The sequence below is a fragment of the Tamandua tetradactyla genome, chromosome 5, assembly GCF_023851605.1.
Source record: "Tamandua tetradactyla isolate mTamTet1 chromosome 5, mTamTet1.pri, whole genome shotgun sequence".
In the NCBI taxonomy this organism is placed as follows: domain Eukaryota; kingdom Metazoa; phylum Chordata; class Mammalia; order Pilosa; family Myrmecophagidae; genus Tamandua; species Tamandua tetradactyla.
The window spans coordinates 36,957,793-37,029,448 of record NC_135331.1 but is presented as its reverse complement, the minus strand read 5'-3'; the positions used below and the strand labels follow the sequence as shown (position 1 = coordinate 37,029,448).

The 71,656-nt window shown below is 50.4% G+C and overlaps 1 long non-coding RNA gene across 2 annotated transcripts; it reads left to right on the top strand.

Moving 5' to 3' along the window:
* The first annotated feature begins 27,208 nt into the window (after positions 1-27,208).
* Positions 27,209-56,620, top strand: LOC143684051 (uncharacterized). 2 transcript variants are annotated; one of them, XR_013175814.1, is made up of 3 exons: positions 27,209-27,456; positions 29,848-29,913; positions 51,417-56,620. It is a non-coding gene; the product is annotated as an uncharacterized LOC143684051 (long non-coding RNA). The 2 variants fall into 2 exon arrangements; XR_013175813.1 differs by lacking the exon at positions 51,417-56,620 and adding an exon at positions 30,308-30,408.
* The last annotated feature ends 15,036 nt before the right edge of the window (positions 56,621-71,656 follow it).

Below are 71,656 nucleotides of genomic sequence, written 5' to 3'. Positions count from 1 at the left end.
CCAGTTCGGGGTGACAGGGAAGGAGGGTTCAGTTCAGGCTGGGGACAGCGAAGGAAGGGCCACATCAGATCAGAGTTTACTTTCTCTTCACATTTTTAATTTAATTCCTTTACAGACTCCCCACATATATAATTTTACATACACACATAAAAGTCATGTCACCCATGTGACTCTTTAGTGCTGATAGTTTTTTTTCCTTTTTCCTTGGATTCTTCTACCCCCACCCCCCACTTCAGACTATCCCTCCTACCGGGCCAACCCAAGTGAGCAACAGGTCTTCATTCTCCCTTAATTGTCCTAGTTGCCCCCTGCTCGTATCATCACACGCAGCTATAGGCAAACACGCATGCAGAGCTGCATGGCTGAGCTCCCCATTTACAATCCTGGCGTTGCATTGCACATGCCGGCGGCCACCTCGCCGTCCCCGCCGGAAGTCTCCTGGCTGTCTCATGGGTAGGTGACGCGTTGCCAGGCCTGCGTCGCATTGCACAGCGCGGGGGTGCCTTGTGCACTCTCTCCCCCCCGACTGAGGGCATTGGTTCCGTGGTGCCTTTTTCATTTCTTGTCATGCAGACGATGCTGCAATAAACATTCTCGGGCACATGGCTCTAAGTGCAGCGCGTTTATTTCTGTGGGATGGATTCCCAGGTCAGGGATTGCTGGGCCGGAAGGTAGAGTTTACATTTTCCGTTTTTAGAGATACAGCACGATTGCTTTTCTAAAAAGCTGTAACACTTTCCATCAACAGCAACGATGCTCTAGAGGGCTCCCTGCCCCACGCTGCCCCCAGTCTGATGACAGTCATTGTTTTCAGTCTATGGGGGATCCGAGATTTGGGCTTTCCAAGGCTCTCTCTGCTCACAGAGCGGTACTGGGTTAGAGAGGAAAGTGTACTTGTTTGGTTCATTGTTTGATCGATATCCTGCCTCCCCTAGACGGTGAACACCACTAGGATAGGGTCTGGTCTGTGTTGGTCACCCCTGTATCCTTTGGTAGCTGGTACAAGACATGGCACAGAGACAGTGCTCAATGAATATTGGTTGAATGGAAAGGTGGGTGGGTGGATGGGTGGGTAGATGTTGGATGGATGGGTAGGTGGGTAAGTGTGTGGGTGGTTGGGTGGATAGGTGGGTAGGAGGGTAGTTGGATTAAGGGGTGGGTGAGTGGATGAATGGGTGATGGGTGGATGGGTTGCTGGGTGGGTAGATGGGTGAGTGTGTGGGTGGGTGGAGGATGAGCGAGGGATAAAAGGGTGTTTGGGTGGGTAGACAGATGACTTTTGAAAGCGAACTATGATTTCTGGGGTTTCCATCTTCCTCCTGTCATGGGCATGAACAAATAAATAAATAGTAAATGATCAGTTCCTCCCCTCACATGGAGGAAATGCAACACGACGTGTTGTTGGCTCGGAGCTGGGAAAATGATGTGTCCCTGAGCAGAAAACGGCATGAGCAAGTGTGGGAGAGTAGGGACAGAGCGCTTCGGCTCACCTTGCCTTACCGGCACTGATTTGAGACTCGCAGGGCTGAGCTCCAAGTATCTGTGGCCACAACATGTTTCCTGCACAATCCTCCAGCACCCCAGCAGGGGCTGTTCAGGGGTGGAGGTGAGGCTCACCTTGCAGGGTACAGTTACGTGATGAGAGATTGGAGTGATGCTTCTTCCCAAGACTTAATAAGAGTAACCAACATTTATTGAGCACTTTCTATGTGCCAGAAGCTGTGTCTTACCCACATCATCTCATCACATTCCCAAACAACCCGATGGGCAGCTACTATTATAATTGCCATTTTGCAGGTGAAGACACGCATCTCAGGGAGGTTCAGACACTCACTTAAGGTCACACAGTATTGAAGTGAGTTGCTGATAAGCCTCTGCCACTGTTTCCAGCCCTTTGCCTTTTTCTTCAATGCCTACTTGGTGGCTTCTCACTTCCAGGGGAGAAAGTCCACTCTCCTCCTTTTCACAACCTGTCCTCAACTTACCTACTTGGCAGCCCCAAGGGGTCTTCCCCAAAGGTCCAGGTTGCTTCCAGCCTCTTCCTGCCTCCTCTGGGCTCTCAAGGCACAAGGAAGTAAATGTGGTCGTGGGGTGGGAAGGCTCATGCTCCAATACTGCCCCTGCCATGGCCTGGCTCCAAGGTCCCTCTCTGCACACTGGGACCACTACCTGCCCTGGCAAGAATGCTGGGGGAAGCTGCGAGGCTGCCATAATCTTGCAAAGGATCTTGTTATCCCTGGCCTGACCCACGGGGGTCTTGTTCTCTATAATGGCCCAGACTCCCCACTTTACTCCCAGCCTTTCTCTTGGGCCACACACTCACCTCTCAGACCCTCCACTCTTCCACCTCCTCCCCATCATCCTGACATCTGACTTTGTCTCTGGCCTTTGGGCTTTTGTCCTTGTCTTACCTTGGACTTGTTAGCCAGACATCTCTTCTGACTGTCTTTGTCTGCTCTGGGTCATTGCTATTTCTGGAACCAGTCCAGCCTGGGAAGTTGAACATAAACACTCAAGAAGTAAAGCTCTTCTGCAGGTTCACCTAACCTCATCCATCCACTCATCTATTCATCCATCTACCTGTCCATCCATCCATCCATCCATCCATCCATCCATCCATCCATCCATCCATCTACCCACCCATTCATCCATCCATCTAGCTACCCACCCATCCATCCATCCACTCATCCATTCATCCATCCAGCTGTCCATCCATCCATCCATCCATCCATCCATCCACCCACCTGTCCATCCGTCCATCCATCCATCCATCCATCCATCCATCCATCCATCCACCCATCCATCCGTCCATCCAGCTACCCACCCATTCATCCATCCGTCCATCCATTCATCCATCCATCCATCCATCCAGCTACCCACCCATTCATCCATCCATCCACCCATCCATCCATCTAGCCACCCACCCATCCATCCATCCACTCATCCATTCATCTATCCACCTGTCCATTCATCTACCTGTCCATCCATCCATCCATCCATCCATCTATCCATCCATCCATCATTCCATCTACCCACCGATTCATCCATCCACCCACCCATTCATCCATCTAGTCACCCAACCATCCATCCACTCATCCATTCATCCAGCTGTCCGTCCATCCATCCATCCATCCATCCATCATCCATCCATCCATCCATCCATCCATCCATCCATCCATCCATCCATCCATCTACCCACCCATTCATCCATCCATCTAGCTACCCACCCATCCATCCATCCATCCAGCTGTCCATCCATCCATCCATCCATCCACCCACCTGTCCATCCATCCATCCATTCATCCATCCGTCCATCTGTCCATCCGTCCGTCTGTCCGCCCATCCATCCATCCATCCATCCATCCATCCATCCATCCATCCATCCATCCATCCAGCTACCGACCCATTCATCCATCCATCCACCCATCCATTCATCTAGCCACCCACCCATCCATCCATCCACTCATCCATTCATCTATCCACCTGCCCATCCATCTACCTGTCCATCCATCCATCCATCCATCCATCTATCCATCCATCCATCGTTCCATCTACCCACCGATTCATCCATCCACCCACCCATTCATCCATCTAGTCACCCAACCATCCATCCACTCATCCATTCATCTACCCACCCATTCATCCATCCATCCAACCATCCATCCATCCAGCTACCCACCCATCCATCCCTCCACTCATCCATTCATCTGTCCACCTGTCCATCCATTCACCTGTCCGTCTGTCCATCTGTCCATCTGTCCGTCCATCTGTCTGCCTGTCCGTCCATCCCTCCCTCTGTCCGTCCATCCATCCATCCAGCTACCCACCCATTCATCCATCCATCCACCCATCCATCCATCTAGCTACCCACCCATCCATCCATCCACTCATCCATTCATCTATCCACCTGTCCATCCATCTACCTGTCCGTCCATCTGTCCGTCCATCCATCCATCCATCCATCCATCGTTCCATCTACCCACCAATTCATCCATCCATCCACCCATCCATCCATCTACCCACCCAACCATCCATCCACTCATCCATTCATCTACCCACCCATTCATCCATCCACTCATCCATTCATCCATCCACTCATCCATCCATCTACCCACCCATTCATCCATCCATCCATCCATTTAATCACTCAACAAATATTTGAGGACCTGCTATATGTCAGGCACTGTGTTAGGAACTAAGGACACAGTGTGAAAACCCCAAGATACTTCTTAAAGAATTTATATTCTTTAATGAAGACATACAAATACAAAAATAGTAACTAGGACCTGGGCATTTTTCAACTTTTGTTCTATATGGATGAATGAAATGGGGCTGGTTCCATTTAATAGAAAGCACATTTGACAGGACTTGAAATGGGGAGTGAGCTCCCTGTCATTGGAGGCATGCAAGCAGATACTAGACAACTCCTTGACAAGACTCTTGGCATCAGTGAGAGGGCTGGACCAGGGGATTTTAAAGCTCCTCCCAGCTCCTGGTGTTCATGACTGTGTGCTGGATGCTGGCCAGGATCCCCTCCCTTGGAATTGCCCCGAGCATGATGGCAACGAGCCCGTTCGCGCTCAGGCTTCCTCACTCCCAGCCTGCATCATGCTGGCTTCTGGCTCCTCCAACCTGTCAGGTTCTGCCGGAGACCCCCTACCCCCACCCCATGCTCAAGCTGAGAGGGGCCCCTCCTTGCCTGCCTCCTCCTGGGCCCATCTTGTTTATGGGGCTGTTGTTCGGGGTTGCCTGGGTGACGCTGGATCCGCGCCCCTCTCTGAGCCTACCGACTTTTGGCTTCTTTCACGCTCTTTGGACGCAGCTGCTGTTTCTGTCTCCTGTCTGGGCGGGTCCCCTCGGTGGAAAGCCATCCGTGTGGGTGTTTCCAAGAACCTTGAGCCCACAGAGCTCCCGGTTTTCCCCTCTGGTTCCAGCCGGGCACTCTGAGATCCTGCGCCTGCTTCTCGGCTGTGTAGGGTGGGGTTAAAACCCAGGGTCTGCAGCTGGGAGGCCCGGGTTCGAATCCTGCCCCATCGACTGCTCCCTTACCCCTCCCTGTGGAGATGCCCTGCCCCAGTCCGTCCGGCCTCTCTCTGCCTCCATCTGAATTGTGCAAGAGCTTACACAGTTCCTCTTCCCAGGAAGCGGGGTGGGCCTGAGCGATGAGGAGGTACTCCTGGATGAGGGAGGAAAAGCCACAGTCCGGCCCATCTCTGATGCCAGGCAGAAGGCTGGGTGTCCCGGGCAACTGGTGGGGTGGGGGTTTCTTATTCGCCAAGACCCCCAATTTCACTGTCATTTCTCTCGAATCCTTCACCTGACTCGGTGCCTGAAGTGGGCTGGCATGGGGTAGACCCCACCCTTCTAAAGCCCCTCTCCCTGCATTTTTAGGAACTCATAGTCCCACCCCATACCCCTCCTCGGTGAGCACAAAACCAACCGCACAAAACGAAACCCTCGCACTGGGGAAGGGTTGTGATGGGGAGAGCCAAGGGGTGACGGTGAGGGTCGGGGGTGGGGGGCGGGGCGGGGTGTTGCAGTTTGATGGGGCTGTCAAGGAAATGCCCCCCAACAAGGCCGGGGTAGAATTGTGAAGGGTGAGAAGATGACCATGAGACGCTCCGGCAGCAGGATATTCCAGAAGAAGAAATGGAAAAGGGTTTGATGCGTGGCCTAACATGACCTAAATATGTATATATCTATATATATATTGCTTAGCTTTAGGTAGGCCAGAGTCTCCGTGTTCCTTTTGGACGGTTGCTTAGGTCAGATAATGATTTTAGCCCTCCCTTCCTTCTCCTCCTCCCTCCCTTTATTCTCCTTTCCTGCTTTCCTTCCTCCTACCCTTCCATTCTTTTATTTACAGCCACAGTCTTTCTTCAAATGAAATCTTGGATGGAGCATGAACCACAGTAGGGCTGACTGGAACACAAGTGGGGTTCTAGAAGATTCTTCCACTGGAGAAGACAGAAAGAGTCAAGGGCTGGCAAGGAATGCAAATGCCACTGAACAGATAGGAGTGAGAATCACCGGACCCCGGGCCCCTTTAACGCTTGCCTACCTCATGTCCCCTTCTCTCAGGCTCCTTCTTACCCTCTTTTTAGAATCGGTTGAACAATTGTTTCTCAACAGATGAATGGATCAGCGTTTTATTATTTATTTCCATTCTTTTTTTGGATTAGGATTTTTATCAGGGGCTTCCTGGAGACCTTTAGCCAGAGAGCCCACTGTGAGTGGAAGCTCACGGGGGCAGGTGGGCCGCTGGCTTGACACGAGCAGTTCTTTCTCAATACTGAACAGCATGTTTTGTTTATACCAGGAGGGTTTCTGACTTCACAATGAGAGTATTTTGGGAGAAACTCTCTCTCCTACATCTGGATTGGTGTAAGGACCAGCTGTTGCTCCCATCTCTTGCTTTCACGCTGTTGTCACGGGTAGGGGGTGGGCAACCCAGGGCTTGGGCGGGAGCTGGAGCTTTCTGAATCTCCTTCCTCCAGCTTCCAGGTCTTCCCCTGGATTTACTGGAAGACTCTGGCTTAGCGACAGGACCCAGGGGCTCAGGCTTAAGGGACTGGGTCACCTCCCGATTCCCATTTGCAAACCGTGTGGCTCTGGGCAAGCAGACTCCCCTTCTCTGAGCCCCAGGTTTTCTCATCTGCAAAATGGGGGTCATGGAAGTGACTGGGGGGCTGTGAAATGAGACCATTCACATAGACATTTGAAGTTCAACAGTGGTGGGTGGCGCTTCCCCCTTGCACCCGGGGATGCTGCAAACAGTGATGCAAACCAGGAAACCTTCCCAGGAGGCCACAAAGCCAGTGGATTTAGTTCTGGGGCGTCTTTCCCCACTACACATGCTCATGCTTGCAGGCACACAGAACACAGGCACCCATTCCCACCGAGGTGGATGCAGACAGGATGCATTCTCCGACACAATGGCACATGAATCCACATGCTTGCACTAAACATATGGTCACGCACACGCACACTTGCAGGCTCAACTGAACTCAACCCGATGGGTGTATTTTGAGCAGGCTGGGCTAGGGATATCTTCCCAACTCTGAGAAAGACAGACAGGGCCACACCCTCCGGGAACGTCTAGACGACCTTGGGAGACACACTCCTCGGTGAGCACAAAACCAACCGCACAAAACGAAACCCTCGCACTGGGGAAGGGTTGTGATGGGGAGAGCCAAGGGGTGACGGTGAGGGTCGGGGGTGGGGGGCGGGGTGGGGTGTCGCTATTTGATGGGGCTGTCAAGGAAAAGCCCCCCAACAAGGCCGGAGTGGAATTGTGAAGGGTGAGAAGATGACCATGAGACGCTCTGGCAGCAGAATATTCCAGAAGAAGGAACAGCAATGGAAAAGGCAAGACCGTGGGACAGAGTGGGTGGACGAGACCAGGCCATTGAGGGAGAGGAGGCAGCACAACCAGGGGGCTGGGGGCGAGGGGTGGAGTTCGGGTTTATTCTGCATGGGATGGGAGCCCTGGTAGAATTCTCGCCTGCCGTGTGGAAGACGTGGGTTCAATTCCCAGTCCATGCACTCCCCACCCCACCCCCAAAAACAACAAACAAACAAAAAATTCAACAAATGGCACTGCAATAATGGGATCCTCACATGGAAAAATAATGAAATGTGACCCCATCATACAGCATACAAAAAAAAAAGGCCTCGCTTGCACCCTGTGACCTCCTGCGCACACACACGTGCTACAGCTTGGGGTGGGCACATGGGGATGTACTTAGGAACAAACACATGTGGCCCATGCTTAGGAACACATGTGGTACATGCTGTGTGCACAACTGCGTGTACACACTTTGGCACACCCATGGTCCACTTTGGGCCTCACACCTCATTGTGGAACCCAATCAAGCACACATGTGATTACACACTTGGGCACAGGTATACATGGTAACTTTTGTAACATACACAAATGTGATATGCACTTGGACACATGCACGTGGTCTGCCCTTGGACACAGATGCATGCGTGTTACACACCTACATGGCATGTCCTTGGTATGCATGCATGTGTGATGCACACTTAGGCACACCTGTGTGGTCTACCCTTAGGCACAGATGCACACATGGTACCCACTGTGGCACAGATACGGGCCTGCAGGCACATGTGCAGTGCACACAACACCCTGCTTGGGCACATGCAGCCTCTGCAGTCATCCTACTTAGCAGAAGTGGCCGGAAGGTGAGTCACTCCCCGCCTGCCTCAGTGCCCCCGTTGTGGGGCTACCAGGGCTGGGTGAGGACGTGGCTCAGGGATCACTGGCTGCGGAAGTTGAGGTGGCAGACTTGACTCAGGATTAAATCTGATTTCATTGATGGGTTACCTGATTTATGTTATTTCTGTGAAGAATGTTGCCCTTTCAGGGGTGTGAATGCACACCTAGGAGGAGCAGGGCAATGGCCAAGGTACTGCACTGGTCTTGCTCTCTCCCCTTGGACCTCAGTTTCCTCATCGGTAAAACAAGGGGGTTGGCTGCCACATGCTGAGGGTGCAACATGGGAATAGTGTGCAATTCTGACCTAAACTCTGCTGCAAATTCAAGGCCCAGCAGGAAGCAGTCAAGGAAGGCTTCCTGGAGGAAGACCACACAAGCCAGCCTTCTTAGTCCATTCTTGCTGAAACAGAAGCAGGAGCTAAGCTGCTCTTCAGGAATTCTGCCTCAGGATGCTGGGCCACCCTCTTACTGCTGCTTGTTTGGGCCTCCTGTGTGCAGTTTCACATACACAGAACCCTGCAAGGTTGCTAGGATTATGCCCATTTTATGGATGAGGAAACTGAAATTTAAGGTCACAGAGCTGGGAAGTTTGGAACTGAGTTGGAATGCCACGTCTGTAGCCTGATTTTAGGGGTCCCTCATGATGTCCTTGGTGGGACACTGCTGATTCTCATCTCCAGGGGTTGCCCTCTCCTCCTTCCACACGCTTGGCTCCAGCTCATTCTGTCCTACCTGAGCTGCTCCTTCAGTGACAAAGTGATTCCCTCTGAATGGCAGGAGCTGGACCCCCATTATGGGCAGAATTAAGGCCCACAGCCCTTTGGGACAAGTTGGAGCCTCCAGCATTTCTATCAAGGTCAGCCCCAGGGACTTGGTGGTTCATGAACAAGCCCCACCCGGAGTCCCTCCAGCCCATGGCAATGCCCCTCGCATGGGCAGGGTGAGGGCAGCACCCTTCTCTCTACTTTCCAGATGAGGTCATTTGGAACCTGTCTTGGCATCCTGGACAGCTGTGTCCTCCCATGGGGACTGTGGCGAGTCAACCTTGGCTCCCACTCTTGCACTTTACATGGTAGGGTGTCCAATCTCCTTCTCTGCTGTCTGGAGCATGGGGATCCCCTCACCATACCCTGTATGCTGTATCCCACTATGGGGGTGCCTGAAGCAGGGCAATGGGTCTGAGAGCCAGAAGCAGACAGACTCGGGTTCAAACCTTGCTCTGCCTTGTCCCAGTGTCTTTGTCTCTTCTCTCTGCCCTCTTAGCTGCCAACTGGGGACAAGTAAGAGCACCTGCTTCCTCAAAGCCCTCCAGTGTTTACTCTGGAATCCCTTATGTCTGGAATCAAGTAAATGCTCAATAAACAACTATTGAAAGTATAATCTGTGGGGCTGGTGTGAAGACTAAATGAGATTAAATATGTAAAGGCCCTACTACATATGAGGTGCCTAAAACAATCATCACTGTCTTCCATATGGAGACCCAGGTTTTATTTCTGGATCATGCACCGCCCCCCTCCAAAAAAATCATCATTGTCATATTCATATGAAGTGCTTTGAACAGTGCCTAAAAAATGACAATAGCATAATTAATAATAATAATAATACCAAATATAATTGATAGTTATTTAGCCTGATGTAAGTTCTGAGAAAACAGCCACAGCATTGGGTGTCTGTTATATACTGGATGTCATGTCAAGTGCTTTTTGAGACTCTTTTCATTATATTCTCCCCACATCCTGGGCAGGGGACTCTTGTCATCCCCATTTGACCAAGTTGGAAACTAAAGCTCAGAGATGCAATAACTTGTGTACAATTTAGAATTTGAATCCAGCTCTACTATGGCTTCTGATTCTTTCTGGAAGGACCCTCAAGAACATGCAAGGAAGGTTTCCCACCTGTGGATACCTGGATGGTTTTTTCCTCATATCATACCTGATGTCATTCTGTAAATCAACATTACATCAATTCACTTTAAAAAAAGGATCTTAGCATCAGCCTTAGCAACAATATCCATGACATCCCAGGCTGGAAGTGCTGGCGATATTTTTAATACACATTAAAATAAATATTTGAGAATTATCAAAAAAAAAAAGTTTGTGCCTGGCAAAGCCATCTCCCAGCCATTGGAGTGTTTGAAACAAATTTTGGAAACTTCTGATTCACGCCAACTGTTTTATTTCATGGGCAGCTATGGAGGCACAAAGACGTCCAGAGGTTTGCCTAAGGCCACCCAACAAGCAAAGCCCAGTCCCCCCAATTCCCAGGCCTGGGGGCTTCTCTGCTGCTGGAGTGAGTGTGTGTATCAGGAGAGGAAAAGCTTTCCCAGCGCTAGTCCCTACCAGGTTCTAGAATCAGACAAGGCTGAAGCTTTACAGACATCATCTGTGTTAGTTCTCAGGGGTATCCTTTCAGGCAGGTCTTATTGCTTCCATTTTAAAGTTGAAGAAATTGGGGCTCAGAGAAGCATAGCAGTTCTCCAGAGGACACACAGCAAGGAAGGGATGGAGCTGGGATTTGATCTCCACATTTAGGTGTTGTGCTGTGGAGAGTGTGGCTAAGGACATGTAGACCTGATAGACCCAATAAAAGGGACTCTGCTGCCTGGGGTCAGATGGGGGACACAGGCCAGCTGAGGGCCTCCAGTGTTTGGGCCACCAACTTCCTTTTCCCTCTCAGCCTGAGATATTGACGCTGCTTTCTGTAGTAGATTTGGGGTACTGGAGGCTTTGCTGCAGCTGGCATGCTGTACATTTTTAACTTGGAGAAGAATGTCCCAGCCCTTCCAAGCCTCCCGCCAGCCGTACCTCCTTGGGGCCAGGAATGCAGCTTGCTTCCTGACTTCAGAAGTTTCTCGTTTTCTTCCCGGCCCCAGCAGCTCCATCTTCTAAAGGCGAGACAGCAAAAGGTCTTGGGAATTTTCCTAAAACTCTTAAACCTGGCTGGAAGCCAAAGGGAAACGGCTTGGAAAGGGCTGACGCTGTCTGGGAGATGATAGAAATACGGCATTCCTGCGGCAGGCCATTCCTGAATTTACAGGGGGCAGCAGGCAGGTCTGTGAGCAACTGGGCCGGCCCTGGAAAAGCCGGCGGTGCTGGCCAGATCTTCACAGCACCCAGAGATGCAGCCAGCTGGAAAACGAATAAGCAGCTAGTTATGGAGTTTTTGCTATAGGCCAGTGTTAACCATTTTTCAGGTATTATCCCAGCAAAACCTCATGGTGGGCACTATTGTCAGCTGTTCATACCTTAGAGGAGGGAACTGAGAGTGATAGGGACTGGTCCAGGGCTGCAGAGCCGGGAAGTGGTGGGGCTGGAATTTGACCCCATAACTGCATGCATATGCACAGGCACACATACAAACGCACTGACACAATGGGTGTGCACACAAACACACAAATGTGGGCACGAAGACCCACAAGGATGCATGTGCACACATACAAAGCAACGCACACATAAGGATAGAAAGCAGGTACGGATACAAACACCCCAAACATCCCTAGGCAATGTACGTCCACACACACAACAAAACACGTCATGCCCGCACTATACATGCACATGTGCAAGACAAAGAGGCCATGTTCCATCCACACATGTGTTCAATTGCACACACATACACAGACATAAAATCTGTTCACTCAGGCATAGGATGAATGCACATGCAGGCCACACGTGGGCATACTGCACACACACAAGTACTCACATGCACACGTACAAGAATACACAGATGCCTGTACACCCATGAACACGCATATAATGCCCACACAGAGGCACATTACCTGTACACACATGCATGGACCCACAAAACACACTCACGTGCACGTACGCACATGTGGACATACTCGTAAGCACAATCTAAGACCTGCGACCAACATGCTCACCTGGCTGTTTGGAGCAGGGCCAAGACTCGGTCCCTCTGAGCCTGTGAGCATTGGCTTCCTTCCGTCCTTCCCTCCACCCAGATGTCAGCCATGGCTCTGGCCAGCTGGCCAGATGTGCTTGGGGTCCCAGGAGGTCTCAGAGAACTGGGGGCTTGAGGGAGCCAGTCTGCCCCCAGATGTCTCCATGACACTGCCCAGCCTCAGGCCCACATGCTTGCTGGGACCCAGTACCCCACCTGGCCACTGGGCTTGCACCGTGTGTGGCAAGAGCCCGGGAGGGGGCCTGAGTCCTGTGCTCCAAATAGAAGCCCCAAGGCTGAGTCCAGTTCGAAGCCACTGTGAAGCTTGGGCCGCCCCCCTGCCTCCTCTGTGCCTCAGTTTCCACATCTGTGCACGAGGAACAACAGAGCCGGCTCGGCCTTACGAAATGTTACAGGGAGTATGGATACCTAGAATTGAAAGAAATCTTCAAAGTTGCCTAGCTCCCAATTTGCAGATGCGGAAACTGAGGCCCACAATCACTCAGCGAGTCAGTGGCAAAATTGGAAAGCAGGTCCTACAAACACTTGTCTTGATAGCCTTTGTATTGAACTTAACCCGCTCTTTCTATGACCACATGCCATGTAACACAGAAATGAAAAAAGTTTGTTGTCTTCTTGCTAGCAGGCCTGGCTTGACATTTCCTTTCTGTCCCAAGACAGAAGGGGTTATCAACCAGCATGATGGAATTTCCCCAAGAAGCATCCGATTGGACCAAATACCAACAACCTTGATTTAACATTCGCTTCCCTAAACCCCAGGCTTTGCAGCATATCACCCCACACTTCCCTGATTCAGTTTTGAGATTTTGTAGGATTAGGATCAAGGGTGAGGACATAAACTGCCGCAACCCCTGTGTGTCGACACACTTGTTGGGGCTGCCCACTCTCCCACCCGGTTCATTGTTTTATCACCTCTCAAAGAGGGGCAGGAGGCATCCTGTCCCAGTGTTAGGGTAGGGTCTCTCGACTGAGGCAGATATGAGTTTACATCTTAGCCTGCTTCCACCCCAGCTGTGTGGCTTTGGGCCAATCGCTTCACCTCTCTGAGCCTCCATATTCTCATCAGCAAAATGGGGTGACCATATGTTGGAAGCAGGTAGGGCTGGCACAGGCAGTGCGTCATCAGTGTTAGTGACCTTGGAACATGAAACCTGCTGTCCAGAGAGATAGAGGGAGGCACCCCTGGTAACCCAGCTCCAGAAGCTTCCATAGCTTGGCTCTGCCTGCCAGCCAGATGCCCTGGGTGACATGTGATTTCACCTTTTCCGTCCTTCCTTCCAGAACCTCACTTCCTCCTGAATGCTACACTTGCATTTCCGAAATTCTCTTTGCAGACAAAAATCCCTATAACGTCCCTGTACCACCCACTCAGATCCAGACCTATAAAAGCTTACCACGGCTGTTATTATAAGGGCACTGTGTGTCCCTTCAAGGGTCCTTGCTGGAATTGGCTTCGCTTCCCACAGCTGGTGGCAGAGGTCTTTCAGTGGCAAGAAACCCCCTTCCGGTAACAAAACGTGGCACATTTCCAGCACCCCGACATGTTCCTCTCCTAGGTGACACCCAGAGCCCCAAACTAGAATCCCAGCTCTGTGAGCTTGAATACATCGCTTCACCTCTCTGAGCCTCAGTTTCCCAATCTGTCAAATGGAGCTATGAACCCCTTTGTTACAGGGCAGGTGCAGAGAACCCTGTTCTCGGTTACGTATGCAGTTAGCGCAATACTTCTGCACATCGGAAGGACCCGGAAAGGCATGGTGTGCTGTCAGTATTGCTAATATGCCAACGCCTTGGCTTTCTCCTCCCCACCCAGCAGCCCTGGAGGCTGACGTTGCCCCTCTCAGAGACCTGAGGGCCCAGCCTGAGAAGACCCCAGGGCCAGGTGGAGCAGCCTGCTTCTCCGGGGAAATGAGGCACGGCGGCCCCTGACCCCAGCCGTCTGCCAGACCCCCAGGCTGCAGCCTGCAAGAGGCTAAACCCCCCCACCCCCCACCCCCGGGTGGCCCCCCTCCGTTGACGAGGCTGCGCCTGCCCGCACCCATTCATGTATTTTGTATTATAAAATGACTGCTGTCGCCATGGCAACATAAAAGGAGCCGATCTCATTACTGGGGCCTGGACACATTATTTTCTCCAAGGAATTTCTTCTTTTCATTATTTCCCTCCAAAGGTCAGTTATCCTCTCAGGCGGGGTGGTGGGGTGGGGGGGGCGGTGGGGGGGGGGGCTGCGAAAGGTGAGCCGGATTCATGGCAGAATTCCCCTGGCGGAATTTACAATCATTTTGCCTTTTTCCCCTGTTCTAACATTGTTGGAGAGATTTTCCTGCAGCGGAGCAGTTCTCTTTAACCCCTGCAGCGCCAGCCGGGCCTGCAGGCAGCAGATGACCCGTCCCTGCTGGACCACTCCGAGAATCCCACCTGTCTCTGGGGTCTCCTCGTTTCTCCTTCACGCGGTCACTAGAGGCTCCCTGGCTTCAGCAGGCAACTCCTGAGGGCCCCTGGGGTCTCGAAGGCAATTTGCTTTTGTCCCTAGTCCTCCCACTGGGGACAGTGGCCCTTTAGAAGTTAATAATAGAGATGATAATTCATACTGACACCTGGAATGCGGTGCAGAGTGGTAATGAAGAATTTGGACCCTAGTGTCAAGAGGGCTTGAGTTCAAATCTTGTCTCTGCCTCTTTCTGGCTGTGTGACCTTGGGCAAGTCACTTCATCTCTCTGAGCCTCAGTTTTCTCATCAAATAAGCCACATACTGGTGTCTGCTGCGCTTTCGTGGGGAGAAGATGGAATGGGATGTGTACGCAAATCACTAATCAGAGCATCTGGCACAGGGAAAGCAATAAATATTGATGAATATGGATTGACCTTTGGGTACAAAGCACGTCAGCTCTGAGGGTATTGGTTATCTATTGCCATTTAACAAATCCTCCTACCCAACCCCCATAACGTACTAGCTCAAAATGAAAATAATCATTTCTTTTCTTTCCTAGTTTCTGTGGGTCAGTAATTTGTGAGCAGCTCCATTGGGTGGCTCAGGCTTGATGCTCCTTAAGCATCGTGCCTGGTTTCCTGAGAGCAAGTGATCCACGAGAGCGAGGCAGAAGCTACCACGCCTTTTACAGCCTCCCTTGGAAGCCACATGCCACCATACTCTATTAGTCACACAGACTAGCTCTAATCCGGTGTGAGCGGGGACTTCCAGAAGGAGAAGCTGGCTGGGGGCGGGGGGGCATCTCAGAGGCTGACTCCCACATGGTACTATATCCTTTACCTGGATGTTCTCATTTCATCTTCATAGTAAAGAGGCAAGGCTGGTTCCCATTCTGCAGAGGAGGAAAATTGAGGCCTGGAGAGTGGAAGCGATTTGCCCAAAGCTTGGAGCTAATGCAGCCTGATGGCAGGTCTGAGTTCTTCCACCCCTACCTGCTTCTCCAGGGACCCAGTAACTCCAATAGTCAGACTGCACCGGTCTCAAGGGGTGGGAGATCTGCTGGGAAGATAGAACTTCGGGTAGCCTGAATCTCTGTCTTGCAGCTGGTGGGGGCAGAGCAGGGCCCAGACACTCAACAAGTGAAGTCAGTCAAAACACTCTCCCCAGCGAAGCCCGTGGAATAAGCATGTTTGTAAAACTGACGGCGTTTTTGTTGACAGGCAAATGTCTATATTACATGGCAACAAATGGCTGGAAGATGCAAAAACGCAGTCAATCATCGGGGATTTTTCCCCCCTTCTCTTTTAAAAAGAAAAGCTCTCCCACCACCAAACTGGATGAGTGACGTTTGCATTGCGTTTGCAGATCTTTCTCTCTGATTTAGCAGGTTCCTGGGGCAGGGCTGTGCAGACCCAGGGGGCAGCTCATGCTTGTTTGAACCAAGCAGGAAAGTGTTTCCAGAGTCTTCTTAGGAACTGGAGGGATGGAGGGCTGTCCTCGGATGCGTCGTTGCCCAACTTGGTGGTGGGGGAGCGGGGGGGAGCAGATGGTGATGGGACCGAGAGCATCAGGTGGGGCTTTTTGGCTCAGTTTGGCTCCGAATTTCTAGCTGATTTTGGGAAACTGCAGCACCTTCCCAACATCGAATGCCAGTGAGCTAGTGGGTGCCTAGTGTGGCAGGTAACGGTGACTTCTGCCTGGGTTCTAATCCTGGGTCTGACACTTGGATAGCCTCAGTAAGCTCATTCATCTGCTCCCCTTGAGCTTTGCTCAGAATCTCCTGGGTAGTTGGAGAGAATGCAGATGGCCAGGCCCCAGCCTTGGCGATGCTGAAGATAACTGATTCAGCAGGTTGGAAAGGGTGGCCCAGGTATAAGTACCGAATCAGGTGATTCTGGGGCTACTCTTTGAAAAATACCTGCTGTTCCCTCTGCCCAGCGAACTCCTGTTCATGCCTCAGGGCCCAGCTGGGCTGCATCTCCGGAAAGCCATCTCCAACCCCCCTCTTTCATTGAATAAGTCTCACTAGTAACCTGACGTGTGTTGGAATGGGACCTCCCCAAGGGCAGGGCTGGGTTTATATGTAGGTGTTCAGAAAAAACTTGTTGCGTGAGCATGCAAGCTGTGGAGTCAGCATAACCTGGGTTCAAGTCCCATGGCTACCAGACTGGCCACGTGCCCCAAATCATTCATTCAGTCAGTATTCGTACATTACTGTGCAAAAGGCCTTGCCTAACACACGGTCCTCGGGTGCGAAGGTAGGGATTCTGGGTCTCAGGTTGTCTGGAACATGCCCTTAGTGGCTCTTAAGGCTCTTTGCACCCTTGATGAGCCTTTTCTTTTCTCTTCTCGCGGGTCCAGAAAAAAGGTCGCTGCATTGATGGGTGGCAGGGGAAGGGGATGGGGGCACAGAGGAGTCAGTGATGGATCTTTATGGCTAGTGGCTTTGAGAGGGATAGTTTGCTATTTTTCTCCCCTTGGAAACCACTGCCTTCATGGACAGGGGACAAATACTCAACGGCATTCACAGCCACAGTCTTGGATCCTTGGCTTACATTCCTCCCGTGGCAGGAGGCTCACTCTCTCTAGAGGCAGGCCGCATCTCTCATTTTGCAGCCCCCAGCTCTGCTCCTATACCCCTCATTTGTCCTGGCTGAGCTTCTAGGAACCACTCAAGGAAAGTCTGACTGCTGGTTCCTCTGCTGGATGTCTGTCCTTCAAGTTTTTTGGAAGCCTTTGGTTCCTTCATTCATTCCACAAATCTTTATGGAGCATCTACTGCATGCCAGGCTCAGGGGATACAGCTGTGACTGAGGCAGGCATGGGGAGCCTGGCCCCAGCAGAGGTGACCATCCAGTTGGGCAGAAGGATCAACTGATACAAGCAAAGAGACAAATGCATCCAATTCTCTAAGTTTTAAGTTAGACTTAGATGGACAACAACAAGGAGGCAGGCACTTTACACTGGAGAACTGGTCTGGGTAGGCCTTTTTAGACACATGCTGTTCCCTTAAATTCCAGGCAGAGGGAACAGCATGTGCAAAGGTCCTGGGGCAAGGAAGAGCTGGGCATGTTTGAGACACAGGCAAAAGTCCAGTGTGACTGGAGTAGAGCAAATGAAATGCAGAGGGCTGCGAGATGGGCAGGGGCCAGACCATACCCAGGTTATATCAGAATTTGGATTTTATTCTGAGTCTGATGGGAAGGCATTGGAGGGTGATATGGCTAGAGGTTAAAGGCTCACAGGAGACCCTACTTTGGGCCAGATCCCTGCCTTTTAGCAAGGAAAGGATTACCATTATATTATTTCCTGGTAAACTTCTGGTAAATGTGACCATTATTATTATTATTATTATTTTTTCCAAGGGCAGGCACTGGGATCAAACCCAGGTCTCCGGCATGGCAGGTGAGAACTCTGCCTGCTGAGCCACCACGGTCTGCCCGACCATTATTATTTTTATGATGTAGACAATACCTCCTCCAAGAAGCCTTCCTTGCTTCTGCTGACAGCACTATATCCACCTCTTCCAAAGTATTCACGGTGATACACCAATGCATTTGTGGAATTGTAGCAAATGCCCATTTCACTGGATGGTGCACTTTATAAGACCTGAGTCTGGTCTTAAATCTGCATCTTCCCAACACTGAACGCCGGTGAGCTAGTAGGTCCATAGTGTGACAGGTAACAGTGAAGCTTGCCTGGGTTCAAATCATGGGTTTGCCACCTGGATAGCTTCAGCAAGTTCATTAACCTGTCCATGCTTCAGGTTCCCCTTATGGGAAATGAGGAAACAGCAGTAACTGAATAAGTGAATGTCTCTAAATTCTCCTCACAGAGTTTAGGACCCAGCAAGTGCTAATAGTTGTTTGCTTGCCATCATGTGCTCAGAGAATATTTGCTAAATAAAGATTTTGGGGACAGTCCCCACTGCCACCCTGGCCTGCCCCCACCTCTCTGCGAGAGCAATTTGGCTCATCAAATCCTTGAGTGTTGGCTAGGGACGTGTTTAGGATTGCTATCTGGCTGTTACTTTTAATTTCTTAGAATTGAACATTGGCAGGATTAACGGTCCTCGTATACTTTGGAGATCCACGGGGTGGGATTTACGGCGCCCTGGCCCGTTTAGAGGGAAATCGCCTGAAGGAGCTGGGAGAGGGCCAAGAATCGGGGAGTAAATGAATCCTGGGGCTTGATTCCTTAGTTAAGAGTACAGGATTCTGTCTCCCCTGGAAGGGATGGGGGTGGCAGAACCTCTATCCCTGGCTGTGATGTTTGGACCTTGACCCTCTCTATATCCGTCTGTCTGTAAGTCTGTCTGTCTTTCCTTTCCCAAGCACTGATGAGGTCTGGCACTGGGGTTCAGCCGCGAACAAGCCTGACCTCAAGGAGCTGATACTGCCTCCAGGATGGAGAAGGGGCCAGTGCTTTGTGAGCTTTTACTACGTGCTGGGAATTTCTCCTCTAAAGGCTCAAAAAGACCTTTCAAGGTTTTTATTTTTTTATTGCCCCACTTTACTGGTTCGGAGAGGTAAAGCTGATTGCCAAGGTTGCTGGTTCGAGGGTGGACACGTTAGAATTTGGACCCGAATCCCCGATCCCCCACCTCTCTGTAGAAAGAACAATCCAATCTGGAGATTGCAGTTCTGCCCCTTCTCGATGGTGACCCAGTTTCCCGGCGTGGGGTCTTCTTGAGGACAAGAGCTGTGTTTTCACCCTGGTTCCCGCTGGGTTCCCACGCCGTTGCCTCGTAGCAAAGGTGTAGCATAAGGACATCAAACAGAAGCAGTTCCAGCCTGTATTCCTTCTGGGCCCTGGCTAACCCACCTCTTGCAGGAAATCTATCCTGATTGCCCCAGTCACGACGGGGCCTGGCTTTCCTCTCTCGGACCCCTAGGCTGCTTGCGGCACTGTCTGAATCCACAACCCTTCCCCTCACCCCCTCCCTGTCCATCAGGTATTAATTAAGTCCCCACAGGAGGGAACTAAGGCACAGCCTCTCTGGTCCAGAGAGATCTGCTTTTGACCGCCAGCAGTAGCCGTGTGACCCTGGACAAGTCCCCTTACTGCTCTGAGTTTTAGTTTCCTTATCTTTAAAGGCGGAGGGTTTCTGAGGGATAAACCAGCTAGCACATGCTTGTTTCTCCCACTGTCACCATTAATGGCATGAATCTGGGAGACTTAAGGACCCAGTGGCTTTTTCTGGGGGTAAAGCTCCTGACGGAAGAGCAGGGGAAGTACTGTGAACAGTGACCACGCTCCTCCCGTTTCACTTGTCCAGACCAAGCCATCGGAGAACCTTCTGAGAATGCCTGCCACACACTGCCACTTACAACCGAGACGAGCCTGGGACACACAGGTAGACAATTCTGTGAGGGGTTGGGTCTGAGCGTTCACCTGAGTCCCAGCTCCTCCCCACTGAAGCTTCCTGACTTTCCGGCAACTCAGGGCACAAACCTCAAGCTCCAAAGAACTTTCTTTGGGTGGGTTTTGTGACCCCTCTCCGTTCCTTAGCATTCCTGCCAGGCCTGGCAGTCGGAGAAGCGCCATGCATTAGGCAGATGTATCAATAATCCAGATACCTCTTCTACGTTATTCTTTGTTTTTAAATAGATACTGCACATTTTTTCATTAAGACCCCAGGAAACATGGGCTTCGGTGCCCAAGTGTTCGGCTCACGCAAAATACCGCGAGTGCTAAAATTTGCTTCGTTTTTTATTTTAGTCTCTCGCTAGCTTGAAGGACTGGATTTTATAACAGGTCAATTTCAGACCATTTGATATTGATATATGAAGATCCTTAGGGATTATTGAATGCATTTTTCATCCAGCTGCGATAGCATCATATAAGGAAAATGGGATTGACTGTTAAGTACAAATTGAAAAAGACATGGTCATTTAAGATAACTCCTTATCTGTATACAAGGAAATGGTATCAGGGAAATAGACCACCAGTTGACAGAAATAAATTTCACCTTGGGTTCCTCCTCCATACACCGCCTCAACTGCTGTTCGCACTCATCCTGGATTATTCAATTATTCTGAGAGGCCTTTCCTGGGGCCCCTTTGAGAGGATGCTTCTGAGCAGAGAAGAAAATTCTCTGCTGCTTTATTCTGGAAGGAAGGACTGGGCGGGAGAGGCTGGGTCTATTAGTGGGGTGACCCCTGGGGAGTTGGGACTGGAGATACGGGAGGTGGCCCCAGCAGAGCCCCTGAGAGCTTGCTAAGAGCAGATGAAGAGCTGGGGACAATGACTTCATGTCTTTCCTTTCAGCCATCAGGCTCACTGCAGCAGTCTTGGCCCGAAAGTGGGTGCTCTCTGGGGAGCGAGCCAGTCCTGGAAGATGCTATGGCCAGCCAGGGGCCCGGGACCTGGTGACGGGTTGAGGGTTCCCATCCTTGCACAGGGGGTCCACTCTTCATAGCTCACGTTATGGCTGACAAGATCCTTTTGAGTGGCACATCAGCTCCGAGGTCAGGGTTGTCCTCCACCCCATATCATGGTCAAGGAAATGGGTTGGTCTGCCTCAAATCATTGCAGGTTCTCCCTGAATCTTCAGCCTTTTTTCCTGGGTTTGACACCAGCAGAGTGGATTTGAAGGCCACTTGGAAAATTGCTGGGACTCCTAAATATTCCCTTCACTGACGAGTGGGGGATCTGGGAGATACATCTCTGCTTCCCTCGTTAAAATCGCACATGCCCTAGAGAAGTAGAGTGCATTGACCTGTTACCGTTTGTGAAGTCCCCTTTTCTTGAATACCTGGGAATGAGCACAGACAATGGAGAAAAAGTGTTGTTACTTTTATTTCCCCCTCGGGCCCATCCATGGGAGGTCAGACGGGGGTGCATCCTGGTGACCCTCCAGGCGGACACAGCCTGGGCCAGGTGTTAGTTTTGCCCACAGGTGAACAGAGCCCATGCTCCGTGATGAAGCTTGGACTAGTCCCTTTAGATGAACACTCTTCTTAGAACCTCATAGCAAACTAAGCTTCATCACCCCCATTTTACAACCTAGGAATCTGAGGCTTAGAAAAGGGAAGTAACTTGAACAAGCCACACAGCTAAGCGCAGGGAGAAGAGTTTGAGTATAGATTTGTCTGACTCCAAAAGATTGCATTCATTCACTTTTTTCTCCATCTGTTCTCCTGCCCACCCATCCATCCATCCGATGTTACTCAAGCATATACCAGGAAAATAACCACCCTTCATCATTATGAATCTGGGGATCAGAGGGGACCCCAGGGCTGTCCCGAGGGCCACCACATTCTGGGTGTGAATAGCAGCCATCATGACTGGACACATGGACTAGGTTGGAGGGGCAGGGGGCGACAAGCTGTGGGGTCTCTCCCACCTGGCTTGGGGACTGGATAAGGCATTGGAGGGTCCACCTGGAAGAGGGTATGTGGGCGGTGTGTGTGGGGAGCTGGCATAAGCAGTTCACTTTTCCCAAGAAACCCATGGGCACACTCTCTCCTCTAGCCTATAATTCCAGCCCACCAGCCAATATTTGTAGGCTGTTCAGCCAGTTCTCCTGGGGGCCCGTGAATTACAGCACTTGCTTCTCTGGTACTCATAAAATGCAGCCTCTCTCAAAGACTTGACTGTATAACCAGAAGTCCATTGAGCTCCTTCATCCTTCTCGCTTTCTCTTTCTCTTTAACTCTTCACTCAGGCAGGACTGATGTGTCAACTGATTGGCCTCTGTGCCCTCTGGGACATGTGGGTCCCTATGGCAGGAGCTACAAAGGCTCAGAGGAGCCTTAGTCAGCCCAGGGCTCTGGGTTCGAGTTCTGACAGCGGCATTCAGTAAGACTCAGTTGCTCTTTGCGCCTCATGTTTGAGCCTGATGCTTCTGAAGTCTCTTCCAGCCTGATGCAGTACGGGCTGGTTTTCTCTAGTGCAGAATAGGGAGGGGGGGGCCATTCATCTACAGGACCCCCAAACATAGTCTTTACCTTCAAGGAATCCACAGTTTAGAGGGGAGAACAGACGTTCAAGCAGCTGTAACTCCTAAGCATTGTGATCGAAACACCTTAAGGGCTGCGGAATCTTTATTCGCCTCCTTTGGCTGATGTAACAAATTACCATAAACTCGATGGCTTAAAATGGATATCTATTTGTCCACAGTTTAGAGGGTCAGGAGTCTGAAATCAAGGTGTCAGCGGGGCTGGGTTCTCTCCAAAGGCTCTGTGGGGTGGGGATGGGGAGACCCTTCTTGGCCCCTTCCAGTTTCTGGGGGCCCCAAGCATTCCTTGGCTTGTGGCTGCATCACTCCGATCTCTGTCTCTGTGACCTCGTGGCTTCCCTGGCTCCACCAGGTTGTGCATCTATTGTCTGCACAACCATCAAAGCCACCGGTCAGCTGGGCCCAGTGAAGCCACCATTGGATTATTGCAAGTCACCAGCTCCCAGGACTCCCTCCCCCCACCCTTGTGTCCCAGCAGCTTCTCTTCAGCTTCAGCAGCAAGGGGGAAGTGAGTTGGTTTGAATGATCGCCTACTGCATACTGTCCTATGGCCCCATCTCACCCAGCATCAAAGCCCTTCAAGGTCACCTCTCTGCTCTCATTCTCCATCCCCTCCACACCAGCCCTTTGGTGGGTCTCCTACCTGCCCATGCCCTCCTGCCTCAGGGATTTGCATTGGCTGTTCCCTCTGGCCCAACTGTTCCTTGCCCATACATCTGTATGGCCACCTCCCTTGTCCTCTTTACACTTTGGCTCACATCACCTTCTCTGCTCAGCCTCCTCCAGCCACCCTCTTTTAAATTTCTAGCCTTCCCCCAGCACTTCTAATCAACTGTCCCTGTTTTATTTTTAAAAAGTTGCAGACTCTTTTTGAGCGCAGTTGTAGGTTTACAGAAATACTGCACAGAAAGTAGAGACTCAATCCCCTTATACAATACACTCCCACCCAGTTCTCCTGTCCTTGTCTTGTATTAATATGGTTCACTTGTTACAATTACTGGACTAATATTAACACATTATTATTAACTAAAGTCTATAGTTTAGGGTTCACTCTCACGTTGCTCAGCTCTATGGGTTTTAAGATATGCATAATGTCATGTACCCATCATCACAGTATCATATAGAATAGTTTCACTGCCCTAAAAATGCCTTGGGCTCCACCTATTTCTTCCTCCCCTCCTCTCCCTAAGCCCCTGGCAACCACTAATCCTTGAAGATGACCTGTCTCTATTGTTTTGCGTATTTCAGAAAGTCACGTAGTTGGAATCCTACAGGACATGACCTTCTTGGACTGGCTTAGCAAGACGCATTTTGGTTCTTTCTTGCCTTTTCCAGGCTTGCGAGCTCGTCGCTTTTTTTATTGTGAAATATAACATATATACAGACAAGCAATAAATTTCAAAGTACCATTTAACAAGTAGTTATAGAACAAATTTAGAAATATATTGTGGGTTATAGTTCTGCAATTTTAGGTATTTCCTTCTGGCGGTTCTAATACACTAGAAACTAAAAAGAAATGTCTATATGATGATTCAGTAGTCATAAACATTTGTTAAATCCCAACTTCTCTGTCACTCCTCCTCCCCCTCATTTGATCATTCTCTCTCTCTTCAGGGATGTTTGGGCAATGACCATCCTAAGTTCTTCACGTTGAAAAGGGTGTCGACGTTATAGGGTGAGGGGGTACAACTGGTATGCTCTGGGATAGGCTTGTACCTCTAGGTTTTTTTAGGCATAGGAACAATCAAGAGGTTTTAAGTTTCTGAAAAATAAACTTCATAAGTAAAATTTTTATAGAGTCTTAGAGCCCTGGGTTTTCTTTAGGGTTTTCAGGGCTGCTGTTGCAATGGGCTTGGCATTCCATGGCAATTTGTAATATCTGGCATAAAAGTAACCTCCGGAATGACCTCTCAACTTTACGTGAAATCTCTAAGCCACTGAAACCTCATTTTGTTACATTTCTTTCCCCGTTTTAGTCAAGGAGGCATTTTTAATCCCACAATGCCAAGGCCAGGCTCATCCCTGGGAGTCATGTCCCACGTTGCCTGGCAGACCGACAGCCCTGAAAACATGTCCCACATGAAGGGGAGGGTAATGAGTTTATTTGCCGAGTTTGGCTTAGAGAGATGTGCTGCTCACATGTGAGCAACAAGAGAAGCTCTCTGGCGGTGACTTTTAGGCTTAGCTTCACCATTACAGAGATAAGTTTCATAATTAGCCAGCCTCAAGAGTGAGGGCTTGGCTTATTAAATTGGGATCCCCAGTGCTTGAAAGAATATCAGGAATTTCCCAGGTGGAGAGGTCTAATAGTCTCCTATTTTTCTCCAGTCCCTCAAGGAACTTTGCAAATACTTTCTATTATCTGTCCACAATACTCTGGAATATATCTGGGTATTACATGAAGCTATACAGAATTATCAGATGCCATTCCCTATTCTAGGACCCATGTATTTAGGTTGTTTAAATAAACTGGCCAGACAGGATAAGTTAGATAGCGTGCTACAGAAAGTTTAAATTTTGTACAAAATAAACATCTCTTCCTTTGGTGTCACACAGAAGTTGAAGTTTTAAAATCAGACAATATCATGCTTTTCCTTGTATTCTGATATACCCTAGTTCCAACAGATCAGTTTCATTCACGTGTGCAAGTGAAGCCTGCCCTCTTTTGCATCTTCTTTAACAGTTGCTGTATGGGGTAATGCTGACTTTTAGAGCTGTAGACCTCTAATTCTGAGTTTTAGGTGTCACAGAGGGACCCCTAGATCCAGGGAACTCCCAAGTTATCCACAAAAAGCACAGCGTCTCAGAATTTAGAAACAACACTTAAAACTCAGGAATAAATGCAACTACTCTAAGGGTTTACAGTCTAAGCCCAAGCAGCCAGAGAGGGGAGAAATGCCCTGGCTTCTCCTTTGCTCCCACCCTCTGACCGTCCATTGGCTGACCTCCCCAGCAACAGTGGGCAGGGGATCCTGGGAATTGTAGGCAATAGGGGTCAACCTGTACAATGGAGAGAGGGCCAAGGAAGGGTCTGATGGCAAACAGGCAAATGGGCTGGACAGGGAGTCAGGTGGGTGGGGCCTCAAGGAGTCCCTTCCTTATATGACTGGAGGCTGACTAAGCTGAAGCCACAGGGTGGGTCTCAGCCTAGCAGGGACTGGAGAAGGACAGGAAGGAAGGGGGCAGGCTGCAAAAAAGAGGCCTGGCCCCTCCTCTGCCATGGGTCCCTCCACACAGCATCCTCCCCTCCAGCAGAAACAGGGGTGGGAGAGCTGAACCCTGGGCCCTGAGGGGGCCTGAGTCCCTGCTCCAGCCTCCCCCATGCAACCACAGCCAGGGGACGCTCCTCTCTGAGCCTCGGTGTCTTCATCTGAGCCTCACGGGTAAGATTGCCTCACATTCACTTGCTGCCCTATTTGCTGAGGGGGTTAGAACCAGTGGCTGCTGGTTAGAGACGGATGATGAAGCAGCCTCGGAGGGAGGGCAGCGTGCTGGCTGGGGTTGGGCATGCTGGAGCCAGGTGGCCTGGCTCCAAGTCCTGGCTCTGCTGCTGCTTTACAGCTGTGTGACCCGGGCAAGCCTCTTTACCTCTCTGTGCCTCCATTTCCCCATCTGGAAAATGGGGATAAGAGTGCCTGTTTCTCTGGGCTGTGGGAGGGTTAATGAGTTTCAGTAGATGCTTATAGTTGCACACAGTAGGGTCTAAATGTGTTTGCTATTTTTTCTTACCTGAAAAATGGGGTGATGGTTCCTACTTCCCAAGAAGGAAGAAATGGGACGCGACTTTGCAGCACTCGGAGCACAGTTGGCGCTGGGGGTGGGGATGTAGCATGGTCGGTTGCTACATGCAACTGCCACTGTCATTGCCTGGGCTGGGGTGGACTCGTGCCCTGGCTGGAGCAGCTGTGCGGTACCTCTACTGTCTCTGTGAGGCCACAGCTGGCAGGCTCCAGCGTATCCCCCTGCCAGCTACGCTCCATCCTGGGAGGTGGTGGTAGCTGGGGGGTTGGTTTGGCACCTTGCCCTGTGACCACAAGGGGATAGGTGTCATTTTAGGTGGCTCTGTAAGAACCCAGCCACTTGCAACCCACCCTCCGCCCCCAGATGAGGGCTCATTAGGGAGAGGGAATCCGAAGACCTGGAAGACAATTCCTAACTCCACTCAGAGGTTGGTAAACTTGGACCACGACTGCTGGGGATCTCCTCGGGGGCTGTGGTCAGGCTGTGTCCTCAGACACCTCGGAGGCCCATGCCATCTGCAGCAGCTGGGCTGGGACAAGTTGCTGGTGAGCATGGGCTGTACCGTTTAACAGCACCTGACACCCTCACACTGTTCTGAGACACATACAGCATTGCCTGGGAGGGCCCAGGGAAGGTCTCCCTGCCCCCCTCCCATGTCTTCCTAAGAGTTTCTGCACTGTGGACAGAGTGATCCTTTTATAGCATAAATGGGATTAGCCCCTCTCCTGCTTAACTCCCTCTAATGTCTTCCCATTGCCTTGGAAGAAAGACTGGATACCTCCCCACCGTGGCCCCCAAGCCTCCCCTCTGCTGTCGGATTTCACTGCTTGCCGGTCTGCTCTCAGGGCCTTTGCACGTGCTCTTCCCTTCCTGGCACGTCCTTGCCCCAGATCTCCGTGTGGCTGCCTCCTGCTCAAACCTCCCCTCTTCAGACCCCTTCCCCTGGTCACTCTTGTTCCGTTACCTTATTCGATTGTGACATTTTCTCCTCTGTGTGTTTACTTCACACCTGCTCTTCCACGGGGGAGGGAGCTGTGCCTGCGGTGCTCACCGGGCATCAGCCGCCTCCAGAACAGCGCCCCCTCGCGGTGGGGCACATGTATGACATGAACGAGTGCAGCCCCAGTTACTGATGATGACATAGAAGTTCAGAGAGGAGAGGGGGTGAGTCCCGCCCAAGGCAGAGCCCCAAAGCAGGAGACTCCCAGCACCGTGCTCTGCCCGCCTCAGACTCAGGCCAAACTGGGGCGATGAGGGACTGACTCCCGGCCTGGGTGTGAGAAAGGGGCAGGGCTGCGCTCATAGGGCTGTACGTAGGCCCAGACGGGTGCGGGGGGGGGGGGGGGGGGCAAGGGGCGTGGTGAGAGGCACGGTCTGGGCGGGGCCTGGGCGGGACGGGGCAGGGCCTAACTTCCGGCAAGACTGAGGAACCGCGACCGTCCCCAACACTCTCGAGCCCACGCCGTCACTCTTGCTTCCACCTGGTGTCTTGTCCACTGCCTTGCAGCCTGCAGCCCCCGCAGGACCCAGGGGGTGAGTGGCCATGCCAGCCAGAGGGGCAAAAAAGTTGTGGCGTGGAAATGCAAGGCTGGTAGGGGTCTCCAAGCTGTGGATGCCACTGGAAAACAGAAGGGAGGCTGAGGGCCAGGACTCCAATTCCACTAGACCAGCTCCGCATCCATCCGACGTGCACACTGGACTCCATGACATTGTTTTTGCAAAATGGGCTCTGTGCATTTTTGTAAGTGAACATTTTATTTTGACATAATTGTACATTTACATGTAGTTATAGGACATGATACCTTCACTCAGTTTCCCTAATGGTAGCATCTTGCTAACTCACAGTACAATATCATAACCAGGATACTGACACGGATACGGTCCTGGCAAAGAATATTTCCATCGTGGTAAGGAAGTCTCACATCATCCTTTTAGAGCCCCTCCCACTCCCCTCCCATCCCCATCTCCTCTTCACTCCTGCAACCGCTGGTCTGTTCCCCATTTCGGTAATTTCGTCATTTCAAGACTGTTCTATACCTTGAGTCATAACATTGGCAATTTTTTTTGCAATTGGCTTTTTTTCACTCCCCATAATTCTCACGTGTTTCGATCACCCCGCTCTTTTTTATGGCTGAGCAGAATTCCGCAGTGTGGGTAGATCTCGATTTATCTACCCATTCACCTGTTGAAGGACATCTGAGTTGCTTCCAATTTGGGGCTTTTTTAAAAAAAAAAAAAAGTTTTTAAATTACGAAATATATACAAAAAAGCAATTAATTTCAGAGTACGCTGTAGCAAGTAGTTATAGAATAGATTTCAGAGTTTGGGATGGGTTACAGTTCCACAATTTTAGGTTTTTCCTTCTAGCTGCTCCAGGACACCAGAGACTAAAAGAAATATCAATATAGTGGTTCAGCAGTCATACTCATTTGTTCAATCCTTTCTTCTCTGTTACGACTCCTCCTTCTCCTTTGATCCTTCTCCCAATCTTTAGGGTTATTTTTGCTATGCCCGTTCTAACATTTTCATGTGGGAAAGGGGTGTGGACAGTATGGGAGGAGATGGAACGAGTTGCTGTTCTTGGAAAGGCTGGGCCCTCTGGGTTTCAGGACTTCTCTGGCCTAGGATCCCATCTGGAGGTTATAGGTTTCTGTAAAGTAATCATAGTGCATGAAACTTTTGTAGAAACTCAGAACTCTAGGTGTTCTTTAGGGTTGGCAGGGATGATTTTGGTTGGGTTTGGCAAACCACGGTAAATAGCAATATCTAGCTGAAGCTTGCGTGAAAGTAATATTCAGGATAGCCTCTGGACTCTATTTGAACTCTCTCAGCCACTGATACCTTATTTTGTTACATTTCTTTCCCCTCTTTTGGTCAGGAAGGCATTGTGGATCCCATGGTGCCAGGGCCAGGCTCATTCTTGGGATTCATGTCCAGTTTGGGGCTATTTTGAATAAAGCTGCTATAAGCATTTGTGGACAGGTTTTGTGTCCCCATAAGCCTCCATTTCTCTGGGATAAATGCCCAGGAGGGGGATTGCTGGGTCATATGGTAGTTGAGTAGTTTATGTTATAAGAAGTAGCCACATTGTTTTCCAGAGTGGCTATATCATTTTACATTCCCTCCAGCAACCTAAGAGTGTTCCAGTTTCTCCACATCCTCACCAGCATTTGGTTTTGTTACTATTTTTCACTTTAGCCATTCTGATAGATGTGCAGTGATTTTTAATTCACATTTCCCCGATGGCTAACAATCCCCAGCTCTGGGGTTTTAAAAATGTTTTGAACTACTATCAAGTCCCACTGGCCCATTTCGCAGATAGGAGAAACTGAGGCCTAGGGATCAAAAGGACCTGCCAAGCTGTGGCTGATCTCCCTAGGATTCCCTATAACTGCTGGTCGAGTGCTCTTTTGAGAGGAGAGAGAGAGAGAGAGAGAGAGACAGAAAGAGAGAGAGAGAGAGAAAAGAAGACTTTTAAAAGGATACCTACTTTAATTTGGAGGTAAGGAACACATTATTTTCATATTATAACTGATGGGTGTGTGTGTTTTCCAGTGGTTTGTCCTGTCATTCCATGAATTGCGCCTGTTTGGAGAGCCAGCCTCAAGGTATCTGTGAGAGGTGAGTTGGCACCACAGAACTTTCTAGATGCATCAGCGCATACCATGTGTACACCCCTTCTTTACAGATCTAGAAATCTTGTAAACTACCTTTAGTACTAGGAAGGGGTCAGGCCAGCGAGGGCGTGTCTGACACTCGTCCCTGAGATGGACAGTGGAGAAGCAGCCTAGCTTTCTGGGAAAGTGTCTAATCTCCACCGTGACAGAACATGGCCACAGGCAAAGCGTGAGTCTAGCACTCGACTGGCCAAACCTCAGGCCGGCATCTAAGCCATGTCCTCCCCCTTCTCCGTGCTCCCCACCTCCCATCTATGGGGTCCTCACAGAACGTCTTCTCCCCTCCTGGCCTCCCCGACCTGTTGGCTATCTTATTTTATCTTACTTTATTTTTGGAGAATGCCGCATCTGTGAGACCCAGGAGAAGAGGAGCTCAGCATCTGTGATGGAAAGACATCTGCAAAAGAGACAACGCAATTTTTTTTTTTTAAAGCATGGCAATAAATGCTATTAAAAAAAAAGAGAGAAAGAAAGAAAAAGAAAAAACCCACCCCACAATCTCTGAAAAACACAGCCCATTGAAATGACAAGCCGAAAATCATTTGCTAAGCGCCCAAACAGTTCCCTTTGTCACCCAAATCCTTCTGTTGACAGTTACCTTTCAATCCCACAATTGTGCGGAAAGGGCTGATTTTTATTCAATGTTCTATTCACCCTTGGTATTAATGAAAAGGGGGGGAGGAAGAAAAAACTTGTAAGAATGGTGTTTAGTAGGCTGATAGACAAGCCGTCTGGATTCCGGGACCTGGGCCCCTCTTATCAGCGGTTCGCAGTGGGACCCGACGCATCTCTCCCTCATCCATGCTCAGCTTGCCCCACCCACCTATTCTCTTGGCCCCTGAATTGGAAACTGTGGGATAGATGGATTTCTTTTTTATTAAAAAAAAAAAAAAAAGTATGATGACCTTTACGGGAGGAGGGGGCAGAGGCATGTCATGACTTGACCTGGAGAGTCATACACGCATCCCCACAACATTTATTGTGCCCCTACTATGTGCTGAGGGGGCTGGCGCAGGGCCGTGGGGTTGGGCAAGGTCAAGGTTCCGGGGACTGTGCACGGGGAGACAGACCAGCAAACCAGAGCTTTCTCCCCGGCATGCTGGTCTAGGTGTTAGGAGAGGATGGCATGCACCCTGCTGGTTCCTGGGAGACTGTGGGCTCCAGATTATTCTCTCTGAGTCCCCCCCAAGGAAGAGGGACGTGGAGAGCATCTAAGTGCATTTTTATACCAAAGGGCCTTTTCCCCGTTGCAGCAAGGAAGCTGCTCTAGGCTTTGCATCATGTGTCTTCATACCTGCCTGGAGGCAGGGGGTTGGACAAAATGACCTCTCAAGATGGGTTCTGTTTAGAGGCTGCATGGGATCTTGAGACTTTCCCAAATAAAAGTGTGGCCCACACCTGGGTTTGAATCTCACCTCTGCCACTCACTCCTGTGGGGCTCTGGGCAAGTCATGGCCCTCTCTGAGCCTCCGTCTCCTGGTTGTGAAACAGGGAGAGAGACACTGCTGTGGGACTGCTGAGAGGATAATGTGAAGTTTGGCCAGCACTGTCCTGTCTCCTTCCCTCCCTCCTTATTTCCTTTCCTTGTTTTCTTTCATGGATTCTAGAATTTCAAGAAGGTGCTGGGGTGCGGTTGGGGAAACTCGGTAAAGCACAGAGGAGTTTAATTTGAGGAATATGTTTGTGTCAAAGAAACCTGCTCCCTGGCTGGGGGGTGAGCTCTCCGTCACTGCAGGGCTACAAGCAGAAGCCAGATGATAACTTGGTGAGGCCGGGAGGGGTGGACCATGCAGGTCTGAGGAACCAGCTGACTTGCGTGGAGTGATAACCGAGCCTGCAATTTGCTTGGCCTGTTTTGTCCCCTGTACCATCCACCCCTTTCCCATTTGGCCCCCATTGCTCTCTCCATGGACCCCAGGTCCTCGTTATCCAGCCGCTACTGTGGCTGTGGCATCCCCTGCCTTGGCCCCACCCTGCTCCACCCATCCCATCGCCCCTGAACTCTTGCTGTCCTTTGAACATGCATGTGTGTTCCCTTTGCACTGTCTGTTCTTTTCTGGCTGGAATGCTCTTCCAGGTCTTCTCAGGGCTGCCTCTTCATTCAGATCTCTGCCCCCATGCCACCCTTCTGAGAGAACTTCCCCAACCACCCCTGCTTTATTTTTCTTCTCAGCATGTTTGACTATCTTACTCTTCTTTATGTATTTGTTTGATTGCTCATCTGCTCCTTGCACTGGCCTGTGAGATCAGAAGCTGTGTCCACATGGCTTTTGCTGTTTCCCCACATGCATAAACAGACTCACGTGTGGCTGCCAGGCCTGTAGTGGGGCAGTCTCTGAACCTCATCCAGGATTTCCATCTACTGACCACCGGATTCAGAACTGCTCGGCAAACGCATTATAACCCCCTCTCCTTTAAACCAACACGTGCTTGCTGAGCAGCGATAACAAGTAATAGCTACCTTGTCAACTGATCATTCAGTCATTCGAGAAACATTTATTGTTATGTCCTAGGCAATGTGTAAATGTTTGGGATCCGGCTATTAACAAGACAGGCATGGAGCTGACATTTTTAATGGGGAGACTGATATTCAAATGTAAATGCATATAAATGATGATGTCAGGAACTATGAAGAAAATATGGAGCTGGGTCAGGGGGTTGGGGATGATGTTGTTGTCCAGGGAGCAATCAGGGAGGACTTCCTGGAGGAGACAGTAGCAGAAACGTGATTGAAGTGATGCAGTCAGGGAGCAGACAGGAAACTAGTGAGGCAAGGGAAGCAGGTGCCAGATCACAAAGGGCCTTGTAGGCCCCAGGAGTGGGGACTTAATCTTTGGTGCTATCGGATCATAGCACCTATACATTTCGAGGAAAGAATTTAGCACAGTGATAGGCTCGAGTGGGTGCCCCGATGCTCATTTCAATGCCGAGAAATGAAGGAATGAAAGAATGGGTGAGCCAGCACCCCACCCCCACCCCAGTCCACTGGTCCTGCCCACCCTCCATCCCCACCCCCACCCCATCCCCATCAGCCCTTTCCTGCAGGTGACCCTCTTTGTAAGGAATCGCCTCCTCCCTCTTGGACCCTCCACCTTTTCCTTGCCTCAGCTCCACAGCCAGGATGAGTTCAGCCTTAATGGGGAGTGTTTTCCACCAGCTAAGCAAGAAACCCTCCAGGCACACAATGAAGTCTCAACCTCCTTGGAATGGTGCAATAATCCAGCCTGTCATTTGTGTTTCGGGTTCCACCCTGCTCCCTCCCCTCCACCCTGACTGCTGACGCTGCAGATTTTAATATATTCACATTCACAGAGCTATTTGCATTCAGATGCAATTATGAGGCAAGAAATGGCCTCCTCAGAGCAGGCCCCAGGAGTGGGGGGGGGGTGTTGGGGGGGGAGTGTTTGCTGCATTCTCGGGGTGGGGGTGGGGGGCTCTGAGGTGAGGCAGGGTGGGCCTGGCTGGACTGAGCCCGGGGTCCCTGCTTTCCAGGGGAAATGTCTGGGCTGGGCCAGCAGTCCCCTCAGCCAACCCCCTCTCATGTGGCATTTGTTGCTGCTTCTACCTGATCCTCTTGCCATCTTCCTGATAGCTTGGCGAGCCCTTTGGATTTTTTTTTAAATTCAGTTTTTGAATCAGTATCCCATCCAGATGGATCAAATTTCATAAGTATAAAAAGTACCCTGCAAAACTCCCTCTCCTTCCTGACCTCCAGCCTCCCAGCTCTCTTCCTCACTGGCAAACCATGTGTTCAATTTTTATGAGCCCTTTCAGAGTCTTTGAATGCAAATCAAAGCAAATACTTATAAATATTATCCACTCCCCTCTGCCTTTTAAACAAATTGTAACATATTCATGCCATCTTTTTCCACTTACCATATCTTGGAGATCTTTCCTAGCAGTAAATAAATCCCTTCCTCCTTCATTTTATACAGCTGCATAGTATTCCATTATACAGACATACCATCATTTATCTACTCTCCTAACGATAGGTATCTAAATTGTTTCCTGTCTTTTGCCATTACTTAGAATACTTCAGTGAATAACCTCATGCATCCATCTACACATGTGGGAGAAACTCTACAGCATAAATTCGTAGATCTGAAATTTATTATATTGATAGATTTGATCAAATTATCCTCCATAGAGGATGCCAATGGACATTCTGCTCCTCAGAGTATGAGAGTGACCTGGTTGACCCTTTCATTATTTTTGAAGACTGTGAGCAGGGGTCATCTCCTCCAGGAAGCCTTCCTAGACCTCAGGGCCAGGCCAGGAGCTCCGTGTGGGCTCCTGCAGCCCTCCATGCATGCCGCAGCTTGGAGCAGGTGGCACCCTGCCTTATAATTGTTTTCTTTTCTGTCCCTGTTGTCAGAACAAGAGCTCCCTGAGATATGAGATCAAACCTTATTATTATTATTATTATTATTATTATGGAGACTTCCGGCCTGCTTAGTCCTTAGCACAGGGCTCAGGGCTCAGTAAATACAAGCTCCCTTTCTGCATGACCTGAGGGCTGGGGTCCCCAGGGTGGGCAGCCTCAGCTTATGCTTTGCTCCTCCTGCTCCAGGGAGAGGGCCTGGGCCGCTGCCCCCAACATCTGCAGACCCCTCCATGCACCAGCATCAAACCTCTTCCCCCCAGCCACTGGGGCCTCCACCCTCTTTCCTTGAACAAATAATAATTGTTAGAAAAAGGCCTGTGGATAAATTATTATCCTGACCCTCATTCCAGCGCAAAAAACTTTTGCTAGCTGCCAAGTGAAAAGTCAGAATTTGCATTTAAATAGAAAACGTTAGGCGGGCTGAACAGGGAGGCCATTGGCTCCAGAGGCGTCTCCTGGGTGGGGAGCAGACATCACCCCAGCCCTCCCTGGGAACCTAACAGCACAGGAAACCTTCGGGCCAAGTTGCATCTGATCTCTTCTGTGGTTCACAGCCCTTGAGGGCCTACCATTTCCAGTTCCTGCAAAGGCCCCACGGTCCAGCTTGAGAGGTCTCTGAAGTGCTCTCCATTCAACACACCTTGAACCTGAGTCTCCCTTCCCCCACCTGCAGTGGGCAGATAATCACAGACATTAAAGGCAAGTAGAGATATTACAGACTATGCAGAACGGAGTGCTCATGGCATGGTTTTGGAGTCAGCCTGTGGGCTTGGGGCTTGGCTGCTTGGCAAGGGTCTCAGCTTCTCTGAGCCACAGTTTCCCTGTTTGTAAAAGACAGATAGACAGTAACATCTTGTTGGCTGAGTGGTTATAATGAATACATATAGTTATTTCTGTTAATTAATCCAATTCATTAATCTGAAATTCCCATGCTCGCATCCTTGACAAGTGCTTTGATTACCCCTGTGACGGGGCACTCACTTCCACACAGGGCAGTCTATTCCATTTGTCTGCCCCTCTGTCTTCTGTGACTTTGCGAAGCCCACCCTTGCTCTCTCTTTTCTTTCAAATTTACAAGGTACACATTTATTCATGTGTATATTCATGCATTTATTCATTTATCCTTTTCTCTAATCAACAAACATTTATTGAGGACGTGCTTTGTGCTGGACACTGTGCTAGGTGCTGGGATTTTACAGATAGACTACCTTTCTTTAAAATCCACAAGTCACTGGGTTAGAGAAGTATCTTGGTTTTTTTTTTTCTCCTAACCTCAATGGCATTTTTTTAATTGTGAAAAATAACATATATACAAAAAAGCAATAAATTTCAAAACACTGCAACAATTAGTTGTAGAACAGATGTCAGAGTTTGGTATGGATTACAGTTCCACAATTTTAGGTTTTGTTCCAAGACCCTGGAGACTAAAAGAAACATCAATATAATGAATCAGCGGTCATACTCATTTGTTAAATCCTATCATCTCTGTTATAACTCCACCTTTTCCTTTGATCTTTCTTCGAATCTTTAGGGGTATTTGGGCTATGTTCATTCTAACTTTCTCTTGTTGCAAAGGGCTGTTGATAATAAGGGACACACAGATGAAACAAGTTGATGTTCTGAAGATGCTGGCCCCTCTGGGTTTCAGGATTTATCTGACCTAGGAACCCATCTGGAGGTTGTAGGTTCCTGGAAAATAATCATGGTGCATGGAACCTTTGTAAAAACTCAGATAAAGCCCTAGGTGTTCTTTAATGGTAGGGATGGTTTTGGTTGAGGTTTGGCAAACGATGTTAAATAGCAGTACCTGGTGAAGCTTGTGTAAGAGTAGCCTCTCGACTCTATTTGATCCCTCTGAGCCACTGATACCTTACTTTGTTACATTTCTTTGCCTCCTTTTGATCATGAAGGCGTTGTTGATCCCACGATGCCAGGGCCAGGCTCATCCCTGGAAGTCATGTCCCACATTGTCACAGGGAGACTCTCACCCCTGCTACCCTTGCTTTCTATGACTCAGTTTCAGGCCCCTTCCTCTGGGAGTCATGCGGGTCTGGATGGCCCTGATGTATGCTGGCTTCTCCTTTCCCGGGCTGGTCCCTGTAACTCTGGGCAGACTTCTGTGCTGCTTCGTGATATTCTCTTACCTCCTTTTCTGGAGGAACCAGGAAAGAGTCATGCCTTATATGCAGGCAGCGAGGAGCCCTGACATTACAGGGACTTGACTTTGTATCTCATTTAAATCAGCTTCTAGCTGGGTCACCTTGGATGATCCAGCTTCCCTGGGCCTCAGTTTCCTCATCTGTGTGATGGATAAGCTGGTACCTGTCTCATGGGGCTGCCTTGAGGATGGGCTGAGATAGCACCTGTTTGGTTTCCAACATGGTGATGTGCACAATGAAAGTCAGTTGGTTGTGACCAATTTGTCATCCATTTGCATACAGTTTGGAGAAGGTAGGAACAAGAACTTGCTGTGCAATTCAGCAATTGTATCTTGACTGTCAACTCTGTTCTGGACACCAGCAGATGACCTTCTTTCTTAGATGCAATCAGTTGTTTCTCTGAAGGGCAGGAGCCTCCAATGTTTTTGCAACCATTGCACCCATGCTGCCTGACACTTAGTAGGTGCTTAATAAGTGCATGCAACTGGAGGAGTGAATAAATAGCTGCTTTGCCCCCAGCCCCTAAGACAAGCCTTGCACATTTTAGGTGCTCAATAGTCACTTGGCTGGTTGGAGGGGGGAATGCAGGCAAGAAGGAAAGAAGCACCAGGGTTCTGACTGGTTTTATCATAAACGTATTTGATCCTTCACGCTGACTGCCTTGGGAACCTTCCTCAGTTGACACACCCTGGCTGTTGCCCTACTATGTGCTAGCTTTGCTGCAGCTGCAGGAGGGAATAGCAGAGGCCTCTAAACTTAAGGGCTCATGGTTCTGGGAAACCTAGAACTTGTACCCCAACAAGAGTAACCAGCATCCTCGCGGGAGGGTCATCCAGGCTGTGCAGGGGGAAAAGGTGGAGGGCTGGAGAAATCATGAGCCTCTTCCTGGAGGAGGCACCCTCTGAGCTGGGCTGGAGTTGGCTCAGGTCAAGGTCAAAGCCAGCCCTTTGTCTAGTGAGTTGGGGGTGGGGTGGAGGCCCAAACTAGGGTACAACATGGATTGGGAGAAGGGGGGCCTGGAAGCCGGGGCTGCACATGCCATTGGCTTTTACTTGGAAGCCATCCCTATCGCCTATCCCTGCCATTCTCTCTCCTTTGGCATTTTGAAAGCATCAGGGAAAGGAACTGTCATTTCTGGCCTTGTGAGTGCTGGGCATGGGGCTGCTCGTTTTCCAAAAGCTGAGTCCACGAAGTAGACCATGGCTTGTCTTGGGCATGAGACATGAAAATAAAATCCTGCCACAGTTATTGTGTACCCCTTGCACTCCAGGTTTACAGGATTAGCCCATTAGACCCCAGAACCCAAACAAGATAGGTGTTCTTATCCCCATTTCAGAGCTGAGAAAACTGATGCTCAGAGAGGTCAAGAATCTGGCCAAGACCACACAGCAAGGAAGCATCAGAGTGAGACAACCAGCCTGGTATCTCTTGGATTTTAATGCTTGTGCTTAAACAAAAAATTGTATCTGTATATGTAGTCTCTCTCGCTATATATATATGATTTATTCATATATAAAATATTTTCTGTAGTTAAAATGGTTATAGTGAAACCTGCAATATACATACACTCAGAAAATATAGAGTTAAGAAACAGCTCAAAGCATTGAAAGTAGCTACCTCTGTGGCGCATGGAGACTGGGCAGCAAGGGTCACTCATTTAGGCTCTTTTACCCTATGTACCTGCATTCCTTTGATAGAAGCGGAAAGATCAATTTTTAAAACTATCTTCTGCCCATAATAAACCATTCAAGCCATTTTCTAGGTCCCCTTGATGGAAAGTCAGCCCACACCTGCTGGCATCCCACATGAGCCCACGGAGGTAGCGAACTTTGCAAAAAGCAGCCTTGGTAAGGTCCCACACATGCGACTGCTGGAACTGTGCTCTCTGCCGCGATGCTGCAGGTGGATGTGTGGGCTCATCCCACCCTGTGCATGCTGGACGCCCCTGAAGGTGGAGGCCGGGCCTCACCAGCTCTGGATGCCCTAGGCCGGCTCCTGACCTGGCACGCTGACTTTCTCTAGGGCAGGTCTGACCTGCCAGACCAGTGCTGGCCCCCCAGGTGCCCCTGGCAGAAGTTAGGGAGACAGATGATTATGCAGATAAACTCTATTACAGCAGGTTTTCAGCCCTGAAAAGGAGATTGCTTGTGCTGGGGAATTTGGTGACACAGTGCCAATCAGGGAGGGCTTTCCTGAGGAAGTGACGTTGACCAGCATTCTGAGGGATGAAGAGGAGGTTGAGATGCTGGGAACAGATTTCTAAGCTGAGATAATAGCACGGGCAAGGGCTAAGAGAAGGGAAAGAGGTCAGCACGTCTAAGGGACATGGATGCCAGTGTGGCTGGAGCAGATGGGGAGAAGGGAGGAGGGGGGCTGAGAGGAGGGAAGTGGGAGGCTGGGAGGAGGGAGGCAAGAAGAGTGAAAGGGAGAAGGGAAAAAGGGTTAAGGAACAGGGACGAGAGGGGTGCAGGTAGGAGGGCTGGCCTGGGGGACTTCATTGGAGTAGAATGCGAGTGAAGCCCAGCCTGGAGTGTCTTAACGCTGGGAGAGGACCCCAGAGCTCTGGGGCTGGAGTCTGCTCTGGGGGCAAGAGAAGATGTCTCCCGAGGCAGGGTAGGCACTGTGGGAGACGCTCACATGAGCTAAGCCCCAAAGAAAGGTTAAAGGGGTCCTTGCTGGCTGTCACTAAAGTTGCTTCACACATTTCCAATGTACCAGTCAAACCAGTTAGCCCTAAAAGTGGGGTAGGGACTGAATTTTATTGGATTCCGGTCAACTCGAAATTGGTTAAATGATGTCTGCTAAGAAAAATAAAGGAACCACACATGGAGAGAGGTGGGCTGGGGGCTCTGGGCAGCCCCTTGGAGATACGTGAAGCAGCTGGGGGACATGGGGGCTGGACCCCAGCTGCCAAAGGCTATGCTGAACTTCTGGAAGGAAATCCCAGGGCAGAAGAGAGGGGGCTGAGACTCACAGATTTTTTTCACCCTGCCGGCTGGAGCATGGGAGAGGGTGTCTCAACCTTTCCAGATCATTCTTAGAATCACTCGGGGAACTTTTTAAACATACAGTCCCTGTTGCTTGGGCCCTACTCCAGGCCAATTACATCTGGGGCTGGGGTCCAGAGCATTAGGACTTTTCAGAGTCCCCGCAGGTCTTCTTCTAACAGGTAGCAGAACCGAGGGTCACTGCTCCAGGGTGGAGGTTCTCAACGGGAGGTGACATTGCCCCCCTACCTCCCTCACCCCACCGCTGGCAATGTCTGCAGACATTTTGGGTGTCACAACGGATGGGGTCGGGGGTAGGGGTGGGCGTGGTTTGCAACGGGCGGCTTTTGGGGCGTGGCTCAGGATGCTGTCCCCTATTGAACAATGCCCGGGACAGCACAAGCAATTGTCTGGCTCAACGTGTAAACAGAGCAGGTTTTGGGGAATCCTTTTCTAGTCTTATCGACCCACGTGTGGCCCAGATTGGCCGATGGGGAGGATCTGGGGGATATGGACGCGGGGGAATCTGGCAAGCAGGATTTATGAACTTCTCTCCAGGATCAGGCCCTGCGTTTTAGCCCTGGTGGGGGGTTAGAGACCTTTTGACAGATTCTATCCAGTCACGTTGACCAGGTGAATTTGGGGGATGCAGCCTGAATTTGTCTGAGGGTCATCCCCTGCGGGAACTTCAGACAGAGCCCGTCTCTTTAGCAGGCCTGACCCATAAGAGATGATTCCAGAGGAAGGAAGCGAACCTGTTTTGCTATTGCCGATGGGATAGGCCTGCGGAACTCTCTGCCCTATCCCGTCCGGCTTTGGATCTCGGAGGGATTGCCCTTTTGTCCGTGGGTCTGTCCTGTGGCCGTAATCCGATCCTCCGAGAGAGCCGCGGGCAGGGCCTGGGGTCAAGGCTAATTGCGGGGCTCTGGGAAGGCCCAGCGGGGATTAGGCTGTGCTGAGGAGCTCCGGGCGTCTGGGGCCTGGATGGGACCTGATTAGTTAAATTGCCAGCACCTGCTTGCTTTTATTGCAAACATAAACATGGCCGTGCAATCGCCGGCTGGCCTAATGCTTTCCGCATTTGCCGCCCCCGGGGTCGGGGTGGAGCTGGGGGGAGACTCAGGCCCCCGTCTCCCCCCAGACGGGGGAATGGGAAGGCAGAGGGTTGAGGCGAAAAGGTGCTGGATTAGAAATGGGGGGAGGGTTTTACACCGGGTGAAAGCCACGGGACCCTGAGCCCTCCTGCAAAATAGCATCACTCTTCTTGTTGAGACGTGGGAAAGTTAAGCAACATATTCCAATCCAGCCAGCCGGGAAGCAGCCGACGTGGGATTTGAATTCAGGTCTTTCAGTCTCCACAGCCTACCGTTGCTACTTACTGAGTGTCGGGGCCCAGGGGTCTCCTGGGACTTATTCAACTCTGCATCTGCAGTGCCAAACAAATAAGCAGCGATTGCACGCGTGTTCAGGGAAAGAATATGGTTTCTGGCCCTTCCATCCATCTCCTAGGTGGCTGTGAGCAAGAAGGACACGCTGTCCTCTCCTGCTGTACCTTGGTTTCTTTATCTGTCCAGTATCCATCTGGATAGCCTGTCTTCCGCTGTTCGAACCCCAGGACAGAGAGGTTGGAAGGTGGGAGCTCAGCCCTCGTTTGCATTTGAGGTCCAGTCCGGTGTGGGCCGAAATCACCGCCTCAGGCCATCAGAGCTGAGTTTAAAAGCTCCACACTCCCCCATTGCAGAGGTGCACAGGGGATCCGAGGCCTGTGACACCCCTCCACCCACAGGCGACACTTACTCCAGCCATCGCCCAGCCACTGGCTGGCCAGACAAATGGCCGAATCAACTCTGCCTCCGTTTACAGGCGTTTTCCTTCAGATGAACTATTTGGGGGATGTTTGCAAGTCGGAGCCCTTCAGTGCCGCAGAGGAGGTCAGAGGGAAATGCGGCGATGGGACTGCACAATTGTCATTTAAAAGCTTGCGGTGCTTCCCCCAGATCCCGGCGCTTCTCCCAGATTCGAATGTGTGTCTCTCCCCGTCTCGGTGACAGATGCGTCAAGCCTGTGACACGCTTTGTCAGAATTTCATTTGTCTGAGTAGCTTCGGCCCCATTCCAGGCAGATGCAAATGATAGGGCAGAGTATGCGTTAAATTCCCGTCTGTAGTCCTGGGAAATGAAGGGGGCTGCTTCTCCTGCACCGGCTTTCACCTCAAAAGGGAAAAAGCAAAATGTGCCCTAGAGCCAAGAAGAAGGGGACATCTATCTTCCTTTCATTTGTTCATTCATTTGATCATTCATTCCCTTATTCGTTAATCAATGGCTCGTTAAATAATTCACTTAGTCTGTTAATCATTCCCATAATCGCTTTGATTTTGGATTTGAATCTGGACTTCTCACATGTCCTTCTGTACCTCGGAGCCTCAGTTTTTCCACCTGGGAAATGGGTATGATTAGTGTCCAGGGCTCTGCTCGAGCTAACTGGTTGTTAATTCGAGGAAAACACTTGGTTTACACCCTGACATGTGACGACTGCCCGTGGGATGGAGCTGGCACTGTGGTGGAAATACACCCTGTCCTGCAGAGATTCAGTCACACTCACATCACATGGAGAGCCCAGGAAAGAGGGACTGAGTCCGCTGGGATCTGCTTTCATAGTCCGTGTCCTTGCCTTTTACCTTCTCTTTTGCTAAACCTTAGCATACGTGTTGCCTGGGCCTCAGGGTCCAGCCTGGGTTATGGGCTCCCATTGTTAAGGGGTGTTTGCTGAGGGTTGTCAGATCCAACCTCTCAGGGGTGGGCGTGGGGAAACCTTCCCCCAACAACACGTGTGTCGGGAGTCAGAGTCCAAGGGGGATGTGAACAGCGGGCAGAGGGGGGCTATTTTACCCCATCGGATAGCGGGTTGGTTTCCCAGAAAGGTGGAAAATGTGCAGGTTAGTCTGGATCAATGGCAAAGGAAAGAAAAGAACATTCATATATATATATATATATATTCTGGAGGCTGGGAGAAGGGAAGGGGGAAATCAAGCTAAATTTGAAGAGTTTGCAGCCCAAGCAGGTCTCCGAGGCCCCCTGGGAGAGGTTGTGGGATCCAGATGTGGAAATGGGAGGTGGAGGGGAAGATGGGGAGGCGGGGAAAAGGGGGTGGGGGAAGCCTGTTCACAATTAGCCTTGATTTTGTGTGATGACATTGAAATTGTGGGCAAACATGAAAGCAGAGTTGTGAGGACATGTCTGTCCGAGCCGGCCGAGGATTAATCCAACATGAAGGACGCGGGCCGAGGGCTGGCAGCACATGGAAGCATTTTGTGCGGGGGTTTGATGTCCCGCCAGCTGAAGGGGGCTTCCTCGCTCGGGCTCCAGGAGCCCTCCCCCTGGGCCCCACCCCCTCTCGACCAGCCGGCTTTGGGCGAGAGAGGTTACATCGTGGCGCCCCAAGGGACTGCCCCTTGCGATGCCACTCCCTGGCTTGCTCAGAATTGACACTGGCATGGTGGCCCTAGATGTCCCTAATAGCCAGGCGTGGGAGGCACCCACAGCCCCAAATATGGTGATGGCGTGAGCGGTGGGGTACGTGTGTGAGCGCTTCTCAATATTTCTAATATTTCAAAGGCTGGGGCAACCCACATGTTGAGGGTTTGGCAGGAAACAGCTTTCTGATGAAGCTCGGCTGCATTTGGCCTTGGTTAGAAATCTTGGCATTTCGTAGAAGAGGATCCTGGGGTCCGGGAGGACACATGGGAGGTCCCAGGGTCACCCAGCAAGGGCTCTGGCTCAAGGGGAGCCTTCTCATTAAGCTGAATCCAGGAAAGAACCTCATCTTGACGCCTCCACGCTGTGATGAATGCCGAAGCGGAGAGTAAGGCACGCCCCAGGTAGTGATCTAGCCCAATGGGCAAAGGAATTTGCCGTTCGGAGCCTCAGTTTCCTCACCTGTAAAATGGAGAGAATAACCAGCCCTCTCTCACGGGGTGGTCGGATGTGCAAATGTTTATCAAATGTCAGCCTCTGATATGCACCCAATAATACAGCTATTGTGACCTCTGGCTTTATTGATGGTAGTACTTGCTCAGGAAAATTAGGACGATTAGCCTGATTGTTGATAGTCCCATTTATTATTATTCCAAAGGGGCTTTCTTTGTGAGCAAGACAGAAGGCTACAAAACGTGTCTGCTGCTAAAATGAGGGGAAGATTCCTTTTGGTCAACTCGGGCCCTGGCTGTCCCCTCCCGAGGCTGGGCCTCGATCCCCAGGGGCCACCACGCGCGGGCGAGTAGCCCACCAGGCGCCTGAGGCCGTCTGGCCGCCCAGAGCCGCACCGATGAGAGTGGAGATGCATATTGCACACTGTCCCCGTGACCCCCGGAGGTCCCCAGGGAGACAGGAAGGAAGGGGCTCTGTTTCGGGGCGGGGGGTGGGGTGAGGGGTCCGGAGAGGCTCCTTGGGGGAAGAAAGGGAGTTGATGAAATTTCAGGATGTACCGAGGTCAGCTTCCAGCCGGCTTGTCTAGGTTAGAGAAAAGCGATCGCCACCCAAACATGCTGCTTAATGAGGCACAGCCCGTGCTTACAAGCCTTTCCCTTCCTGCCTTTTCCTTCCAGGAGGAAATCTGAAATCCCCGACACAGTGACCGCAGAATTATATTTACATATATTTATATTTTATATTCACACATACATAGGGAGCTGGAAGCCGGGGGTGGGGGAAGGACTAGGGTTTATTCGAAGTGGCCGTCGTGTTTCGGAACTGAGCCTCTGAGCGTGTGGCAAGAGCTGGTGAACAGCAGCGGACGGCGGTCCGGCTTGTCTCCCTTGGCGTTCGGGCTTTAAATGAACACAAAACCAAGTTGGCCTTTCTCCGAAGAGTAGAATTAAATTGTTCAAAGCCATAAAGATGGCAAAGTCTTCAAGTCCCATCTGGATGGGGATGAGGAGGGTAGGAAGGCGAACTTCCCGCGGCTGTCAGTGCGGCTGGGCCTGGCTGGTCTGGGAGTGCAGGACTGGGCTGGTTTGAGTCTGTCACATACTCCAGAAAAGCCATGTTCTTTAATCCTCATTCAACATCGCTGGGTGGGCTCTTTTGGATTGTTTCCATGGAGATGCGACCCACCCAGTTGTGGGTGGTAACTTCTGATTAGATGGTTTCCATGGAGACGCGTCTCTACCTCTTCAGGGTGGGGTTACTTTACTGGAGCCCTTTAGGGCAGAAACATTTTGGACAAAGCCTGAGAGCCGCCAGAGTCCACACAGCCAGAGATCTTTGGAGATGCAGAAGGAAAACATCCCCCCCCCCCACCCCCGCCTCGGGAAGCTGTATGGAAATGAGAAGAGAAAGCTAGCTGGCATTGCCTTCTGCCTCCCCAGCTGACAGAGGTGTTCCAGATGGCATCAGCCTTTCTGGAGTGCAGGTAACCTCTAGTCGATGCTTTAATTTGGACATTCTCATGGCCTTAAAACTGTAAATTTGCAATTTAGTAAATTCCCTTTTTAAAAGCTGTTCTGTTTCTGGTATATCACATTCCGGCAGCTTTAGCAACCTAAAATGAGGGGTTAAGCCTCATGGCCCGGCCAGGTTGAAAGCTACAGCTTCTCTAGCTCTGCCTGGCTGTGGAGGAGAAAGATACATGGGAGAGAAAGTTTATAAGATTTGCACCCATCAGAGAAGAGAGGTAAATCAGAGAAAGGGGGAAAGCAAGGCAGCTTGGCCATTCCCACGGGGGGTGAGGCCCTGACGTTTCCAGGTGGATAATAAATGGAAAGGAGGGCTGCGCCCTCGTGCTGACCTTTACTAGCCACTGACCCTAAAGCAAACCCGGTCCCGACTGTGGTCCCAAATCTAAGCCATTCAGGGTGACTTCTCTTCCTTGGGGAGGGGTGGAGAACCTGAGAGAGGGTGGAGATGAGAGAGCCTGGACTCCTCCACTCTCAGCATAAAACTTCAGAGACGTGAGTGGTGTCCAGGGATTTGGAACCAGTTGGAAGCAGTGGGGCTGGGGAAGTGAGCACTGGGAGCCCTCCTGGGTGACAGGCTGTGCTGGGCACTTCACATGTGTTTCTGATTTGCATCTTTTCCAGGCTTCTCCTGCGTGGGTATCAGGGGGCTCAGGGAGGCAAAGTGACTTGGCCAAGTTTCCTGGGATGGTGAGTGGCAAAGACCCAACTGGACTTTTCTGGCCCCAGGGGGTTTGGTTTCTGGTTTGGTGCTCTTGTAAACAGAGCTGCCACCGACATCTCTGTGCACGTCCCCTGGAGAACATGGGCCAGGAGTTTTCTTGGGTGTCTTTCTAGACCTGGAATTTCTGAGTCAAGGGGCATGTGTATCTGCCACTTGATACCACCTTGCCACATTATTCTCCAAGCGGCCGTGATGGTTTATGCTTGGCTGGCAGTGTACTGCCCTGTTTCCCAGGTGGTCCCAGGTGGTGGCAGCTTGTGTGCAGTGCTGCTTCTATAACCTGTTATCATTTCTGGTCCCAGTTAACCACTTACGGCCACCCATGACCTAGACGTGAGTCATTGCCCCAATTTTGTGCAGCTAAAGGAACCAGGGCTGCAGTGACTGGCCCAAGGCCATGCACTATGTCAAGACCAGGCCGCAGGCTTCAGCCCTTGTCCTCTTTTCAATAACTAAATAAAGTCCATCACCTGTCTATTTTGCACTAATGGCCAGGCTCTGTTATAAGGGCTGCTCCTCATTTTTTATATCTGCTTTCCTTATGAAGAAATGGAGGCATAGCTGGAGAGGTAAAACAACACCCCAAGTTACTGACATGGGCCAAATCCTATAACTCCCCCAAAAGACATGTCCAGATCCTAAACCCCAGGCCTCTGAATGTGACCCTCTCTTTGGAAATGGGTCATCAAAATTGTGATTAGTGGACCCGAATCCCATATGACTGGTGTCCTTATGAGAAGTGGAGAAGAGATAGAGACGGGCATATAGTGCAAAGGAGACAGCCACGTGCTGACAAGAGCAGAGAATGAAGTACCACAGCTGTCAGCCACGGGAATTGCCAAGAATTGCCGGCAAAGCCCCCAAAGCTGGGAGAGGCAGAGTTCTCACCTGCAGACTTCAGTCAGGGACACGGCCCCGCTGATGCCTTGACTTCTGACTTCTACCCTTCCAGAAGGATGAAACCTTGCCTTGGTTTTAAGCCACCGGGTTTGTGGCACTTATTTGGGGAAGCCCTAGGAGATGCAGTCAGTCTTCCAGCTGGGAACTGCCGGTGCTGGGATTCGAATGTAGATGTCTGGTTTGGTGTCCTGTCCGTCCCCTGGTGCATATTGCAAGTCTCATCCTGTGGTCCCCAGCAACTCCCCGGGAGCACGATGTGGCTCTGAGCCCAGCTTGGCGGGACTCTGGAGGAGGAGCTTAGAGTCTGGAGCTCGGCCCCCGGCCCCAAGGAGCCCCCCGGGACTTGGGGAGCACGCGGGAGGCTCAATCCTATTATGCCCTTAGCTTGGGCGCTCTGGGGTTGTAGCTGTACGTCTGCTTGATGAAAAACAGCCCCCGAGCCCAGCCCGGGTCTCTTGAACCAGGCAGAACTGAGCTTGCACTTGAGGCGGCTTCTCCGTTAGTACCGGCTGCAAGCTGCCAAGGAATAGCCATCAGGATGGCACCAGTGTGCTCTCTGAGTGTTCTCACGTGCAGCACGCCACGCGGAAAAAACTTAACAAAAAACAAACTCTTCGCTCATAACGGGCTGACAAGGGCTTCTTTAGAGTGTCAATGTTTGCCTTGATCTCTTCTCTCCTTCCCTTTCTTCCTAAAGATGCAATAATTTGAATTAAGGGGCCTCTGATCATGTTTTTCTGGGGCACTGAGCTAAGAAGGGCGGATGGCTTGGGACAAGGCTGGCCTGTGAGAAGGACAACGGAATGGAGACTGCTGCTGGGGAGGGGTGGTGCAGAGATGGGGGAGGAGAAGAACTGTCTGCTGAATAGGATGAGCTGATGACCCAGAGAATTGTCCCCTGGGGGCTGGTGGGGGAGCCTGGGGACCTGGCTGATAACAGGCCAAGCCACTCTGATGCTCTGGAGCTCAGTTTCCACATCTGTAAAATGGGTCCCTATCCAGCTCCGACACTCTGTGCTTGCCAGCTTCTTTTGTATTCATCCTGATTTCCCTGGCCCTGCTTCTGCAAGCGTTTGAGGGAAGGGCCACTGTGCTGCAGTTCTGGGATTGCCAAGAAGACTCCAGGAACCTATGAATACGAAATTGTAATAACAATTGCTATAGGTAGTCTCACTGGTGCAGGCAAAACTAATTTCCTCGGCTTGGTTTAATGCTCTACTGTTACTATCTTGAAATTATTACTTTTTAAACATGGAGCCCTGTATTTTCATTTTTCACCATGAACTGCAAATTTCGTAGGTGTCCTGGGTATAACGGTTAAGAGAAAGGGCTTTGGAAGCAAGGGGACTTGGTTGAATCCTGGCTCGGCTCCTATTGGGCAAGTCCATGAGCCTCAGTGGCTTCATCTGTAAGATGGAGCTAAAACCTCACTGAGCTCTCTACTGTGGCCCTGCTCTGGGCAGCACTGGGCTCTCTGGAAGGGCTTGAGAATAGCAGTTGAACATTTACCCTGGACCAGTATTTCTGACATTCAGAGAATCCACATAGAAAAGTTGCAGCCAGAGATGCCTTTTGCTCGGACTGAATCCAGCCCCCAGGTCTGGCCAAAGCCTGGCTGAGACACAGCAATAGGGGGACAGAATATTTCACCCACGGGAGCCTGAGTTCTTGGTTAAGGAACATGGAGCAGCCACAGTCCCGTCACTGCCGAATTCCCCAGTGACAGTTTGAAGAGCTCCCCCTTTTCCCTCCACCCCCATCTTTAAATGATTCTTTCCCCCCCACCCCCTTAATAAAATATCTCTTGATTGAAATGATGGAATGACAATGGGTTTGGGAAATGAGCTGAGATTGGGACTGTGGCTCTCGATGTCTGTGACTGTATTAGTTATCTATGCTGCGTAACAAAACCTCACTAATTTAGCAGCTTAAAGCAGCACACCTCTCACATCTCACAGTTTCTACGGCTTAGAAGTCCAGGCACAACCTAGCTGCATCATTTGCTTTGTGCCCCACAGAGAAGCACCTATGGCCTCATCTGAGGCTCAGTGAGGGAAGGATCTCCTTCCAAGATCACTCAGGTTGGCAGAGTGCACTTCCTTATGGTTGTAGCATCATAGGCTTCAGCTTTGTGCTGGCTGCTGGTTGGAGGCCACCCTCTGCAACTCGCCATGCGGACCCCCTGACATAGGCAGCCCACAATACTACAGCTGGCTTCTTCAAAGCATGCAAGGGGATGGAAGTTTCCAGCGAGAGGGGCTCTGCAATCTTACAGACAATCATCTTGCACGTGTAATCACATACATCTTGCTACTTTGTTGTATTCTATCAGCTGTAAGCAAGCCACAGGTCCTGCCCACACTCGGTGGGAGGGGATCACACAGGGGAGAGGGATCTTGGTGGGACCACCCCAGATCTGTCCACCACAATGGCTGATGGGAAAGACGATTTGTTGATTGATTGATTCATTCATTCATTCATCAAGTATTTTTTAATATTTTCTCTGTACCAGGCCTGATGGATAAAACAGTGAGCAAAACAAACAGGGTCCCTGCCCTTGGGAAACGATCAATAGGGCAAGTGATGAATGAGCCAATGGGTGATTCAGGATTCTGTGGGATGGGGATGGGGCTAGACCCAGCCCTGGCCTGTGATTTCTCTGATTTCGCTATAGCCTCTCTGGGTCTCCCTTGGCCTACCTGCCAGTGGTAGAAAGACCCTGAGCCCCCTTGGCAGCGTGGGAGATGATTCCCAGAGATGAGTCCAGCCCTGGCACCGAGGGATCAACAATTCCAGTCTGACTGAAAGGGAGAAAAGAAGTTCAACAAATTAGGTATCAGTGGCTGAGAGAGTTCAAATAGAGTCGAGAGGCTACTCTGGAGGTCACTCTTACACAAACATCATTTAGGTATTGCTACCTATCATAACTTGCCAAACCCCAACCAAAGCCATTCCAGCAAATCCTGAAGAACACCTAGGGCAACATATAAGATTCCACAAAGGTTCCATGCACTAGGGTAACTTTACCGAAATCTACAACCTCCAGATGGGTCCCTGGACCAGATAAGTCCTGAAACCTAGAGGGCCCAGCCTCTCCAGAACATCACATAGTTCCGTCTCCGGACCCCATGTTACTGACAGCCCCTTCCAAAATGAAAAAGTCAGAATCGCCATAACCCAAACACCCCTATGGAGTGGGACAGAAAGGTCAAAGTTGATGGTGGAGTTATACAGAGAAGGTAGGGTTTAACAAACGAGTATGATTGCTGAATCATTAAATTGATCTTTCTTTTAGTCTCCAGTGTCTTAAGAGCAGCTAGAAGTAAAAACTTAAAATTGTGGAATTGTAACCCATACCAAACTCTGAAATCTGTTGTACAACTAATTATTGTGGTATGTTTTGAAATTTATTGCCTTTTTCCATATGTATCATTTTTCACAAAAAAAGAAAAAAAAAGTCGATTGTGATGATAAAAAAATATTTAGTCCTCTAGCCTCCTATATACTGGAGCAGCTAGAAGGAAAAATCTAAGATGATGGAATGGTAGCCCATGACAAACTCGGAGATCTGTCCTGTAACTACTTATTGAAGAGTGCTTTGAAAGCGATTGCTCTTTTCTTTCTTTACTTTGTATACATGTTTTATTATACAATAAAAAAAGTTTTAAAAAAAATAGCCCGAGACCTCCCTGACCCACTGCCACTGGGAGGGTCCGATCACCATGCAAGCGTGTACTGAGTGTGTGCATGTGTTGAGCTCTGGGCTGGGGCTTCCCCTGTACCGTCTCTGCGGACACTTCTCACAGCTGTGGCCCTGTTCTGCTGCCCACAATGTAGAAGGCCTCTGGAAGGAGTCAAAGGAGAGATTGTTGGATGTCCTTGGTGCATGAGGAAGAGGTGGGGCGAAGAAGGAGTTAAGAAGACAGGTGCTTGTGACGGAGAGATCCACCAGGGAGCGGCTCCAGCCTTCTGGGACCTCACATCTGGGAACCTCTGGGTATTTATTCATCCTCCCCATAGAGGATTCATATAGGGATGCACTGAGCCATGAAGACACAGCCTTAGCACTGTGCCAGGGACATCATAAGTGCCCCAGGACCGGCTCTGGTTGTGAAGCACCTACGGTGGGTTCAGACTTGTGCCGGATGCTCTGTGATGCACCTAGCAGCCTGCGAGGAATGAAGGTGTAAAATGAGACTTGGCGACAGGCTGTGGAGTGGACTGTCCCCAGCAGCGCTGGCTCGTGATCTCTCCTGGGTTGGCTTTTTACTGAAGACAAGCCTCTTGCCTGTGGGGGCCCTGCTCCTGGTAACTGGGCCGGGCAGGGTGACAGAGGGCTCTGTTCTTCCTGAGATTGGCCATGCCTCTCCCAGGATTAGAACCATCCATGGCTCCCCAGTTCTCTGAAATAAGCGCCAATTCCTGCTCGTGGCTTGTGAGATCCTAAATGGACTGGTCTGTTGGGTCTCTGCAGTCTCATTCCCATCTCATTTTCCCTTGGTTCTCTCTGCTTCAGCTTCCAGGGAAGGAGGCAACTTTTGATATGGAGGGTTTTCCTGGGGTGGGGAGGTGGGTAAGTCTCCTGCTAACTTCTGGGCAGGGATTGGTATGGATGTCACATGTCGCTGGATCCTCCCCTAAATGCATGCCCACGTGCTTTCTTGTTGCGGTAATGAAAGATGCTTGTGGGGGGCCCGTTGGATTCATGGCTGGGCTGGTGGCATCAAATTTTAGGTCACGGGGGTGTTTGGAAGTAGAAAGAGCTCTGGTTTTGGAGTCAGGGAGATCTGGATATGAATTCGGGTTTTGCTCACCTAATTATTGTTTTTTTTTTTTTGCAGGCCAGCTTCATGGGCACGTGCCCTCAGAAGGGCCCTGTGCTCGGTTTGATACTCCACTGTTGCCATCTCGCCAATTCTTCATGGGTTTTTAAAAGGAGCCCCACACTGTCTGTTAGCACCGGGCTCCACGAACGCTGTCGCTGGTCCTGTGGCTGTAAGACTTTGGATGAGTCATTTAACCTTGTTGGGACCTTAACTTCTGCTTTGAAAAGGGAAATGATCCTCTCAACTAATGGTGTGGTGAGAATGATAAACAAAAGCACAGAAGCAAGTAAGGTAACTAACATTTGCAGAGCAGGTGCTAGGACCCTGTGCTATGCTAAGCGCTAGACATAATTGATCTCGCTGAATCTCCCAGCCACCCTGCTAAGAAGAAACAGCCAGCGGCCCTGTTTTACAAATGAGGAAACTGAGGTTGCAGCAATGAAACTGCTCGTCGGGAAGCCAGTGGTGGACCCATAAAATGCAACCTGTGGGGCCTCCTCCAAAGCCCACGTCTGGTGGCCACCTGCCCACAGCACCTTCGGGGCACAGTAGGTGCACAGCCAACAGGTGGCGCACATAGTAGGTGCACACGCTGCCTCCCGGGATGCTGATGCTGCGAGCAATGTTGTCACCTGGGTGTCTCCACTTTCCTGAGCCTGGAGCATGAAACCTTTACTTTTTCAACAGATATTGAGAGAACAAGCTGGCTCTAAGGATGAAGCCTTTGTGTTTCCGTTTCTCCTTCCCTAGAGGCTTCTCCTGTCTCACCAACGAGAGCTTGCCAAGACATGAGCCATTTCAGCTGCTTCGGCGACAGCCTCCTTGATGTCATGGGCTGGCCCTGTGTATCAGGGGCTGGGGTGGAGGGCAGGGGGCCTGCGGGGGTGGGCATTCTCCCCAGACAATCCCGATGGAACCTGTGATTCACGTGTGGTGGCTGGCAAGGAGCAGGGAGAAGAAACTGCCCTTTTGCTGTGTTCTGAGATCTGGGGGCTGCTGCAAGCTGCCTCACCAGGAAGAAGTGAGAAAACCCGCCCCCAAGCCCCCCATCTGCCAATGAGTTGCTGCGTAATCCTAGATAAATCTCTCCCCTCTTTGGGTCTTTAGTTTCTTCTTCATAAGATGGGGGCATTTCTTTTTGCTCAGCTTCCCTCATGCTGCTGGTGTGAAAAGCAAAGAGGAGCATCAGGAAAACACCTTGTTAATAAGAATGAATAACTTCCATGAACTACCTCTGCCTCACGGCCTTTGCACTGGCTGTTCCCTGAGCCTAGAATCGTCTTCCCTGAGACATCCAAAAGGCTAATTCCCTCACCTGCTTCACTGCTTTGCTCAAAAGTCACCTCATTATTGCAACCAAACTTGAAGGCCCTATTTAAATCAGAAGTCTTTCCGCCTACCCTGGCCTCGCTGTCCCCATCACTCTTGTTCTACCTTTTATGTGTATTTGTTGATTGAAAGGTTTAGGAGGCGAAAGGGTGAGAAAGAAGCACGGTTGACCAGGAAATTTAAAGTGGGCGGGTTTATTTCTGCGCTCCCGGGCAGAGCTCACCAAATCCAAGATGGAGGGAGGTGAATCAGCGCCTGGGTGATGGTGTGAGCAGTTTTTAAGGAAGGGGGTCAGGTGACGTCAGGAAGGGGTGGTTCTCCGGAAGTCAGGTGTCCGGAAGGGGCGATTCCAGAAGCCATGTTGGGAGGGGCGACAGAGCCTGTGCAGCTCCAGTTGCAGTGTTCTTCCTTGTTCCCCGAGCTTAAATTGATTAACCTCTATCACCTCCTAACTTCTAATCTAGTCTTAGAAACTTTTATTAGAGTGCAGTTTGCATTTAGAAAAGTGCCCACATCTTAAGAGTAGAGACTGTAGCACTTTGACCAACAAACGCAGCAGCCCCAGTTCCCAGATGCCAACTTATAATGTTTATGTATTGATTGTGCTTATGGCAGGGATCCTCTTTGTGTATTTTGTTCTTTCACACTTAGGACTAATGCCTAGTGCTTTATAAATTATTTGTTGACAGAATCGATGATCTCATTTAGGCTTCACAAGAGCCTTAGGAGGTAGGTAGTGTTGCTGACCCCATTTTATAGATGAGAAAACTGAGGCTCAGGGGCATGAAATAACAAGCGATTTGCACAATGCAAGGTTCTGTGCCGGGTAAAGCCATGATCCAAAGTGTGAACCCTCCTTGGAATATTCCTTTCTTGGAACATTCCGGAAAAAAAAAACCTGAGGGCAGCCAATTCCCAGAGAGTGATGCAACGAAGCAATGGGGCCCCATAAGAGGCCCTGCTGACCTGTGGAGGTGGAGACTGCCATTGCTTCTTTGCAGAGAGGCAGTATATTAGGGGTGGGGGAGGAGGGCAGGCTCAGAAAGTGGGGTGCCCAGGGTCACTCCAGCCTGTTTCCTGGGATGTCAGAGGAGGTTCCATGGGCCCTGGGGTGTGCCTGATGCCAGCCAACCACCTGCTGAGTAGAGGAAGGAACGACACAGGCATTCGGGCAGGGTGGGGTTGAGTCGATGAGCCAGAATGTGATGCGAATTTACTGGGGAGCCAGAGACACCAGATTTGGAGGAAACCCGAAACAAGCAGGTTGAAGCAGGAGAGGGTGGTTGGACCATACTCTTTGGGGAGGTTGACGTGACATGCCCTGCCATTTGGAGTCCTGGACCCTGTGATCATGTTAGCAGGAATGGCTTTGCCTTATGCTTTTAGGAAGAACATGGGGGTTTTGACAAAGGAATGAAGGATCGAGGCTCCCCCCCCCCAAAAAAAGGGTCTTAGGTCATCAGGGAAGACCACTCAGGCATTGGAAGATATTTGTGGAGCGTTTCAATAAACTTACCGCCATCATCCCAAAACTTGGCCAAGAAGCAACTTGGCGAATTTGTAGGTCAGGCTTTCCAGGCCCGGGGACGCGGCTGCTCTAATAGCGCCCTTTCATTTTCTTCCTTCCACCAGATACACCTTTTGGAAATACTTCCTACGGCATGCATTTTCTTCAGCCTCGTACGCTCAATGGCTCTCTATTATCTATACTAGTAGTCTTCAGATTTTAGTGAAAGCAAGAGTCACCCAGGGTGCTGGTTAAAATGCAGAATTTTCTGGGCTCTCAGTCCCAGACATTTTTGAAAAGCAGCTTTACTGAGACATGATTCGCATATTCTACAATCCACCCATTTATAGGGCACAAGTCAATGGCTTCCGGCAGCTTGTGCATCCAAAACAAAAGTCTATTTTTAGGATATTTCCATTACCCCCCAAAGAAATCCTGATCCCTTAGCCATCACTCCCAATCCTGCCAACCTACTCTCTGGATTTTCTTTTTCTGGAATATTTCATGTAAATGGAATTGCATATTAGGGGGTCTTTTGCGACTGACTACTCTTACTTGATGTTATTAGGCTCTTCTATGTTGTAGCATGTATCATACTCACGTCTTCTTTGTTTTTTTGCATGGGCAGGCACCAGGAAACGAACTCGCTTCTTTTTATTGTTGGATGATATTCCATTGTAGGGTTGTAGCATGTTCTGCTTATCCACTCAGCAGTTCTTGAACATTTGGGTGGTTTCCACTCTTTGGCTATTGTGAATAAGGCTTCTAGGAATATTGGTTTGCAAGTATCTTGGCACCTGCTTTCGGTGCTTTTGGGTCCATACCTAGGAGTGAAATTGCTGCTTCCTGGTAGCTCTATGCCCAACCATTTGAGGAACTGCCAGACTGGTCCCAGGCGTTTTGACTTCGCAGATCTGGAGTGGAAATAAGGAAATGAAATTTTCAACCATACTCTCCTTGTGCCTCAGAATCAAGAATAGCCTTCTCATTTGACTTTGAACTCCTCTTATGACATGACCCTGAGTCACCATTCTAGCCTCTCTCCATTGCTCCAACTCAGGAGCCCCCCCCCTTTTTTTTATCTCTTTAACAGAGCATCCACTCTTCAGCCTCTCTACCTTTACTTGCAGCCATTCCTCCTGGTTAGAATGCCTTCTGTCTTGTGTCATCTCTCCTAACAAAATCCTTCATGGTTTCAAAACCTACATCAAATTCCACGTTTTCCAAGGAGTCCTTGTTTATCTTCCCAGGCTCTGGGACTGTCTCTGTCTGTTTTAACATCTATCACTCCTTTCCTTCAATTAGTAGTTATTTATATGCATGTATTACCTAATTCACTGAATTTTCTAGGACCCTAAACCATGCCTTCTTCATCTCTGCAACACCCCCATTCTTGAGCCTGTGGTTATTAAGTGCTCAGGTGACAGGATTTCTAAAGCTGAGAATGTGTATACCAGATGGCTGCTGGTCCCGGGGTCTGGAAACTCTACTGTCCTGGACTATAAGCTCCCTGAGGGTAGGGCCCTTGCCTGGGCTTGCTCCACGTTGTCTTCCTGACTGCTAGCACCGAGGCTGGTATATAGTAGGTGCTCAATAAATACCTGTGAAATAAGTGAAGACTTCCAAGACCCTCTGGGTTAAACAATGAATTACTTTAGCCAAAAGAGGTGCTATGCAGCAAGTAGGCTTCGACTCTTACCCTTTGACCTTGGGCAAGGCCCTTTCCTCCTCTGGGCCTCAGTTTTCCCATTCTATAGAATGGGAAAGCATTGGATTAGATGACCGTTGAGGCAATCTCTAGCTTCGCCAGCCTGGGATTGCCTTTCCCAGTGTGTGAAATGTGCCCATAAAAGGTCACAGGGCAGCCCCTTCCTGTCTGTCCCAGGAGGAGGACTCAAGGAGTTCTCAATTTTCCTTTCTCAAATACTTAGGGACATTCAGGTGGGCTGGGAATAAGCATTGTCCTGGGAGCCTGACCCCGAGGTCCTGACATACTTTTAATGCACATTTCACAGTGCATAGCTCAGCGCCTACTGAGCTGGCCCCAGCCTCCCACCTGCTCCAACTGAGGCTTATTCACAAACACGTTTGGGCTCCTTCTGACCTGGGCCAGGCCATGGGGTTTGGTCCAGTTGATCAAGAAAACCTTGGGAGGGTCTGACCTGGGGATCTGGGAGGACAGGCTCAAGGCTGTGTCAGAGTTTGGGCTCTGGGACGTGTGGAAACCCAGCTTGGTCTCACAAGCTTCCCAGAACCGGACTTCTGGATGTGTCCCCCTATGTGCTACAGCCACCAGCTGACCATCAGTGCCTTCTCAGCAAGGTGACTCCTTGCTTTCACTTTCACCTTACACTTAGTTGCCAGGCAATGCTCATCACTATCATTGTTGATGATAATAAATAATATTAATGATGAACGCTTGCTGTGTGCTAAGCATTTTGTACGCCTTAACTTAGAGAATAAGGGTTAGAGGCCTGGAGCTTTGGTTTCAGAGTAGCCCAGGTCTGGTTTTTTTGAGTCCCATCTCGAAGCTGTCAAAAGCCTTTGATTTTGAGCTCCGCAGACTGCTTAGGGACACAGACCCTGGAACCAAACAGAACTGTCTTCAAACTGCAACCTTTCCCACAGCTCCTTGCCTGACTTTGCATAAAGGGCTTCAGCTCTCTGAGCCCCAGTTGCCTCATCTATGAAACGGGAATAAAAACTCATGAGGATTCAGTGCATGTCACGTGCTTGACATGATGTCCGGTTCTCGGGAAACACTCAAAATCGCCTGACGCACGAGAAGTGTTTTATTTCTTGTCTCTTCCCGCATCAGCCAAGGGTAACTGCTACCCTGACTTCTAATTTTCCTTGTTTTTGAATTTCCACTAAACAGAGCTGAGGAGTTGGTACTCTATTGTACCCGTTTTCTTTTGCTCCCAAGTGCATCTTGGATTCACCCAAGTTCTGGAGGGTATCAGTTGTCTGTTCTTTTTCATTGCTAGGGAGCTTTCCATTCTGTGAATCCCCCATATTCTCCTGTATCCACTTGCCTATTGATAGGCTTGTGGATAGCTTCCAGTTTGGGGCTATTGTGAAGAGTGCAGCTGCCAAAAGACATGCACATATTGTTAGAAAAATTCCGATAGCGTGGGAGGGGCCAGCAGCAAAAAAAAGGAAGGCTGCCCTGTTTCCCACCCCCTCCCCGTCTCAGCACTGCCAGAGCCTGTTGTCTTAAATATGTGCATGGCGTCGTTTGGTGACCCAGGTGGGAGCCTGCTGGGCATTTTGTCCTGCCCCACCCTGTGTGGTCACTGCAAACAGGGAGGCAGCTTTATTTGCCCCTCACCCAGGACTCTGCCGAGAGGTGATGGTTTCACTTGGGGGCCCAGCACCAGAGGGTAGAACAACCTCTCTGTCGCCCGAGTCTGGGGTCCCGTTGTCGGTGTCCCCGTGCGGGGGAAGCTGGGGACATGGTAGAGAGCAGGCGCAGGGTGGGAGCCTGGGAAGGCAGCCAGGAGGGGCTGCTTTCTTTCCTCCCTTCTCCTTTCTGCCCACGTGTTTGGTTTCAATGTGTGCCTGCTTGGGCTGTGCAGCGCAGGGGGCTTCGGTTTAAGCCCCTCTGGGCTCTCGAGTCTTTCTTTAAGAATTGCTCCATTTTTCAAGGCTCCTGAAGACTCCATGTACCCGGTCCATGACTTTTACAATAATGGTCTCTGGATCCAGGTTCGGTTCCCGGTGCCTGTCCATGCAAAAAAATAATAATAATTAATAATAATAATAATGTTCTTCTTTTTTGCCCAGCTGTCCCTTCCCCCTTCCTAACAGTGTGCTGAAATGCTCAAGAACAGGACCCAGCCGAGGGGGGCGGGGGCAGGAGGGGGCCTGGTGGGGGCCCCCGGGAGCCCCGGCTAGGCCAGGCCAAATTCTTCAGGGGTTGGATTTCCGTCGGGTCGGCTTCCCGCGGTGTAGCTCCGCCTAAAGAAAACAAACTGAAATCCAGTCCAGGCGGCCTCCTCAGCCTTTCGCCCGAAGGACAGAATGCGCAGGCTGCTTCCCCTGGAGGCTGGTTGCAGCCCGGAGCTGGGGTCGTCCCTGTGACCCTCCCACCCCCAAAATGTCTCCCGATTGTCATCTGTGCTCTCAGCATGGGGTATAGCCAGGAGACCCTGGGACAGGGCCGGTGCTTTTTAAATTATTTTTTGGGGGTACAATTCCTGCAAATTTTTATGTAGCTTGGCCTGCCTGGGGGGTCTAGTCACAGCCCAGCGATGTCACTCTGGCCCTGGCACCTTCTCTCTGGGACCTCAGTTTCCCTGGCTGCAGAAGAGGAAGACACAACCTACCTGTGGAATGACTTTTGGGTGCTGCCAGCCCTACCCCAAACATCTTCTTCTGTGCTTCTCAAAATGCCTGCTAGGTGACCCAAAGACCTCTCACTCTAAAAGCGGGGTCCCTGGGCAGCGGCTTTTCCCTCACCTGGGAACCAGTTAGAAATGCAGATTCTGGGGCCCCACCCAGCCCTCGAGAATCAGAAGCTCCCAGACCAAGCGGTCTGCATTGTAAGAAGCCTCCTGGGGATTCTGGTGGTGACTTGCATTAGGAACCACGGGGGTAGACATTGACAACCTCTGCTGAACCACCGGATAAGCCCCCGGGTTGGGGAAAAGGGGTATGCTGCTGGATCAAGCTAACAACAGCTTGTAACCTTAGCAGGTAGGCTCCCCTGTTCTGGGTCTCGCCTTCCCCATGAGTAAGAGGGGTGGGAGCTCCCTTGTAGGGGACTTTGAAGATGACACGATGCCTTGCACACTGTCAGTAAAAGGCATCCCAAGCAGAGAGCATTTTAAAAACACTTTTATGTGATGGAGATGAAGTCCTCTGCCTGCAGGCTACCTGGGTGGGCAGTCTGCCCTGACTCCATCTCCCCCTAAGCGTGACCCCTCCCCTGGTCTCTGGTGCAATCTGGAAGCTTCTCCGACCAGGTAAAGGAATTTCTTTTTTTTTTTTGGCAACTGATAAACGACCAGGCGTGGGTGGGGAAGGCTGACCTTTTCTTTCTTCCTCTACCACTTTAAATAGTAACAGAATTGGGCCCATCTTCAAATTTCTCTGAGCCTCAGTCTCTTCATCTCTCAAATGGGAAGAGCCCTACCCACGCTTCAGGCTTGGGATGTCAATTGAATGAAATAATTCACCAAAAGGGCTGAGGCACAGGGCCTGGAGTGCCAGTGGGAGCATTACAATGTTCTCACGATGGTTATTACTGAAAACACAGCGCTGAGTGACGGCCTTTCCTTGCTTCTGAGGGGCAGGGAATCTAAAAGCCAGAGGATGCTCCCGCTTTGCTAAAGGTAGCCGGAGTGAGAGAACCTTTAGGTGCAGCCCTGTTGCTCCGAAGCTCGTCTGCGTGGGCCACCCACGAAAGTCATGGAGGGATCCCCCCAGGGTCTCCTGAGCTCCTTGTGCTCACCCCAGGGCAACTGGGCAGCTGCCACTGCCCTGTCTCCCTCCGGGGCTCCTTCTCTGCCCTGGAGCAAATGGTTCCCTGCCTGGATGTCAAGGGCATCTCCATGCTCAGGAGCCAATGGAAGCAGCAAAGATGTCAGCAGAGCCAGGCTGTTCCTGCACTGCGAGGGCTAGCGGAGAGTCCACCAAGGCAAGGGGCTCCCGTGCAGGTGGGCAGCTGACACTTATGCGGGCAGTGGGGAGGGGTCAGTGGGAACAGACTGGGGGTGATGGGGAGGGGAGGGAGGGCGGAAAGGAAGCAGTATCCCTAGGACCTGATGGCCAGGGCTAGGGTGAAGGGGGGAGGAGAAGGGGGGGTGCTTCACAAAGGCAGCCAGAGCAGGAAGGGGGGACTAAGGGTGGGGGAGGGTGGGGAGGGGCTTCCCTCTCCCCATGTGTTTTGAGTTCAGGGCTGGCTACAAGCAAGTGCTGGGGCCGGTTTGCTTTGGAAGGGTCTCCAGTTAACTCCTTCCTGCCTGGCAGGCCGCCTAAGGCTGTTTGCAGATGGGGGTGCCATTGGGGGAGACTTGGGACCTGGGAGTGGTGTACGGCTGGGGGCCTGCAGTGTGTTTTTCCTACCTGGTAATCCAGGGGGTGTTGGGTGATGGAAATGGGGGTACTCCCCAGCCCCAACCCTCAGACTGGGACTAGGAGGAGGGGAGTGAGGCATGACCCCAAGAGTGGGTATCTCCTTAAAGTGTTTTCCCTGGTGCCTCTTGCCTTCCCTGGTTGCACTACGACCCCACACTCACTGCTCAGATATTTACACCTACTCAGCTTTTTAAATGTCACCTGACCTTGCCCACTTATTTTGTCTCTTACCCTTTGCTGGAACCCAGCCAGCCAGCCAGGTGCCACCCTAACGGGAAGGGGACACTGCGGCTCAGAGAGGGGCAGCGACCTGCCCATGGTCACACAGTAAGTGGCCCAGACAGAATTCAAACCCAGGTTCTTGGCTCCAAGCCCCTGTTCCCGAGTTGCACGTTGCGGGGGCCGGTTCCAAATCCGCCCCTTTCTCCCCTCTCAGGTGGCCCCAAGTTCAGTCCACCTGGCACCCGTGGGAGGCCCAGAGGGGTCGGTCCTCAGCCCGGTCTTCCTCTGTTGGGGTCAGACGTCCTCTCCCAGTTGCCTTTCTTCCACATCTGGTCAGAGTTAATCATCTACGGAGACTATTTTGAGTTAAAAAGAAAAATTGCAAGGCAAACCATAAGGACTGGATGGGGTGTAGGATAAGCCCCTGCCCTCCCCCTGAGACCCGTAGGAAGACAGAGGTCCCTGAAGGGGCCCTTTCATGAGGCATCTTTGAATTTTCACCTACGTATTTTGTTTATCTTTTATTTAATCTATTTTTCTTCCTATTTGCTTTATTTATTTATTCTCATCTTTAGAAAAGCTAACAGACCAAAAGGAAGGCCACAAAAGCCCCAGTGGTGTCACCACAGCGGCTCCCGTTTCCCGAGGCCTGGGGTCCTGCTGTGCCCATTTCACAGATGAGGAAACAGTGGTGCAGAGAAGGACAGCTGCGTGGCCCAGCCAGCTGGCTGAGCCGGCTTTGAGCCTCAGGTTGCGTAGATCCTATAGCTGCGCCGTTCGCCTGGGAGCCGTCCTTGGAGCCTTCTCAGCAAACCTGCCCCTGGCACAAGTCAGCTCCACTGTGCTGAGTGGGTGAACGCACAGAACGGCCACTCCAGCACCGCCCCCCCCCAACGCCCCGTTCTCAGTCAGGGTTGCGGCAGGTGCCTGGGGGTCAGGGCATGGAGAGGGACATGGCAAAAGGGAGGAAGGCAGAGTCTGGATGAGTGTTCATACACCCAACAAATACATGCCAACCCCTCTCAGGTTCCTGGTCACTGTATGACTCTGGCCAAGTTGTTTTCCCTCTCTGGGCCTTCATTTCCCCCACTTTAAAACGAGGAGGCTGGACTCTCCTTTGGTTTCAGAATTCCTTCCAGCTCTAAAGCTGGTTGTTACCTCCTCCTGGTGGGCAGAACCGGTTTCCTTATTTAATCCTCACGGCAGCTGTGTCCGACTGACACTGGGATTGTAAGACTGCCAGACTTGGCTGTCTTCTGTTTCCTCAGTATCTGTTAAGAATTTTGAATTGTATCTTTGAGTGTCTCTGCTTCATACACTTGGAGATGCAGAGAGGTAACTTGTAAGCCCAGGGAGCTCCTGAAGGTGGCTTATATGTGAGGGGAACTGATTTGTGGGGCCAGAAATTTGTGTGGGAAAGACCTGGGAGGAGGCTATTGCAGAAATCCAGGAGGGAGGAGATGGTGGCTTGGAATAGGGTGATGGTGGCATAGGAGAGGTGACAAATGAAGAGGTTTGAGAGATTTAGAATTCGCAGGACTGAATTGACAGGATTGGATGAGAAGTGTATCAGTCACCTAGCAACATAATAATGCTGTGTAACAAACCACCCCCAAACCCAGAGGTGTGAATCAACAACCATTTATCCCTCCCGCCCCTCACCATGAGTCTGTAAGTTAGTGACTTAAACTGGATTTGACTGGGAAGTTCTGATCTAGGCCGGGCTGGCTCCCGTGTCCAGGGGTTGGCTGACTGTCAGTTATTCTGGGATGGCCTAGGCTGGGGTAACCTCGGTTCTGCCCCCTTGTCGCTCATCCTCCAGCAAGCTGCACTGAGCGTGTGTTCATGGCAGTTGCAGTCGAGCAAGAGAGCACAAGTAAAACACACACTGCCCCAGCCTCCTCATGCATCATATTTGCTAGCATCTCACTGGCCAAACCCAGTCGCTTGGCTGAGACTGGACTCGAGAGGGAGGGCTCTGCAGGATCACATACATGGTCAAGGGTGAAGAATTGGGGCTGATAATGCAATGTGCCCAAGGAAGGATGAAGGAGGGGGTGGGAGACACAGGTACCCTTAGATCTCCCCCGCTGCCCTTCCTGCCACAGACACGATCACGCCATCACATGCTGCAGTATCATTTCCCCATGTAACAGCTCATGGGGGGCTTCGTTCCCTGTCAGTTCATCCAAAGCAGCCTCCTTCTTTTCAATGACTGCTTAGGAATCTCAGTCTTGACTCTCATGGTGAGGAACCAGACACCCTCAGGATTGAGAAGTGGCTCTCCTGCGGCCACCCCGCTGCAACTGGAGGCGCAAATTGGATCTGTTTTTGGCCATTGCACTCAATGCTTTTGATTTCTTCCCCAAGAACCAACCTGAGGCCAGTCTGGATGATTTCAAGGGTCCCCCGTGGTGGTTACGGAAGTTCAAGAAAGACTGGATTTGCAGAGTGAAATTCTTCCCATTTCCCAACGTCCAAAATCACAGAGCAAAGTTTTCGTCACCCCTGAAAACACCACTGAAGGCTTTATAGTTTGGAGAGAGCTGAAAAGGACTTTCTTGAAAAAGAAATGTCATTTTGGAGAAAGAATCCTCTCCTGGGAGTCGGTGCCCCAAACCCCAACTCTGCTTGCCTCACACCTATGGCTGGGCAAGCCAGCCAAGCTCTCCAGACTCTAGGTGTCCCCACCAGTAAATTGAGGGGTCACATTCCAGTGAAACATAGAAAACACGTGAAGAGTATTGACACTTGGATTAGAGTACAACTTGCTAGCTGAGGAATGCATCCGGGAATGTAGGCCAGCTGCCAGTTGTCAGCATTCTCTCCCACTGGAGAAAACCCATCAGAAAAAGAATGGACGAGGATGAGGTCATTAGAATTCACACTAAATGAAATGAAAAGGAATCTAAGTCATTCTCGAGGTGTCAACACTTGAACTGTTATTGGCAACAAATGGCTTGGGACACGGTGCCCAGCTTAAGTTACAGACAAGTGTCTTAGCCATCATCTGCTTAAAAATCAGAAATGGCATTGACATCCCCAGGGCCTCAGAGCTGCACAAGGGGCTGAGGTCAGGTGAATGTAAGTGGGGTGCTTTGTGGAAATATGGGGGGTATGTAGCCAGTAATGCAGGCTCTGAGATGGGCTTGCTGTGTTACCTCAGGTAAGTCACTTGACTTCCCTGGTCTTGGTCTCCTTTGTGAAACGAAGGACTTTGACAATATCTAAGGCACCTCTGACTCCATCACCCAGGACAGGGTATTATATGTACTGGGTAAGAAGACAGGCATTGAAACCTGGCAGATCTGAGTTTAAGAACTGTTGAAAAACATAGCTTCTAAGAGGCTTAAAAAAAAAAAAAACAGGAATAGAAAGGAAGGAAGGAGGCAGTAATAATATATTGACCAAAGTCTTTGGAACCAGCTTCAGGCATGGCTTGATCCAGATGCTCAAGTGATGTCACCAGGGCCCAACTTCTCTGCATCTCCAGTTTCTGCCTTCTGCCATTTTGACATGATTCAGACCGTGCAACTGGTACATCCAGGGGTGGCAAGATGGTGCTGCGCTTCCAGGATGTAACTTCTTCATATTTTCATGAAGAACCCTTACGAATGTGTCCTTCTGTTTCATCGGCTCTAATTAGATCACATGGTGATCCTGGAACCAATCCTTGTGGCTGAGAAGGTGGGAGAAACTGCTAACCTAAGTCAGTCAGGATTCACACACTCCACCCAGCTGAGAGCAGGACAGGTATCTCCAAAGGGAAAATATGATATTGCTGGCTAGAGAAGAGTTTAAGGGATGCTAGGATATTCCACGCTAATCATCTCACATTTGACTTGAATGATGCACTGAATATTTAGCCCACAATCTGGCATGGAGAAAACTCCCCTTTCTGTAAAAGCTGTTTCAAAACCTACATCGGTTGCTGTAATTCTGTCATTCTATGAATCAAGAGCAGGGCCCTCCCAAAAACGTGTGCTGCTACAAAAAGAATAAAAGTGCTGCACTCAAATGCTTTGAGAAACCTTTAATGACTTTATTTCTTGCAGAACTTATCAGTGCCTTTAACATATTAGTCCACATTGGGAACTGCAAAAGGTGACATAGTAGGCAGTGCTTTCCAAATCTAATCCCTAGATCTTTTTTGTTTGCTTTTGTTAGAGAGGCTCTTACAGGACAGTATTTCAGGACTGTGAGTTAGGAAATGTCAATCTCATGAAAAATACCTGGACTTGGCCATTCCTCTTTTCCCCCTTCACCAGCCAGGTCTGTCTGGGGACTTCAAAAGGGTACCAAGTCCTTCCTACACAAGTGCAGAAAACATCTTTCTTAGGAACACAGGAAAAATCACAGGTGAGGTAGTTGCTCTGAAGTATTAACTCAATGACCCATCAACTGATGGATCTACGGAGAGAGGCAGATCCTCTCCATTTTTATTTTATTTTAAAATGACATAGCTGCTCATAAAAAGTCAATCGATATGAATGAATGTAGATTACAATTGGGATCGCCATGCCCCAGCCCATTGATTCCGATGTCATTTGCCTCTAAGAGATCAATTTTTTCAGCACCTTGATAAAGTCCTTCTGAACCTTCCCCCCCAAAATTCCATATATAACATACACTATCCAACGTGATTTAACTTTTTACAATATAACTCATTTAAATAAAAATGAGATTATATTTTACATATGACTATTTTGGGCAGTCATTCCCTGCTCACCTAACATCCACACGCTCCTCCCCAGTTTCCCTATCTCTTTGTAATTAGGCAGAGCATGAGACTTCTTCTGACCAATGGCTGCTGCGTGGACAAGCAGGTGTGGGTTCCAAGATAGTAAGACCATAGGATGGATTCAGGCTGGATCCCCAAATCACTGCCCAGATGACAGCCCTTGGAGAATGACCGAACTTACCGCAGTCCTTTGTTGCAATAAGCCACTCATTTGAGGGTATGCTTGTTATTGCAGCATAGCCTAACTTATCCTAACCAATATAGTATGTGATTTTCTTCAATTAGAAACATCTTCCCTCACCATGACCCATAGATCTACCTCACTCTTTTTAATCTCTATATCATCTGCTATGGTATGCATGCACTATGATTTATTTTACCAGTCTTCTTTAGTAATCCCTAGATTATTTCTATTTTTTAACCATTAAAGCAACAATGTGTGGGCAGTGCTATAAGCTCCTTGCACATCCTTGCGCAGCTTTGTATATTACATGTACAGCTTTATATAGCACATTGATTCCTAGCAGTGGGACAGCTGGGTCAATGGGCAAGTGGAATTAACATTTTATAGATATTGCCAAATGGGCTGTTGAGAAAACCCACACCCGCATATACTCCCATTAAACAATTTTCAAGAGCGCCCGCGTGCTCCAGTTCAGTTAATGAAGGATATTATTGATCTTTTTATTGTCATCAATGTCACGGACAGAACATGACGTCTCATTTTAATTCGTAGTTCATAATACAATTTTGTCAGGTTGGAATTTTTACATATCCTGCCAGCCTCACCTAACTTCTTTGGGAGAGAAAGAGATTCTGACCCAAAGATAGTCGCCAGAGAGAAAGACAACAAGCAGGGATGGGGCGGGGCAGTGAGAGAGATGGAGCTGGTGCCAGATGCTGAGACATGCTGTCTTAGTTTACAGCGCTGCTATGACAAATACGGCACCACAGGTTGGCTCGAGTCATACGAATTTATCGTTTCATGGTTTTGGAGGCTGGAAGTCCAAATCCAGTTGTGGACAGACTGTGCATTTTCCTGGAGTCGGTAGTGTTCGGGCGCTGGCTTGCCATAATCCTTGGGATTCCCTGGTTTGCAATATTGCCTCCATCACGTGGCAATCAACTTCACTCTCTGACTTCTGCTGCAGACTGCAACCAAATTTCCACTGTCTTATAAGGACTCCAGTCATATGGATTAATCCGTCCCCCGCCTCCTGCTCTGACTCCATCTGGCCTCATCTGTACAGGCTCTTTGAAGACCCGTTTATAAATGAGTCCACCCCTTAACCAATAATAGCACCTTCAAAGGTCCTATTTACAAAAGGGTTTGCAGCCACAGGGACACGGATTAAGACTTGAGCATGTCTTTCTTGGGGAACACGATTCTACCTGCAACTCACAGGTATAAAGACAGATTCAGAGTCCTGAATAAGCAGAGCTGAAGACACCCAGAAACTCAGGGAGAAAAGAGAGAGAAGCTGTAAGGCACCCAGCCACCTGCTTCTCCCCAGATCCACACGCAGACTCCCCAGTCAGTCTCAGCCAAGCAGGGCTTGGACCCCAAAGCTGGAGTCTCATCGGCTCTGTGGCCGCAGCCACGGGACCAACCAGCGTTTGGGCTGGGGTTAGTGGGGGGACAGTTGGCCCAGGTCCTGCTGGCCTGAAGCCACGAGTCTGGCCTGTTCCTATCGTTCTTCACGCTGATTCCCCTTATCTTGGTGTTTTTGGCCCCAAACTGGCCCCCTCCCAGCCAGGGAGGCGATAACTCCACTTGTCCAGGCCTCTGGGGCTCTGTGAAGGACGTCAGGAAATAGCCAGGGCATGACACACCTCCCCGCCTGCTGCCGTCAGATCTCCTTCTCATAAAGTGCAGAGAGAGAACAGGGCTGCTGAGGGAGGCTTGAGCATTTGGAGTTGCTTCCTGTTTCTCTTGAATCATTCCTGTTCCCTGAGTGAGCTCCTTGGGGCCCATGAGCCCTGTCTCCTGGATGTGTGGCTGGCATGTCTACACAGACCTATGCTTTTGTCTATATGCACATGGGGGGTTCTACACCCAAAAGGACAATTGGAGATCCTGGAGGCAGACTCCTTTTCTCCTTAGACATGCCCCTTACACTTATACATGCAACCTCCCAAGGAAAGAAAGGAGCCAGTCTATATGCTTCTTCTTCCAGGAAGCCTTCCCAGATGCCCCAGGGACTTCGTTTGTCTCATTCATTATCTTCACCTGCCACGTTGGGCACAAGACCCAGCACATAGTAGGAATGAATGAATCTGCTCTAATGCCCTTATTCTAGACTTCAGAACAACCAGAGAGGGTAAGGGGCTTGCCCAAGGTCACACAGGGAGTCAGCATTTGAGCCAAAAAGTGGAACCTGGGGTCCCTGACCTGTAGTGAAAAATTTATCTTAGGTCATTAAGCAAATTGCTTAAAAGAACTGACAATTTCTGACCAATAAGCCTAATTTTTAAAATTTCTCTGGAACAACTGATGAAGAAGGGACCACTATTTCCCCCCACATTACAGATGGGGAAATTGAGGCTCAGGGAGGTTAGAGCTTGCTCAGTGTCATTCAGTGGAAAAGCCAGGATTTGAGCCTCAAGGGGGCTGTTTCCAAATCCTGCCCCGTTATCTCAGCAGCACACGGAGGGCTGCCAGACTTGACGAGAAGCTGGGCTAGGCTTCTCTCACTCCTGTAGGCTGCGTTAGAGGGAGATCAATGGCATTCAACCAGATCGGTCTTAAAATCTATTCTTAGGTCATTTACCATCAAAACTGAACCTGCTTTCTCCCCCAGCTCACAGAGTGTCCTTGTGCTGGCCTTGGCCTTGGGATCCTGGGAAGAAGCAGCCAGGCCGTCAGGGCGTGGGCAGTGGAGGGCCCTTTGGAGCCATTATGGCCTGTCATAAGAAAAGGAAGAAATGTGGAGAGGTTGCTCTGCATGCTCAGTTGTGGCTTCCCTGCCATGTGTTCACCACCATCCGTGCCCCCCACAAGCATGCACATGCATACACGCACTCATGCATTTGCCTGTAGATATGTACAACTCCCCACACATACACACAGCCCCATATGTGGAGGTACACTCACGCACACCCATGCACACAAGCACACATTCACACGCACATCATACACACAGGCACACACACACTCACTAATCCACTCCACCCAGAGAGCTTTAGAGTTTGCAGAGGGCCTTTGCATCCCTGCATACATTTGCGCCCCAGAATATGGGGATGGTTTTTCATTTCTCCTATGAGGCAATTGACGGCTCAAGGAGGGGAGTGCATTTGCCCAGCCTCATAGAGAGGGACCCACTTTGCACCCTTTTGATTACAAAGAAAAGAGAACTGCTCAAGCTTGAACAAAGACCCAGGGTATGGTGGCTTATGGTCCCAAATTATTTGAACATCTTTCCATCAAGAGGTGACAATTAATTCCCCTCCCCTTGACCTGGGATCATCTTAGAGGTTTGCTCGATGACTAGAATGTGATGGAAACAGTGTTGTATGACTTCCCAGATGATGGAGAGTTTTGCAGTGTCCCCCCTAGGACTCTTGGATTCTCCGAGAGTTCCCTCTTCAAATCCAGCTGCGAGAAGCCCAAAACATCGTGGAGAGCCCTCACAGCCGTGCTTCATTGACAACCCCCGCAGAAAGCTCAGCCCACAGCCAGCATGGACTACTGGCCACGGGAGTGCACCCTCCTGGCCCTCCAGCCCATGGGGACTGCAGAGGGGGTAGCCACAGACACTGTCCGGCCACAATTGCAAGAACTCTCTTGAACCCAGCCAGCCCACACAACAGGAACAAGCAGAGTAAATTGTTGTAGTAAGCTGCTAAGTTTGGGGGTGTCTTTTTATGCTACAATAAGTAACCAGAACCAGAGGGTTATTATGGGGTAGGAGGAGGATTGTGAGTCAAAGGGCAGACTCCCCTGAGTAGCTACCCACCCCCCACTCCCTGCCCCCGGCCTGGAAACTGGACTGGAAACCTTTGGAAACCAAGGTCTCATCTTCATCTCCCTCTGGGGTTGCTTGATGACCTCTACAAACTTCGGTTACTTTAATCTGCAAATTGGGAATCATCAGAGAAGAGTTGAGGATGAAATGCAATAGGCCCAGCTGCTCACTAACATCAGCTGACATCACTTGGGGAGCACGGAGAGGACGGTGAGCACGGTGAGCATGCTGTGCTGTGTTACTTCTCCTCGGAGACACTCTACCATGGCCACCCCACCCTCTGCCTTCATCCCTTCCCTTAGGAGGCTTACATATTCTCTTAGGGGACATCTCACGGGTCCTGCTCATTCTTTCCATGCACCGCTTTGCCTAATCACCATGGTCCATTGCTTTGCCCAAGCAACTCACATGGTCCCAAGGAAGGTTATTTAGAAGGGTTGGGGGCGCTGATGGGTGAGGATCCTCCTGGAAATGAGGGAGGGAGGGTCTGGATCCCTGAAACAAGCCTGGCACAGCCAGAGAGTGGCAGATACCCAGGCCCCACTCTGTTCTCCATCAGCTGGGTGCTTTTGGCCAAGTCCCTTGAACGAAGCCCTGTCTCGTGATTTGCAAAGTGGGTTGATAAACGTATAGCGCTGTTTCCCCAGCACCAGCCTTACAAGGGGCTGGCCCCAAGCAGGTTTGCAATACATGTGGATTCCCTTTGTCCCCTGAGTTCAGCTCCTGAGAGTTTAGGCCTCCTCCTCTCAACCCTTGCCGAAGACAATTTGCCTGATGCTGAGGACAGTTTGTACCGAGAGGGTTCATCTAATTTTAAGCCCCCGTGTGCCACTGGTTTATTTTGGTCCCTGAACTGTTGCTCTGGCACCTGTTGGCATCTTGGAATGAAAAGCCCTTCTAATTTTAAGCAGCAGCAGGGGCAGGTCTAATTTTAGAGGGCTCCTGTGCTGGGGGCTCCCGTGGGGATGCTGGCTCAGTGGTTGGGAGCGCCTGGGGTGAGACAGGCGCCTTCCAGAACAGATTTGGGTAGCGTTGCATTCCAGAGGGACTCACCGAGCTTGTCCCCACGCAACAAGAGTTGCCGTGTCTGCAGGACTTTTATTTTGGCAGGTCTCTTGCCGCCGTCACGTTTACTTTGAGGTTCCAGCCAGCAAACACCTACTGTGCGCTTACTCTGGGCAAGGCGCTGGGGATACAGAAATGGATATCACACAGCCCCACCTGCAGAGAACTCACGGGCCACCTCTCACCCCGCAAGTCAAGAATAGTTGTAATTCAGAGTGAAAGCACTGCTCTTGATAGAGACGCGATAAAGTGGCTGCAGGAAGGAAAGATCCGAATCTCCTGGGGGAATTTGGAGAAGGTTGCACGGAGGAAATGATATGCTGGCTGGGTCTTGAAGAATACAGAGCATTTCTCCAGGTGGAGTAGGAACAAGGGTATGGCACGTCAGGTTGCTGTCCCATCTGCAACCCCCCTGGCAGGAAACCTTTCTGTGCATGCCGGCCAGATGCCAATGCCAGCGCCCACTGCTTTTTGTCTAAGAGTCTGTCTGGACACCAGGGCTTGCTCTGCTTCTGCAAGGGGGCGGGAGGGAAAAGCCTGGAAATTAATGCTCTCCCAAATCCCTCATTACTAATAAATGAGTCTATTGGTGTATAAATCCCCCCAGTTTCCTCATTCCTCGGGCGGGAGTAATGTGGGATTAAGGTGTCCCCATGGGATGGAATCCGATTGCCATGGTGGAAACTGGCTTGATAACACCCCCTTTATTTCCGCCTTCTCTTTGGTTTCATTCTTCCATTCCCCAGTAAGGGCTGCCTGCCCGTTGTCAAGTAAAATACACATCTCGGGGTCTGCTTTTGGGGGGAATCCAAACAAGGCAGTGGGATATTTTAGTTACCATTTTCCTTTAAAGAAGAATAGAGAGAAGCATGGAGCATGCATCACCCACATCCCATGTCCCCGAAATGCATCAGGTGCGCCAGTATCGGTGCTTAGGGTTGGGAGCCGTCATCAGGGGCCATGCCCAGTCTGGTCTGGTTTGGACTAGCCCAGTGGTGATTCTTAGTTTACAGATAAAGACTCTGATGCTCAGAGGAGTGGAGCCATCTGCTCAGAAGCAGAGTCAGTGGGCGACGGCTGCCAAACCAGGCCAAGGGGTGTGACTCCAGCCCCAGCAGATTTCCACACCGCACCTGAGTGGCTGTTGTTCAGGGCTCTGAGACTCAGTTTCCCTTCATATCACTGCGTCGTGCTGTGGAGTGAGGTGCAAGATCTGAATCCCCTGCAGGCCGGTGAGCCCCCTTTGTCCCCCAGCCACAAACCACGTGATGAGGAGCTCCCTGGAAGATGTGTGGGACCCCATGGAAGAAGCAGCCCACGTCCGCACCCCGTGCCCATGGGATGA